Raw genomic sequence first — 72,089 nt, 5'->3', positions numbered from 1 at the left:
TCCTAATTCGAGGGTTGCATACCAGGCACCAAGAGAAATGTACTCCGCTCACTGTTTCCAACATGTTTGATATCCCAATGGAGCTGTCAGCAGCGCATAAGTGAATGTAAGGCCATGATAAGGGTGTTGGGTTGCGACAAGTAGGCACTGCTTACCTCCTGTACCATGCTAGGCAGGTAAAAACCTTCTCTCGCATGTCAAACACGCCCACTCATCCCAGTAGCGAGCACAGAAGTATGTCTGCTTCTTCCCTATCACCTTTCCCATACATTCACTTTGTCACTTTTACCTTCTCTTACTTGCTCTTCTCCTGTCTTTGACTTCTTCTAGGATTAGGAGTAGTAATGGTTACCATCGTCTTACCAGTGTTTACCTACATGGTATACAAACCGTGAGGATGGAAGAAGTCCATGACAAACCACACTGACGAAGAAGTATGCCGCCACACACCCCATTACCCCTGTATCTCTCATTTAGTGCATTCCAGAACTCAAAACACTTGTGACAAATGAACCAATGGTCTGACTATCAACATTAAGTGTTTCATTAATGTGTTTTGAACTGTTGACATCTTAGCCCTACATTCTTCCTGCAGGGAAACACCCCAAACATTTGCCCAGGAGATTGACACGCCCCTGGTCCGGGATTCCCTGCTGCAGCATGTACCTTTGTGATCACTCTCCTGATCCAATGGCTCATCGACACCTCTGAGGCCTGTACAAGGCCACTGAGAAAAATGGACAACTGACAATGTATTGGTCATGCATGACCCATTCCCTTTCCCGATGGGCCATACATGACCAGCAAATTGTCAGTTGTCCATTTTTCTCAGTTTTTCCTAAATATTGCACAATAGTCACCTTCATATCCTGCCCATGCCTGACTTCCTCATCTAGAATAATACAATCACGCATGTCAAATGTGCTCACTCATCTGAGTACTCACCATTTAGCCCTAGTGCAATCCTATGCGGCCACGAATCTTCTCATGCATGTCAAATGGACCTACTCAACCCCAGCGTGATCCTGTAAGGGTAGAATCTTCCCATGCATGTCAAATGCACCTACTCAACCCCAGCGTGATCCTATAAGGGTAGAATCTTCCCATGCAGGTTAAAGGTATCAATTCATCCCAGTAGTAACTACTTACTCCCAGTGGGTCCTCAGTGGGTATAATCTGTGCATGTCAAAGGGACCCAACTCAAGCTAGTAGTCAACACTTGCCCCAGTGTTATTCTAGGTGGGTAGGATCATTCAACAAACCCACTTATGCCCCAGGGCACACTACTGAAGTGCATTCATTTTTATTTCATTCATTTCATTATGTTACGCTTCCCTTTAGGCTTGCATCTTTTATGCTCAGACAAAACATAGATAACAACATTTGATACAATGTCAATATTTTGAAACAATCTGTACAAAACAAAGAGATAGGCTCCATGGCGACCCTATGCTTTTCTTAGCCTCCAGACCTTGCTCAGAAACCTTGCAACACACTTTCATGTATACATGCACTTTTGAATATGTCGAACAATGAACAGATTTTTTATGAGATATTATAAAAGTGTATTTTTTAATGTTGTTTTTAATGCAGAATTTTTTAATAACTGCTTTATTTATTTATTCATTTTGTTGACTCCCGTGTTCTTGGATCGGCTCACTGTGGGGAGAGGGCTTGATTGATTGTCCACCAGTTATATATATATTATAGTGCGGTGTTTCCATTGATCCTCATGTGACACCACTTGTGTTGCTATTTGTACTTAGAAGATGGATTAACATTTCCTTAGCAGTTGGAATCCCAGACTAATTTCAATCAGAGATTAATGTATTTTTCCTCTACTATTTGCATGCACAGGGGAACGATTAGAATAATATGCATTAAGGAGTCTCTCATGTGGATAGGGAGTGACAGCTGTCTTCCTCTATATTTCTTCTTTTGGATTTATGTGGTTATGAGGGTATTTGCTCTTGCTTCCATAAATAGAACTATCGCCTCTTTTCAGGTTCCAAATAATGTTGCTTATATCCACCTGCTGTGAATATCTATCCAAAGAACAGATTTGATTTTTTCCCATGGAAATGATTAGTCTTGATATTTTTCTGCACTGGACCTGCCTATTTCCTCATAGCTGCTTTTGATTACATCATTTTATTCTGCACTATCACAGTGCCCCATCCCTTTCAGTGAATGACTTTGCCCTCTACATCTTCTCTAAAATCTCCAATGCCTGTGCCATTCTATCCATCCTCCGCCCAACTTATTTGGCCCACCTCACCTGCAGATCTGGCTTCTGTTGCCAGGCAGCCAGACCCTGTGTGCTCCTATAGACACCCCTCCTATTCAAACAACCAAAGAACATGCAATAGCAACATGTTCCTATTTCTCTTCCCTCTCTAATGGTAGCTTTCCTGCTTGCTTAAAGTTAGCCAAAGTAATATCTATCCCTAACGCTGCATACCCCCAACTTCCCAGCCAATCATCAGACTTTCTCTCTACTAAATCACTGTTCTAAAATTCCATATGGAGTGCTCTTCAATAGGATCACTAGCACAACTAGTGATCTCTGTAACATTCTCCAATCCGGAGTCATCTGCAATTACTCCACTGAACCCTTACTGATCCATGTCTCTGCACGTTCATTGCATAGCATAGAGCTCAGCTGATCCCAGCAAAGTCCCAGCGAGACTGCACACTCTCGTGGTATTGTGTTAATTTGAATACCAGCATTTCAGTTTGCTTATTTTAAGCCTGTTAACCTTGCTCACTTTAATCTTACCTTCTCTGAGCCCCACCTGCTACAACAGTGGCTACTAACTGCACGCAGTAGTTCCTTTGAACTACAACACCCAGCAGCAACTGGGCTATTAATACACGTCGGTGGTGCTTTAGCGCATGCGTGTTTTACATGCCGGTTAACGGCGGTTTGCGCAAAAGGCACCCCTCTTTTTCTTTCCTGTGGCCTCTACCAGTGGTGCTCTTCTGTATTCTCATCCACCACCCAGAAGGTAATCACTGAGTACGCTTCAACATGCCCACCATATTAAATACCAGATACCAAATACGAAGAGCTGAGATTTATACCAGTACCTCGAGGCTATTATCATTGTGAAAACAACTGTGAACAATGATCCCCCACCTGACTCCATTGCCTTGCTTCCTAACCAAACCAAAGCATTCAATTCGGACACAAACAAAGCGAGAACAAGTGCCAACCATGTCAGTCCCCAAATCAAACATTTGCTCGCCCTGGAGCGCTATCAAATATCACAGCCATGGCTATACTTACTAAGAACAGACTGCATTGGGCAACACAGAGGTTGTGTAGCACTCACGTTTTAAGAATACCTAGATTGACATCCCATAAACACCCCAACTATTGAGGCATTGAGAGCCTGATAGTAAAGTTGAGAATGAACCCCAATTGCTCCTTGACAATTTTTCTCTTCTACAAACCCACACATGATGTACAAAATATGTCATCATGTGAAGAACAACTTCTGGCAGTAGTGAACAGTATCACGAAACCCAAATCTTTTGTCATTGTAGCAGGAGACATATCTGCGGGCAGAAGACCCTATGGATACTCAGGCAGCAACGCTTCTGGCAGCCTTAAAGGCCACGGACTTCACTCAACAGGTCAAGGATCAAACTCACAGGGGAGGTCACACCATAGAACTGGATACTGACACACAACCTGAGTGGTATATCCACCTCCACACAGGTATGCCCCTGGTCAGACCACTCTCTGGTTAATACATCTATAAAACTACCCTTCGCCCCCATTAGATGGGATAACAACCCTAGAACAGAAAGGAAATGCAGGAATCTCAACAATATAACGGCCACCATATTCTCTACACTGTTGCTTGCCAATCTGCAACCAATAGAATAATTTACCAATGTCACAGATTTAGTTCAGCACCTCTCTCTCACTATTGCCTCTACCATTGATGCACTTGCACCTGAGAAAATCCTGAAAATCATAAGTGAGAATATCAAAAACACAGGGTGTAATGATAGCATCATGCAGGCTAGGAAATTGGAAAGAGCCCCATAATGATCAGGGTGATGGCCTGGCCTGAGAGTTTGTGATGGTTTACTCCTTCATTAACATGGTGTGGCCAACAATTATTATAACCTTCTCACAATGTTCCTGTTCCTCTGAAGAAAGTGAGGTCTGAGTTAATTTCTTCCCCAGTAGTGGATGTTATAGAGTTATATTCTGTGGATTGAGCATATGACCTATTTAGGGGGGGGAGTATGTGCATGCCCGCTTTCTTCTTCTGATCCAACATTTGTGGGATTTGTGTTTACCATACTTATGTGGGATCCCCAGTTTGTATCAGCTGAATCCGATCTCACGCCTGACACCATATGTGAGGGGTCAGAAATGCGAGGCGGAGACAGAGGTATAGTTTTAGTTTAGTTTAGTTTGTTTATTTATAAAGAGCGTCCGAACCCTCAGGTAGCTGGGCGCATAATCATGTGCATAGCAGAGTTACATATCGTTACACGAGCATCATAATACAGCAGACAGAGCATACATTAGTCCACACTCCGAATATTTACATACAAGAGTAGAATATACCGAGGAGAGTATGTACAGAGAATATACACAAAAAAAGTTACAGTGGCTAATGTGGACCGGGTTACAGGTTGGTCCTGAATAGGCTGTAGATAGAGTAAACAATACTACAGGTAGAGAACGGCGGCTGGCAGGTTTTGTCGGTGAGAATCTAGATGTTTAGGCTAGTAGCCATGATTTTACCATGGCTCTGAATGGCCAGAATGCGGCTTCCGATCTAATTGTAGTGGGGAGGGTGTTCCAACATTGTGCTGCGAGCACTGGAAAACTGGAGCCTCCTGCTGTTTTTAGGTTACAATTAGGGATCTTTAGTTGGTGCAGGAAAGGTGTTCTGGTGGGTCTAATGGGGCAGTGTCTAGAGAATTTGTCAGAGAGGTAGCGTGGGGCAGTACGTGATAGGCACTTGTGGGTGATGACCAGTGTTCTAAGTTTAATTCTGTCACGGATCGGGAGCCAGTGGACTTCTTTTCTAGCCGTGGATATGTGTGCCTTGCACAGGAGGTTGAGGGCACATCTTAGTGCATTATTTTGCAAGATCTGGAGTCTATTCAAGTTTTTGGTGGTAGTGCCTAAGTAGAGTGTGTTGCAATAGTCTAATTTAGACAATATGAGCGCTCTAGATAGGGTGAGGCAGCTAGAGGTGGAGAGAAAAGGCCTACAGGCATTGATCAATTTGTTGGTGTAAGAGGTAGCTGAGATGGTAGAGTTTATTTGTTTCTTCAGTGATAAGGTAGAGTCGAGGTATACACCTAGTGTTTTAACCTCTTTGGAAACTTTTATGATGTTGCCATCAATGGTAAAGGATTGGTACCTTTGGTCCAGTTTATTGAGGCGAGCCTGGGAGCCTATGATAAGCAATTCTGTCTTATCGTCGTTAAGGCAAAGACTGTGTGTGGCCATCCAGGCTTTGATTTCTAAATAGATATTATTAAGCTTTGCAGCATCTTCATCATAGCTACCAGTGAGCGTGATGAGGACCTGGGTGTCGTCTGCATAATTCGTGTAGCTGACACCCAGATCGTCATGACGGTCAAATAGGAGCTTCGTGAAGATGTTGTAAAGTGTGGGAGAAATGCAAGAGCCTTGCGGCACTCCACATGTGATTGGGATAGGGTCCGCAGCCGCAGTGGGGGCGAAGACTCTAGTCGACCTGTCAGACAGAAATGACTGGATCCACTTAGTGGCATTCTGAGAGAATGCAGCAGCCGAGGAGAGGTGTTGAGTGAGGATCTGGTGGTCAACCAGATCAAAGGCAGCAGAAAGATCCAACAAGAGCAAGATGGCCAGTTTGCCCTTGTCTTTGGCGTCATCCATTTGGATTTTTAGATCCAGGAGGGCAGTTTCAGTCCCGTGCCTTGGTCTGAAGCCAGATTGTCGCAGGCCTAGGAGGTTGTTGTCTTCCAAATGTTGTTGTATTTGGAGATAGGCTACCCTGTCCAAGATCTTGAGAAGAAATGGGACTGTGGTGATGGGCCTGTAATTTGTGGGGATGTTGGGATCTAGATTGGGTTTTTTGAGCAGGGGTAAGACCCACGCTTCTTTAAGGTTGTTGGGGACCACTGAGTTTTTGAAGGAGGAGTTGATCAGAGAGGTGATGAGAGGGGCTAACTCATTAGCACCATCTTTGATGACAGATGCTGGGCAAATGTCACCTTTGCAGTTGGATGGTTTGAGGCTGGCGATTATCTTGATTACTTCCTCTTCTGAGACTGGTGAGAAGTGGAAAGAAGGGCAGCTAGGGGTAATGTGGTTAATTGTGCTGCTGGGGTTCTGCTTGGCGGCAAGGCTAGCTTTTTTTGCTTCTATCTTGGATTGTAGGAGGGTAATTTTGTTAGCGAGGGCGAGCTGGATATTGTTACACCAGGCCTTGTCTTTGATGCAGTCCTCTGTAGGAGGCAATGGTGATTCAAGTTCTCTTAGTATAGAGAAGAGTTCTTTGGTGCCCGATTTGGCATTTTGTATTCTCAGGTTATAGGTCTCTTTCTTAGCATTTAAGATGGCAGATTTGTAGGTGGAGGCAGCTGCGGCAAATTTGTCTTTGGTGGAGAGAGAGAAGGGGCTTTTCTCCAGCTAGTTTCTGCAGTTCTTTTAATATTACGGAGAGCTTTTAATTCTGCTGAGAACCATTTGTTGGAGTGGCAATAGGTTTGGCTTACATGTTGCCATTTTATTAAATAAAAAGGAGTGAGACAAATACTTATCTTTATCTAGCCTAACAAGGATTTCCCTGCCTAACAAACTAAGGCTGATGCAAAGTGACCTAGTGTCCAAATGTAGCTGTTCCTCACATTAAAATGATACAACAAAATTATATGAGGCAATGTATTTACGATTTCATTACCTATGTCATTGGCTGTATGCTGGGTGTCTGTCAGCGCTCTTGTAGGAGGAGCAAGTGGGATTCATATTCGTCGTCCTGTCAATACCTCATGAGGGGTTCAATGGTGGTCAGATCCAGGGTGGTTGCACAATGGGAACAAGGCTAAAGGCAGGCAATGTAGCCATCCCTTTAAAAAAAATCAATTGAGTGGGAAGATCAGGTATTACTGCCACTAATAACAAGACTACCTTCCTCAAATCAGGGACATCAAGCTGGGTTAACAGATGTCCTTTAGTTTGACCATGAACAAAACCTACAGTTCTCTGTCCCACAGTTTTCTAATCTGGAGGAAGAAGATCTGCTTTTATAGCACATCCTCTTCTTCCTGTGTCCAATTGGGCCCAAATTGTCTTTCCCTGTATTATCACTGGGATACGATATTGATTTTTCTCACCTGTACAAAGCACAACATCCGGTTTGTCAAAAGATGTTGCTTTGCTAGAATAGAAAGATTAGTGCTCTTACTATGACACCCGACATTTTTTCGCCTCTCTTTATGGAGTTGTGAACAGGCATTGATAAATAGCATGTCTGAAACTCCCACAAATAAAGCATCCCAGCTCTATGGGAGGACTATTCTTAGAATTCCTCTGATCTCCCTCTTAGAAACATGAGGTTTCAAAGTTTCTATGAGTTGCTGGTAGGAATTCTTGAGATGTATTCTCTAGTGAGTGTGACATATAATTGAATGTATCTTTTTGCTTGGAGAGATGATTATTAGGCACTTGATTGCCTGTCTCTTTACCCTCTATGATGGAAAACCGGTTACCTACAATTTTATCTTTGAAATAATCATCTGTTTTATCTAATTTCCAAAAATATTCTAAGTCATTACACCTTAAATTAACAGTTTCAGTTTGGTAAAAAACTGTCATCTTATTAGTGGATATGCCCTCCTTCTTGCCAGGAAACGTATCATTAGTCTCATCTACCAGACAGGGGGAAAACATTTTTCTGTTGGGTTGTCAGCCATATCATTTCTAGATCTCTAATTGCTCCATTCCTCCCAAGCAACATCATATATCAATCTTTCGACTGTATCACCTCTATGTATTTCACTTGATTTTATGAAGTATTTAGGAAAATATGTTTTAATTCCTTCTCACTAGAAATCAAAGGATATATTTTCAACCCTGTTTCTTGTAAAGGTATAATATAGACAGATAAGTAAAGAGACACTCTATCTCCAATTGTAGAGACATTAATACTTTATCCTTCCCTGGAATCACATGGTTTTGAGGACATAAAAGATGGTAGATATTAAACTCTACAGGTTTTCTGATCAGGGTGATGACCTGGCCTGAGGGTTTGTGAAGGTGTACACCTTCATTAACATTTTGAGGCCAACAAATATTATAACCGTCTCCCAATGTTCCTATTCCCCTGATGCAAATGGGGTCTGAGTTCATATATTCCCCAGAGGTGGATGTTATAGAGTTATGTTCTGTGTATTAGCATTTGACCTATTTAGGGAGAGAATATGTCCATGCCAGTCTTCTTCTGATCTGACATATGTGAGATTTGTGTTAACCATACTTATGTGGGATCCCTAGTTTGTATCAGCTGAATCTGATCCCATGCCTGACACCATACGTGAGGGGTCATAAATGTGAGGCAGAGACACAGGTATAGTTTTCTTAAATGTTGCCATTTTATTAAATAAAAAGGAGTGAGACAAATGCTTATCTTTACCTAGCCTAACAAGGATTTCTGTCCCTAAGAAATAATGCTAAAGAAAAATGACCTAGCGTCCAAAATATATCTGTTCCTTACATTAAAATGATACAAGAAAATTTTATGAAGCAAAGTATTCACGCATTTCATTACCTAGGACATTGGTTGTAGTCTGGGTGTCCGTCAGCGCTCTAGAGAGAGGAGCAAGCGGGAGTCACATGCGTCGTCCTGTCAATACCTCAGGAGGTGCTCAATGGTGGTCCGATCCAGGTTGATTGTACAATGCGAACAAAGCTAAGGGCAGGCAATGTAGCCATCCCTTTTTAAAAACTCAATTGGTGGGAAGATCAGGTAATTCTGCCACTAATAACAAGACTTCCTTCCCCAAATTAGGGTCATCAAGCTGGGTTAACAGATGTCCTTTAGTTTGACCATGAACACAACCTACATTTCTCCCACAGTTTTGTAATCTGGAGGAAGATCTGCTTTCATAGCACATCCTCTACTTCCTGTGTCCAATTGGGCTCAAATTGTCTTGCCCTGTATTATCACTGTTATACAATATTGATTTGTCTCGCCTGTACAAAGCATGACATCCGGTTTGTCAAAAGATGTTGCTTTTCTAGAATAGAAAGATTAGTTCTCTCACTATAAAACCCTCATTTGTTTTTTTTTTCATCTCTCTTTATAGGATTGTGAGAAATGTAACGGTCATTAATAAATAGCATGTCTAAAACCCCCACAAATAAAACATTCCAGCTCTATGGGAGGACTATTCTTAGGATTGTTCTGATTTCCCTCTGAGAAATCTAAATCTTTAAAATATGAGGTTTCAAAGTTTCTATGAGTTTCTGGTAGGAATTCTTGAGGTGTATTCTCAAGTGATATGATATGATATGGCATTTATAACGTGCCTATACACAAGTGTTTCATGGCGCAACGAGGCAAGGGAGGGGGAACTGAGGGCAGACAAAGACAACGATATTACTAGGCCAGGTGAAATTGAGATAGCGCAATTACAGGGGAGGTGGGAGATGGTAAGTGTGAGGGGGAGTGTGAGAGGGCAGTGCAATACATAGGATCAACAGTAAAGAATAAATACAATAAATAAAACAATAGGTAAACGTGTGGCCAATAGTGGCAAATGCAGGGGTAAGTGCAGACATCAGTGTCAAGAGCTGGTGGGGACTGTAGGGATACAGAAACAGCCCCCAAGGGCAGGGGTTGCCCGGGAGGCAGTGCAGGTGTGCAGCTGGCGGGGAGGGGACCTGGGCCCCAGAACAGAGAGTAGCCAGGTGACCAGTGCAGTTTCAGTCAGGAGTTCAGCAGGGGAGATGAGGAGAGAAAGCAGAAGCAAAGAGGAAGGTCTTGATGTGCTTCTGGAACTGGAGATGGTTCTCCTCAAGTTTCAGGGAAGCAGTGAGGCTGTTTCAGGGGGAGGCCACAGCCAAAGAAAGATATCTACCACAAACCTTTTGCTTGGAGAAGCGACTGGCCCTGAGGGAGTTGTAGATGGATTAGCGAAGATCCTGAGAATGAAGATATTTAGGAAGAGAAAGTTGGAGGTAGTGAGGCTCCAGAAGACCTTGTGGACAATGCAGAAGGTTTGAATGTAATCCTCGCAGCTACTGGGAGCCAGTGCAGAGATTTCAGTCCTGGAGAGATATGATCCCTGGGCTTGAGGCCAAAGACAAGTCTCACAGTCCTGTTTGTGATGAGTTACAGAGGCCGGACAGTAGAAGCAGGCAGATTTAGAAAGAGGCTGTTGCAGTAGTCCAGCCTAGAGAGAACCAGAGCTCTGTAGACAGTGAGCTTCTGGGGGAAGGAGAGGAATGGAAGAATACCTCTGAGGAGGTGCAGCTGGTAGTGTGACTTCTTAGAGACGTCAGAGATGTGAGGAGAGAAGGAGAGATTGGAATTGAAGATGACCCCAAGGTTTTAAGCCTCACAGGTGGGAGAAGGAAGAGGGCCCAGAGAGGCCGGCCAGAGAGCAACAGGAAAGGAGGGAGCAGGTGTGCTGATGAGGATAATCTCAGTCTTACTGGCATTAAGGCAGAGATCGTTGGTGGCACACCACTCCAGGATAGCGGACAGACAGTCAGAGATGAGAGAAGGAGAAGAGGTGGTGGAAGGGAGCCTAAAAATGAGCTGAGTGTCATTTGCATAGCACTGAAAGTTGGGGCAGAGAGCGGCAATGCAGTGGGCAAGAAGTGCCAGGTATTGGTTGAACAGCCAGGGAGAGAGGCTAGACCCCTGGGGAACACCATAGGTAGAGATAAAGATAGATATAGAGAAGAGGAAGGACCCAAGTTGGACCTGGGAGGGTCGATCGGAGAGGAAAGAGGTCAGCCAAGCCAGGGCCTGATCGGTGATACCCAGGTTATCACGGAGACGGTTGAGCAAGATGGCATGGTTGACTGTGTCAAAGGCAGAAGAGAGTCCAAGTAAGATGAGGACACAGGGGGTATTGGAGTTGAGGTTGGAGAGCAGGTCTTCAAGAATGTTCAGGAGAGCCATTTCCATGCTTCTGGAAGCTCTGAAGCCGGACTAATGGTCATGGAGACAACCAAACAATTTAGTGTGAAGATTAAGCTGGGAGATGGCCAGCATTTCCAGGAGTTTGCGCATGAAAGGCGTGATGGAGATTGGGTGGTAGTTAGCAGGGCAGGTGGGTTCGGAAGAGGGTTTCATAAGAGGAGGGTGCACAAGGGAGTGCTTCAGTGGTGAAGGAGTGGGTGCAGAAGTCAGCCAAAGCAGGAGCCAGGGTGTCATTGTGTTCCTTGAAGGTTTTAGAGGAACAGGGAGGAACCTGTTTTGATGAGACTTTCATAGATCAGACTTGTCTAGAAACCTCATCTGGGGAGAACAGAGGAAAGGCAGAGAAGGAGACAGGAAAGGTGGCCACAGAAGGGCCAGAGGAAGAGAGGGGAGTAGAGGGAGGAGGAGAGGAAGAGAGAGAGGACAGGATGTCCTGAGTTTTAGAGATGAAATTAGAAGCCAAGGCTGTGCAGAGGACATGGAGGGGACAGGAGAGGTAGAGACTGCAGCAGGATTGGCCAGCTCTTTGGAGATTTTAAAAAGTTCAGCCGAGTTGTTGGATGCCGCAGAGACGCAAGCTTTGTATTTGTATTTGTATTTTATTGGAGTTTATATAGCGCTTTTAGCCAAAGCGCTTTACATAGAACAACAGGTGATACAAACAAAGCAATGTGAATTCTTATCATGAATCGTGTAGCAGAGAACAGTATACAGAAAGATTTACTATGAAACCGACAATTATATAAAATTGAACAGAGTTGGATGGTGAACAATCAGCCCCTGACTGTCAGGTTGGTGACTGGAGTAGTTGAGCTTTTAAAGAAGTGCGTAAGGAGGAGTATGAGGTGATGGAGCGGATAGAGAGAGGGAGAAGGTTTCAGTGAAGTGGGGCAAGAAGGTGGAAAGAACGGAAACGGTATAGTGCACAAGGGGCAGGTGGAATAGTAAGTCGGGAGAGATCAGCGGAGCGGAGAGGACGAGAGCGGGAATAGAAGGAAATGAGGGATGCGAGGTAGGGGGTGCAAGACCATAGAGAGATTTAAAGACAATTCAGAGGACGTTGTATTTGAGTTGAGAGTGAAAGGAGAGCCAACCTAGTGAGGAAAGGGATGAGTAGATAGAGTCATGGTGGGAAAGAAGACAGAGAAAACGAATGGCAGAATGGTAGATGGATTTAAGAGGGGCTAAATGTGAGGAAGGGAGGCCAAAGAGGAGAACAGTGCAATAGAAAAATCGAGAGAAGATTAAGGAAGATATTAGAAGCTTAGTGACGTGGAAAGTAAGGAAGGGACAAATTTTGCGTATCTTGTATAGCTGGAAGCTGCAGGACCGGAAGGTACGAGAGATGTGGTGAGAGAGGGAGAGGTTAGTGTCCAGGTGGAGACCAAGATTGCAGGCAGAGGCGGAGATAGGGAGGTGGGATGGAGGAAAGAGAATGGAAAGAGGAGGGGAAGGAGGAGGGAGTACATTAGCGGGAAATAATAGAACTTCAGTTTTCTAAGTGTTCAGGGTGAGAAAGTGTGTGGACATCCAGGATTTGATAGCAGTGAGGCAGGATGAGAGTTGATGGTGGATGTCAGGAGTGAAAGATGAGAAAGAGATATAGCTGAGTGTCGCCAACATAGAAGTGGTGAGATACACCAAAGGAAGAGATGATGGGGGTAAGTAGGGAGGTGTACAGCGAGAAGAGAAAAGGACTAAAAATGGATCCTTGGGGGACACCAGAGTCGAGAGAGTAAACGGTGTGGCCGCCCCAGGAAACAGAAATGGTGCGATTGGATAGATATAGGAAGTGAACCAGTCACCTTGAAACCGAAGGAGGAGAGGGAGTCAACAAGTACAGAGTGATCGACGGTGTCAAAGGCGGCTGAAAGGTCAAGGAGAATAAAGACAGAGGAGTGTTTGGAGTAGCGGGCTGTAAGGAGGGAGTTAAAGACAGAGAAGGACGGAGGCAAGAGCAGTTTCAGTAGAATGGGGAGGGCAGGACCCTGATTGAATAGGAGGGAGGAGAGAGAGGTTAGAGACGTAAGCTGAGAGTTGTGAGTAGATGAGGCGTTCAAGAAGCTTGGATAGGAAGGGTAAGAGGGAGATAGGGCGGAAGTCAGAAACTAGGAGAGGGTTTGCTGAGGGCTTTTTCAGGATGGGAATGATGATTGCATCCTTGAATGCTGATGGGAAGGTTGAGGTGGCAACACAGATGTCAAAAAAGAAGGTTTTGTAAGGTACTAGGAGCGTGTAGACTTTGGGGGTGAGAGGGGTGGAAAGGGGATCACTGGGGGCTGCAGTTGGGTGGGTTTTGGACAGGAGATGGGAGATTTCCGAGTCAGAGACAGGAGGGAAGTTAGAAATGGTGGTAGAGGTGGATGTGAGAAGTGGAGAGGGGGAGTATATGAGGAGGACTGCAGGATGTCTTGATGCAGGGTGTGTACATTAGAGGAGAAGACGTTAGCGAGATCAGTAGCTGAAAGAGGTGAGGTAGCAGAAGGATCAGGAGCGGGGGGAAGAGGAGGCAGGTTAAGGTTTGAAAGATGCGGCGGGGGTGAGAAGATTGAGTGTGGAGAAGGTCGGAAAAGTAAGTTTGTTTGGCTGATTTGATGCAGTTGTCATAGAGAGTGTCATAGGAGAAATAGTTAGCCTGGTTGGCTGGAGAGCAGTGTTTCTGCCAGCGTCTTTCAAGGTGGTGAAGGAGGCGGCGCAGAGAGGAGAGATGTGGCAAGAGGCACGGTTGGGCGAGTTTGTGAGGACAGAAGGAGGTGAGAGGGTGGAGTAGGTTGAGACTGGTGGAGAGGGCTGTGGAGAGAGTGGCTGTGGCATCATTCGCAGAGAGAGTGGAAAAGTGAGAGAGGGGGAAGGAAGTTGGTGCAGGTATTGTAGAAAAGTGAAGTATTAAAGTTGTGCAGTTCACGTTGGGAGGAGAACGGAGAGACAGAGAGGTGGGTAAGGGAGACAGAGAGTAGAGGTTGGTCAGACAAATAGCAAGGAAGGTCAGAAACAGAGGAGGCCATAAAAGAGGAAACAAAGATTAGGACTACAGTGGAACCAGAAGTGTGAGTGGGTAGAATAGTGAGTCGAGTAGTGAGTGGAAGGGGGAGGTTAGGTGAGATGTGACTGAGGAGATGGTCAATGTCTTCAAGGAAAGAAGTGGGCCAGGTGGACGATAGATAATGAGAAAGGATATGTTGTGTGGTGAGGTGAAGATTTTGTACATGTATTCAAAGGAGGGAAAGTAGGGAAGAGGAACTGGACAGGGGACTGATAGGCATTTTGTGTGATGTAATAGGCCAATGCCGCCGCCACGTCCGGTGGTGCGAGGAACGTGAGAGAAAGAGGAGGAGGAGGAAGTGAGGGATGCAGGGACTGAGGTATTGTGGGGGGATCCAGGTTTCGGTGATGCAGAGGAAGTGAAGGTTGAGACGTAGAAATAGGTCTAGTACAGCTGCGGTCTTGTTGCATAGAGATCTTGTGTTCCATAAGGCAAGGTCGATAATGTTGGAGGTGTCAACAAGTTGGGGATAAATGAGGTTGCAGTGTCGAGTTGGGGTGGAAGGGCAGTGGACCATGTGGGGGTTGAGGGTTGAAGGACTGTGGAGTGTGGAGATGGTCATAATGATTAGACACAGTGCCTTGAGGGAGGGCCAGGCAACAGGACGGGGAATAGTGGCAGAAAGTACAGGGAGCTGGTAGGAGGGATGCTGCATGCTTGAGAGCACCTTAGGTATGGAGTTGCCGTAGATAACTATGTGGGAGTTTGCATCGATAAGCTATGGCTTTGTAAGGGGTTAGGTATGAAAGCAGTGGCAGGTGGGGTGGCAGCGAGGCTGGTGGGCATGGTCACTAACTGTCAGGGTTTGTTTGGGGAGGAGGCGCTGCTCCTGGTGGTGGTGGGTCAAAAGGAGCATAAGGTGGAGTGGGGGCCAGGAATGAGGTGGCTAAGGGCAGTTAGGCAGGAACTGGAAACACAGCTAGTCAGGTAGAGCCGGGGCCAGGGTGGACGGGGCTCAGGGCAGTTGGAAAGGAGCTGGAAGCACACAGGTCAGGTCGGACAGGGGCAAGGAAATTCTCAGGACGGGTAGAGCAGGGGCCTGAGTTAAAGTGGCTCAAGGGCATATATGGAGGAGCAGGGAAAAGTCCTGGTTGAGGGAGGAGTTGGAGACAATCCCTGGTTGTTGGTAGGTTCCTCAATACTTATGAGTCTTAATGGACTTGTAGATACCAGAGTGCCTGGGAGTAGGGAGTGAAGTTGAGTCCTCAAGTCCGGTTGTTTTATGGTATCTGGCTGGAAGAAGGAGCAGGAGGGGGTGTGTGCAGCACGTTTGCTAGAGGCAAGGAGGGGGACGCTGGTGTGCAGCTGGTGCGAGTCCTCTTGACCTGCTTTCTTGATGTATTCAACTGGAGGATGGAGCAGGAGAGTAGGTGTGCTGCACGTTTGCTGGAAGCTGGTGCGGGACGCTGGTGAGCAGGAGTTCCAGGTGCCTGACAGCTCCCTGAAGCGGAAAGGAGGCAGATCCAGAGGGTGGGGACAGTAGAGTGGAGGCTGAACATCACTATCAACGTGATGTGCCTTATGGAGGGAGTGCGAGAGGGTTGGCAGGGGACCAGCCTAGCAGCATGAAAACCAGAAGGATGTCTGAGGGGCTGGAGAAGGGAACACAAATCGGTGCAGTACCAGTAAGTTTGTAGTGTGTGCAGGGAGGTCACAGTGTAAAGATAGTCAGGATCCGGAAAGAGCAAAGAGGGACGTAGAGGTCGGGAAGCAGGGAAAGGGTGGAGCGAGCCACGGCTGTGATGAGGGTTCCTGGTGCCCTGCTCTTCTTACAGGTAGTTGCACATCATAACTGGAGTGCAGGGAATCGTTGTTGGGTAATACGAGGCGTAGCTGTACCCAATGGATCCTTGCAGGTAGGTCGCAGCCCAAACTGAGTCGAGTATGCCAGGGAGGTCGCAGTATAAGGATAGTCAGGCTCCAGAGAGAGCAAATGTTTGGATGAGGGCTCTCTTCTTGGTGCGGACAGAGAGCCAGTATTGCCTGTAGAGCAGGCGATAGGCCAGTTTGTCAGAAGATGTACAGGAAGCACGCCATTTCCTCTCAGCCACCCTGCACTTGCATTTAAGGGTAATGAGGTCTGAGTCGTACCAGGAGTTGCACTTAGCTTTAGGCTTCAAGTGGATCCTCATGACAGGGGCAAGAACATCAAGAGTATCAGATATAGGAGAGTGGAGCACAGAAAGGACTGTGTCAGGGTGTAAGTCAGCCAAAGGGGAAGGGGGTAAGAAAGTGGCGGCGAAAGCCTCAACTGACAGACGCTGCATGGGTCAGATAACCGAGAAGGTAAGTGGCAGTGCTGGAGTTGGCTTGGTCTGGGGGGTGGAGAGAGTGAGCTGGTAGGAAAGGATAAAGTGATCACTCCAGGAGAGAGGAGTTTGTGAGAGGGATAGAAGGGGGAAGGTCTGTAGGGATCAGACCATCCAGAGTGTGCTCTACAGAGTGAGTCGTGCCGGAAGGGAGGATAGAGAGAGAGTTGCAGAGGTCGCGAAAGAGTCCAGAGGAAGGACCTGAAGCATCCAGGTGGATGTTAAAGTCTCCAAGAAGGAGGAGTTGAGTGGTCGAGACCAGGAGGAAAAAGGAGAGGTCCACCCACTCAGAGAGGAAGGAAGGGATCTGGCCGATAGATGGTAGCCACAGTAAGGGAATGGCTAGGAGAGAGAGCCTGCAGACGAGGTATTTGAAAGAGGAGTAGGACTGCGTAGGAATGACAGAGGCAGGAATCCACTCAGGGAAGATCAGGGCTACACCTCCTCCAGAACGATTGGATCTGGGCGCAGAGAGGATCTTGTAGCCTTCAGGGAGGAGAGTGTCAAAGCTTGTGACAGAGCTGGCCATTAACCATGTCTCGGTGAGACCGAGGACATCGAGGTCAAGTTCTTCAAGGAGGCGGCAGATGTCAGAGGAGTGTTTGACAGGTAAGCGAGGGTTGAGATGGCAATATGGAGAAGGTTGCTGTCCTTGAAAGATTCCAGGCAGTGGTAGAAATCAGAGGTACACCCCGCAGAGGTGTAGAAGAAGACTGATGGAGCAGAAGAGGAAGGAGGAGAGGGCAAGGTAGCCAAGGAGGAGACAGCAGGGGGAGGGAAGGAAGTCGTGGAGGGAAGCGAGGGGACAGCAGGAGAAGAAAGGAAATTGATGAGGTGCAGGAAGCATTTATCAAAGAGGAGCAGGGTGGCCTGAGGGCCTTGGACCAAGCTGTTAACGTTCAGGTAAACATTAATGATGACCTTAGAGGAGTGGAAGGAGGCCAGGAAGGACTCCCACTGGGTGCCACCATTAATAGGAGAAGAAAAGAAAGGGGAAAGCAGAGAGACCAGATTAAGGGTCCATAGGTCTGTCGAGGGAACGACATAGAGGATGTCGGTGAGGGTTTGCCTGGAGGAAGTACTGGTATAGGTGTCAGTGATAGGGAGGCCTGAGTTGGAGACCAGGATGTCCTTTTTAAACTTCTTCCAACCAGATTTAGCGAGGAGAGCAGGTTAGTCGATAGAGAAGCAGTTAGAAATAATAGGAGAGACAGAGAACACTATAGATTAGCTAGGGAGGGGAGAAAAGAGGAGGGGAGGAGAGAGGAGGGGGTTGGGGTGGGGGGAACACTAGGCAGGGACACAGAGAGGGGCGCCAGTGGATGAGACGAGGAGAGATGAGACAATAGTGGACAATTGAACAAAACGACAAGAGCTCAGACAAATAATAGAACAGTTTGCTATATGAATGCTTTGCTAAGAAGGCCAATCCAAAGACAGCCCTACTTTCACAATGTAGTTTAACACAAGAGACAACACACCTAGGTCTGAGAGTCCTGTATAGTGGGAAAAAGGCCTAGGTTTCAAAATGCAATTTTTAAATACTTTCACAATGCAATTTAAATACCTGAGAAAAACACACCACGGTCTGAGAGTCCTGTGTAGCGGGAAAAAGGCCTAGGTTTCAATTTTTTTATACTTTCACAATGCAATTTTCAAATATGGCCAATTACCGTAGTGTTATCGCAGCGTGGCACAGGCTAATAATCACAGTATTATTCTAGTGTAGGTAAGGTTGCTATTTGGCAGGGTATTCAGGGTAGAGTGATGGCTCTATTCCTAACCCTAACCTAAGTGAGTGTGGCATATCATCAGATTTATCTTTTTGCTTAGAGAGATGATTATTAGGCGCTTGATAACCTGTCTCTCTACCCTATATGATCGAAAAGTGGTTACCTACAATTTTATCTTTGAAGCAATCATCAGTTTTATCTGATTTCCAAAAAAGATTCTAAGTCATCACACCTTAAATTAAAAGTTGCAGTTTGGTAAAAACGTCTAGGTTCCAACTGTTTCTGTTCAAAACATGTCATCATATTCATGGATTTGCCCTCCTTCTTGCCAGGAAATGTATCATTAGTCTCATCTACCACACAGGGGGAAAACATTTTTATTTTGGGTTGTCAGTCATATCATTTCTAGATCTCTCATTGCTCCATGCCTCCCAAGTAACATCTTATATCAATCTTCCTACATTTCCTCAACCAGGCTCCGATCCTTTTGCAACATTGGCCTCCCTCAGTTAGGTTCACTACAACCTTTTGTTGAAGATATCAGCAACTTGTAACATTCAGGAGTCTCAATGTCTTTTTAAACAAATGTTCAGTGTGGACATCCCTCAGCCAGGTTTACACTTGTCGATACAATGTTTACGGGGTGTTACCTTTTGCTCCCATTCATAGGCATCCCTCAGCCGGGTTCACATTTGCCAGTTTAACACAGTTCATTTTGTTATAAAACCTTGTGGGATTCAATTCCCTTAGCTTTTTCAGCCCCCGCGGTCAGGTGTTCTCTTAAGCCCCAGTCAGGCTTTCTCTTAGCCCCCAGTCAGGCTTCACCTTAGCCCCCAGCCAGGCTTCACCTGAGTCACCAGTCAGGCTTTCTCTTAGCCTCCAGTCAGGCTTCACCTTAGCCCCCAGTCAGGCTTCACACATTCACCGTTCATACAGTGTTTCCCTCAGCCGGGGGAAAATGCCTCTTTCACAATGTCAAAACTTTGGTAATGGGTTAACAGACTTTCGATTGTGCAGGGGATCTTGGCTCGACCCTTGTATGACCACCTTAACTTTCTATGCCGGCCTTTCCTACGGCCTTTTGATTCTATAATGTACACAAGAAAAGGGGACCAGCCAGAGTCTTTTGAATAGATGCCCACGTGATGCCAGAACACTATACAGCTGGTCTTTCCATGGGCTTTAAAAGTTAATTAGCACACAAGTTCTTTGTTCATAAAATGTTGCCGTTTGCAACTTTCGCTCAGCACCATCCGGTTCACTTCGCTCAGACCATTGACATCTGTTACACCACACGTCAGCTGTAGAAATTTCTTTCACAGATGCTTCGCAGGTCTGGGTCCAAAAGAGAAAAGGCACTTTGTGAGATGTATTGACCCACTCCGCTATGCTATGTGGCATCACCCTGCCAGTTATGGTGACAGAAACAGCAAAATTGCCACAAAACCCTTGTGCGTGCCCAAAAGCCCTGAAAAACGCACAAAAAGATGGCTGCCCAATCTGCCACACATGTTGTCAGTGGTGGAACAGAGCTCTCACTATTGAAATGTGTCACTGGGCTCCACAACAAAGTGGAGTACACAAGGAAAAAGCAGTGCTTTGCTAAATAAAACTTAAAATATTGCTTTAAATCACCTTTTCTTTGCTGCTGAAACTTCAGAATGCCGGTACATAACCCCTTCCAAGTATTCAAAATTCTCGCTTGGTGCTACAATTCACTTAGCTTAAGGAATCACTGTGAACTTACAAGGCCCTGAAAGGCTAAGAGCAAAAAGAGATCTCCACAGCAAAAGTGGTCTGCCTGTGGATCTGTCAAAGAACCTCTGTGAAGCAGAGAGCTACCTGTGATGACAGCTGTCAGGGGCCTTCCTGATTAAACTTTAAAATGTTATAACTGAAAGTCAAATGTTTGCAATATAAGAGGCCCGTTACTGATAGTAACACATATTGTAGTTGTTTTTGATCCCATGAGTTTAAAATCTTGAATGAGAATTCTATCTGTTATTTGATGCAACAAGTCTGTTTTGTGCTAAAGTAAATCCAAAAGAATTTAAAAAGTAAATTAAGCCTGGCTGGGGGATGTAATTCTATCCAGGGGGCGGGCATGCCTCTCAGCAGATGCTGGCTGAACTGTGCTAGTTACAGGCTAGGCCAGAATATTGTCTCCAGCCCAGGACTAAACAGTGGACATCCTCCAACCCAGGATATTGAAGGTGTGAAAGGTCGTAAAACTGCTGCAGCCCAGGAAACTCCTGGCTGACAGAAGAACATTCCAGAGGAGTGGGCTACCCCATGCTGCAAGGAGTAACAAATACTGACCATTTGGTGTTAACAGGATATGTAATGGACATTTTTAGAAGGTGTATAACTTATTATCAGAAGGGGTGCAAAATCTGAAATTGGCAGATTTATTAACCTCATTTTTAGCACTACCTTTGAAAACTTAGTACAACCGTGTAGCTTATTCTGAACAGTAATGGCAATAAATGTGGGTTTATGGGGACTGTATTTCAGCTAGAATTGAGAAGCTTTATACACACATTCCCATGGGAAACGTGCATATTTGTGGAAATTTACTGAAATATTGGAACCTGTTCTCATCACAAAATTGACAAAATTCTGCAGAAAGGAGCAGATACTCCATAAAATATGCAATCTGTGTATGTGATTTTTATAGGGGTTGCACATGTGTAAATCTGTATTTTGCCAAAATTAGACTTTGTGTTCCAGTGGCTAGGGGTGGATTCTCAGCATCATAAAATTATACCATAAAGATGACACTCTGTTTCTCTCCTCCCATCAATGCAGAGAGTAGACTCTGACCCAATCACCTTTCACAGGGGCAAGCTTAGCTAAGTTGGCCCAATACTCCCCTTTCGTGATGTCATCTGGCATAATATATAGGGACAGCTGACAACACATAGGAACTTCTACAACTTTTCTATCTCCTGACTGCTGGCGGAGCACTCTGCTGCTGAAATCTACATCTTCCTTGTTCCAGACTCCAGAAACTTGGCAAAGCAAAGGCCTATGCATAGCTGAACCATTCTCAGCTAGGCCTCAAATTCTAGAAAAGAATCCCAAAAGCCTAGTGGAAGCATCATAATACAGCCGGGCTTGCTGTTAATGCTTGCCTGCTGAATTGAAATATCCTAAGAACCAAGAAGGGCAGATCCCGTGCAGTACTGTGCCGTACTGTGACCAGAGAGCCTTGCTGACCCTGTCCAGTCCGATGTGCCCAGCTGTCAATCCCTGATAGATCCGATTCAATGGTCCAGAATCCTGATGGTCCAAAATCTTAAATGCATTTGTTGTGTGAGTATTAACAGGAAGCTAGAAACTGCTGATTACCGTGCATTATCTTGTCCCCTCCTAACCTCTGAACTAGCCTTACTTCCATAATCAGTAACATTGTCTAAATCTGCAGTAAAATCGTATTCTGTCTATCTGTAAAAGCATCCTTTTCCTAAACATTTTGTCAAATTTGATCTATTAATTTCATTCGAGTGACCAGCCTAGCGCTCCAAGGTGGACATCGAGGAACCAGGATTGAGTCGTGAATCACTCCTGACTCTTACGTTGTGCCGTCCTGGTGGCTTAGCTTGGATGCTCTAGTCCATAGTCACAATATTTCTCTAATTTTAAACTGAAACCTCTGTCCAAACTCGTGCCTATATTTTTAAAAAATGCCTCTCACTAAAACCTCTATAACTTTTTACCTTTATAGCCAGAAACGAAATTTCAATTCCTACTTGTACCTAACATCCATAGCTATCCATAGAACCCACATTGCAAAACAGTGTGATTCTCCCATGATTGCGAATATTGCACAAGGAAAAGTTTGCCGCGAATTTGCATTTTTGCCAAAACCTTAAACATGTGAACTCTCTTTCTATAATTTCCCACTTTGTCTTTGGGATCCAAAGTACTTTCTTCTGATTAAACCATTGCTTGTGATTGTTTGCATTTGTTCAAAGAGGCTCCTGTAGAAATTTATAATAATTTAAGCATTTTTCCACACATTTAGAGTTCTTGCTCAGCCACTTTAAAAGTCATTCTGACAGTTGAAAAGCCAACTTCGTTTTTCTCTTTCTGTTTAAGGGGAGAAGGGGGAAGTGAGGCACCGTTTGATCTGTACTATTTCTGAATACCTGCTATCTCCTCACATCTATTTAATTTTGCTTATTGGTGGGTGGAGGTGTGTTGCAGGGGAAATTATTAACCCCACTGCTATCTGTTTCAGACCCATTCAAAGTTTTGTGTTCTCGGCTGCATTCTGCTTGTGTTTATAAATTGATTCCCAGTGCATTAAATATATTATTCTGTGTACTGTCACCCCATAGGTGATTGTTGTAGCTATTAAAATATAGATTGTGATTTTGATCTTAAATAAATAAATAAACAATACATTTTACAAACCAGCCTGATTCCTGGTCCAGCGTGACCCGGGGTATTTTTAAGTAAGGGGTGTGATATGAGTGGTACATCTTTCAAATAATTGAATCTATATATCACATACGTTTTTCCATTGCGCTGTACACTAGGCCGAGAGCAGAGTGTATCGCCTGATTGAAATCCTTAACAACTTTCCTCCTCTCTGCCCTTTCCGGTCTCACTGCCTTTCTTCTCCATTTGAACTGACGTCCTGGAATAGCTGCTTCCTCGTGCGTTTGTCCTTGCTCAAAGTGTGCTCTCGTAGTCCGCCTGTTAAACCTGTGGGGAAGGGAAAGGGCCGTCAGATGTGTAGTTATTGTGAATTGCCTGACTCTGCCTGACACTTGTGTTGGGACCTGTCAGGTAAACGGCTCTGGTGTTAGTCCGTTGTCTTTCACAGTGCAAGAAGGTTTTCGTGTCAGAAAGGGAGGGGTAGAGCTTCCTATGGGGAAAAGGTGTTATAAAGAAGAGGGTACCACCTCTCAACCGTTGGTGTCCGAATTCCGCTCCCCGAAGAACCCCCATCCAGGTGATCCTCCCCCACTGGTCCACCCCCAGGAACTGGATCCAATAGCGACGGCCGTGTCCTGGCCACCTGGATGACACATCTCCGGGGACTAGCGGGTGAGACACCTTCAGGTTTCTCACAGTACTCTATTGTCTGCCCTCTACTCCCCCCAGTAGCCACTGACTGCGTGCTAGGTGTAGACGTGCTGTATATTATGCTGAAGGAAGGTGAGGATGCAATTGGCAACACAAAGAGTGCTAAGGCGGCAGGTCTAGATCTAATACCAACAGATCTATTTAAAGATGAGCTGTCTATTTGGGCCCCTACACTTTGCCGGATATTTAATGCCATACTGGCTGCAGGGGTATTCCTGATGCTTGACGTCTGGTCTGACAGCAATGATGTGATTAGCGTACATCAGGCTGGCTTTCAGAAGGGTCGAGGACAGTGGACCAATGCTTTGTCCTTTACCTCATAGCCTAGAAGTACACGTAAAATGTACCTGTATGTGTTATTTCTGTACCTTTGGACTGCATTTCATTACGTGTCTCAGGTGCAGTTGTGGAGAGTATTGATGAAGCGGAAGATCCCTCAGTACCTTATTACTATATTATCACTTCTCTACTCTGACATGGAAGCTTGTGTCCGATACGGTCTGGGATGTGAACAAAATACCTTCTTTGGAGTAGGCTTGGGTGTCAGGCAGGGATGTGTCCTGGCCCCCCTATTATTTAGCATCTGTATTCAGGAGATTATAGATGTGTTATTAAATGGGTGCCAGGACTGTCTTAGGTTGGCCTCAACCAGGTTCCAGCCATTGTTTTATGTGGATGATGCAGTCCTGATTGTACTATGTCCCAGGGTCTTAAGCATTCCCTATCTGTTTATTTGAAGAAGTGCAAAGGCCTGGCCTTACTGTAAACACATCTAATACCAAGTCAATGGTCTTTGTACAAAATCAAAGGAAGCATATCTCAATAAATCAGACGATAGAGGAAGAGCCAAATGAGCAGTTTAATAGTTTTGTCTAACTTGGATCAAGATTCCAGGCAAGCCGAGGATGGAAGGACCAGACCAGCAGGACGACCCTTACACTGGAAACATTTACCGGCTCCATTTTATCCTTTTTTACTTGTTATGGAAGTGGTGCTTTATCACCAGCAGTGGAACAGTATCAGAAGCAAGCACTGTCAGCAGCAATTTATGGAGCAGAACTAACATAAGGTCACATGACCGGCAAATCTATGATTTATATGCACAAACGTATATTTCAGTCACTACAACAGCATGCCGTTCATTGCCTAACTTTCTCCTTTGTTGTCTACCAAGGTACAAAATTCAATTTCTAATATTTTGCTCTCTTTGTCTCCTCCCCTTTTTTCTCTCATTTTCTCCCCCTTTTTTAAACATTTTTGCAAACGCTTTTTTGTGTGAGAACATTTTAGCTTACTAGTATTTCTAATTGTGGTTTAGAATCCCGTCCTGATGACGACCCTAGTGGGTTGAAACACGTGTTGGCAAACAGATATCATATATTTGTGGGCAAAAAGATATCTTGGATGTGTGGTTAGACCAACCATGTATAATTTGATACCTTTCAACAGGTGTTGTTTGTAAATACATTATGTTTTTTCATGTGTCACACCAGAGCTATTAAATAACAAGTTTGTGAAGACAACAAATATATACCAATAATCTTTGTTCGGTATATCTGTAACAAGTTTATTCCATGAGGCATTTTTCTTTTTTCTTTTGATCACACAGCCTTAATAAATTCAGCCGCATAGGCAAAACCTTATTGACATTCCTTACATCATTTGTATACCTTCAACATTTGTCATTGGGCGCGGGTAGTACAGGACAAATATCTTTGTGGTTCAATAAATAGGTGACCTAGGGAAGTCACCAGATCCTCCACTTCTGCAGCCCTTCCTTTCTCCCACAAGTCTAATCTGTAATTACAAGTGGTTGCGCACCCCCATACTAGGTCCCTCAAACATAGATCTTTTACACGGAGGGCTTTGCTTCTGCAATCTTTGATCCCTGCAACCTTTTGGCTGCTGAGAAATGTGGTTTACAACTGCATCTTTAGGAACGTTGTGTTCACTATGCTTTACTTTTGCTTCTCTTTGGCTTTGGCAATGCAGGTTACAATATTCCCCGATTTGGAATCCCTTAGTAATGGAGTTGCGCCCAGTTAACGCACTAGGTTTTCCTTGTTGTCTCCTTCTGACCCGTCGGTATTGCTTCTTCCTTCTTTGGGACCTCCTCAGTGTTTGACAGCTCCTGTCAGTTTCCTGCTACTTGCGCTGACCGTAGGTCGAGCTTTCACAGCTCCAGGCACTCTCCAGTGAAAGCTTAATACTGGAGCAGTTCACAGGACGCAGAGTGCTTCCCTCTCTCTCGGGATGGCTGACTTCACTATTGCTTCCTGTTGTACGTCCTCTGCATGGACCAGGAGTCCCGAATTCTGCCATGTTTTCTGCACAGCGTTCCACTGTCCGCAGAGTGGCAACTACAGCTTCTGCTGCTCCCTGCGGCTTCCATTTGATCTACACCTGAAAGGCCTTTACTTGTTTGAAGGTCCCACTCAGGTGTGGGTCATTACAACAACTAGACTGTTCACCAAAGTTTAGTAACTCAGGACCCCTCTTCCTTTTCCAAGTACTAAGAGGCCCATAATGTTCTTATTTGTTTTCTCATTATTTAATCCATTCTGTTTGGGTGATTTATAGGACTTATATTCAAGAGAGGATTTTAAAGGAAGTGATGGTTTTCCCTTAGATCTAAGAGTGTAGAATCATAACTAGCGGAAGTAGTAATATTAACTTCCAGGCCCCTTTGTATGCCATTTTCATGCTTATAAAAAAGGTTCCTCATACTTGGCACCTTGGGTAATTCTGGGAGAGGGAATCCTATGGTGACAACATGCCATTAAATACTTAGGCATTAGGGAAATCTCATCCTTGGAAGAAGATGAATACATCATCTCTCCTAACTGAGTCACCACTTTCCCCTGACAGCCTTCTCCTCCCATGTGCTCCTCCTACCTAATATCACCCCCAGGGTTAGCTGACATCCCCTGGCCACATGGGAGGAGACTCTAGGCTGGGATTTCGTGATGACTCTACAGGATTCATCCCAACAGGCTTAGCAAAGTCACATGTGTGCACTCTTTTAGCATGGAGCTCTATGAAGGGGGATTCTGATAGAAGACCTAACTTTCAGAGACAGAGCTACCCAGATTATTTTATTACTAAAAATAAAAAACCTCAGGATAACGCCCTTACAGATGGCATTCTGTCACAGATAACGCACCCGATTCCCTCTGAGGCTGCATGCTAAATGTCAATGAAAAGATGACCAGTGACAATGCTGCTCTGGTACTCCTGGTTTAAGGAGGGGTGCACTCACATGTTAAAATCTACCAAATGCAAAGACATCCGCATTGCACCATATATCGATGTATTACATTTTTTATTTTGGTGGTTCTTAAATTACATTTTGTGAAATGAATATCTGCTAACTGCACCTGTGCCCAACCCCCACCTTGTGATAATCTAATCCGCTGAGAGAATGCCCTATGTTAAAGTGCCCTGGCAGCAATAAATCATAGCAGGCGCCCCTCTATGTGCCACAAGTACCTAAGCAAACGCCCTTATCATGACATTAGTCTATGACAGGGACTGCCCACACATCAACAATAACACGTTGATGCAAACAAAACGCGGAAGAGACTCACTCATTCAATGCATAACAACATATCACAGAAAAAAACACTTCCTTAAATGTAGTCTATTGTATCCGAAATGAAAGAAAGGAGTTGAGACTTTACTCTTTCAGTTTATTTTTGTCATGCCGTTTGCAAGGAGATTCCCTTGGCGTCTAGGAAGCCAATGACAACTCCGCCGCCATTAAATTGTTCCACCTTTTTCTTTCATTTCCTGTTGCTACGCTCTAGTCTTTTTCTGGCCTCTTTCTGGTTTCGCTATTTAACCACACCCCCTTGTTCTGCTCGGCGCGTTGCAACTTTTGCTTTCACGCTCCGTTTCGCTTGTGTGCTCGCTTCCAGCTTGCCTGCTTGCTGCCTTGCCGGTCTCATTCCGGTACTCTTCCCTTTCTGCCTTTTTCTTAGCCGATCTCTTTCTGGTGTCCTTTCCCTCCTTGGTTCTTGGCTGTTCCTTATTTCTCGTCTTCGCGCCTCTTAGCGTTCCGTTACTTTTTCCCTTGCCTTACCAGTTTTTTCTCTGTCCACCCCGTTCCCTCTCTCCTCATCCTGCCCTCTTTTTCCGGCTCTCGCCCCTCCTTCTTCTGTGCTTACCTGTTTCTTTTCCCATCCCTTTCGGGTCCATTTATCCTTCCTCCGTTTTCTCTTCTTACTTCCTGCTTTCCTTTCCCTCCTTCTTTCCTTTCGGTCTACGCTACCATTCTTCCTCTTCCTGGTCTGCCGCCGCTTAACCGGCATTCCATTCTTACCGCTTCCCCCTTGCCCAGCTCAGCATTCACGTGATCCTCAGCGGTCTCTGCGATCCTCTGCAACCCGGAACTTCCTCTCCTTCGGAATCTACCAATTACCTGGAAAAGAACCTTGTCTCGCTATCCTTACACCGCAACAAGATCTAAACACATAAGAGAGGTTTTTTTCAGCATACGCTTTTTTCCTCTCTTACGGCTTCTGCGGGAAGGGAGTCCCTTGTTTCTTCCCTGGTGTTACGAGGGGGAACAGGGTGGCTTCTAACCGCGGACGACCATATCTCTTCTCAAAAAAGAAGTCTACAAGAAAAAAGGGGCAAAGACGCGAGGAGTCCACAGAAGAATCAGGTGAGGAGGAGTGGGTTCTGGATAAAGACAATTCTGGTTCCGACGAATTGAGTGATCAGCCTAGTATTCATGATAATTTTATGTTCAAATTTAAATAGTGAAATACATAAATCACTGAAAAACAGAAAAGTGTACCGCTAGGAAATGACTTGTATATAGAAACACATTCTTAATAAATCATTGGTGTTTGTGGTTGCAAAGTGCTTGATAAATTGTGCTAATTTCTGGCAGTCTAAATCAAAGACAGGAAAGTGGCGACCTTGTAAAATTCAAAAGGGCAACTCATTGTTTTATGCCTTGCATTTTGCAAGTTATTTATTTAACAAAATTGTTCAATTGATTTACTGTATCTTCAGACAAATGGAAAAGCACATATATACTTACAGTATGACCCAATAAATGTGCTAGACAAAAATTAGACATACAGTAAAAAACTATTTGCTTTTTCACAAAAAGGGTATATGACTGTCAGGCAGGCAGCAAAAAGGGGAGGGGGTGGAACAAAGTTTGTCCAAATATTACAGTCTTTAAAATGCCATCCAGTACCTCGCTATCTGACTAAATGTAACTCAACCACTAAAAAGGCCACATCCACCTAATCATGGGCTCATGGGGGTCTACTGATAGCACCGTTCTAATCATGGTGGCTGCGCACCTGTGTCCATAACTGCTTCACAGGGGCTATATGTTTTGGTAGGAAAAGGTAGTAGAGCTCCACCTTCCTCAGGACCAAAAAAAGAACCCCATAGAACCAAAAAATAAAATAGTGTGAGATCACTATACTGAACTTAACTCAATAAAATCACTGCACCGTTTGCTAAATAATAAACCAGAATGGAACACCAAGGCAATGCCCTTGTGACTCCTCTACCAATAAGAGTAAAGGACACCATTACTGAAGTCAAATCTCAAATCTCGTGATTGAATTCTCTATCAAGCAGCTGAGGTGCCTCCCATTGCCAGTGGACTCACCCTTAGTTGTTCAGGGAAGTTCTGCCAGGAGAATCTTTTCAAAAAGGGAACAGAAGGCTCTCTTCTGATATTCACATGTACCTTGCTGGTGGACCAGATGATGAACACATAACTTGGTTCCTACAGAGTGAAATAATTCATTACAGGGATTGAGTCATCAAAGGACTCAGGCAGGTGAGTTAAAACAGACAAACGGTATGGGATGGATTTAAAACGTACCTATTGTGTTGAAGCATCCATGTGGTATTGGGGGACAAATCACCCCATAGTTTTGATGTGTCCTTTATCACTTCAAGTGAAGTTGTGCTTCAAAGTCTGTATCCCAAGGGTTGGCTTTAGAGGGAAAGGGACAGGATGTTGTATTCTTTTATATTCAGTAGCCTGGGAATGGCAGTACACGGCCACTAAATGTCAGAAGACTCACTGATGTATTTCAGGTGCTCTCCTGGGTAGCATGATGGCTCCGCGTGGGTTTCCAATGTTAACCGCTTGCAGTTGCGCTACACGGACTGCTTCCTTTGTGTTCGGAGAATGAAGAGAAAAGAAGAAAAGTGCTGCTATGTTATTTCTATAATCGCAGCAGCCTAAGCTTGGCAATCAGTGGCAGTTAAATGTAGGTTTCACTCACCGTCTACATGCAGTTGTTTTCCTGTGAAGTGGTCCCAGACCCTTCTTTGCTGGTTAGTGGACTTATCCAGCCACTGGTACAAGGGAGGTTTCCTCTGATGCACTCTTCACTTTTACTCGGTCCAAGACACTTCTCTGGTGGTCAGTGGTCTTATCCCCACCACTGGTGGAGGGGGTGCTAAGGCATGTGGGGGAGGGATGTTATACAATGGGTTATACACAAGGTGATCCTCCTTTTCCCCAGAGGGAGTGTCCCTCCCCATGAGGTCCTCCTGCATTCAACCACTCCTAGGGGAACTATTGGGTAGCGGCCGCACCTCCCTAGCCTCATTGGAAAGGGCTCCCCTTTGGGGAGAAGTGATGATACCTAGCGAATCATCACAATATCCTACATTAACCAGTGACCAGGATATACCACTGGACAACAAGGAGCTAGTATATAGCGTTCCGCAAGTTTAACTTCCACATATGATGCAAAGATATCATTTTGCCAATTAATTACAACCCCTTCTGTTTTAAATATCGTATAGATGTGTCCTAATGTTTATTTATAGATTGTCCCAAATGCACAGAGTTAAATCCACACAGAAGTGTTTGTTCTGTATCAGTTGGCCTGGGGAGCCAAAGGTAGCTCCTGGTAGAGGTCCGTGTCAATGTAAATAGGCACTTCTAGGCTACAAGCAGGAGCTTATTAGCTCCCAGCTCCCCACAATTTCGAACCCTGTAGACGTTGTATTGTATTTCTAAATAAACTAATGTTGTATCCATAGGTGATCACAATCTTAAATGTTTTGTTGACGTCACTCAAACCTCACTGCATATAAGGTAATTCCAAGATTGCCATCTTTATATTTCATATCATTCTATTTTGCTTGGTATGTGCTTCACGTGTAGAAATGACATTGTCACTCAACGTGGGTTTTTAAAGACAAAAATTAAACTAGGTGTTATTTAGTATGACTAATAGTGATACCTATGCAAAAGCTTTTGTATGGATGAGTGCAGGTACTCAGTATTATGTTGCTTACATATCTTATACTTGGCTAGGTTTTTCTTAGTTTAATTTTCATCCATAGTGAGTAGCCAAGTATCAGACAGTCAAAATATGAATATACAATCACATAAAAAAGTACCAGTCTTTAAACTTAGGTCAACACAGGGCTGTGATCTTCTGACTTTTATTTGAGACCACCGAATACAATGTAGTATATGCAGCAAAGGTGCACCAGTTGTCCTTTAGTAACCAAAGAAAGGCAACTCATTTCAAAGTCCATTTACAGAATACATCAACCAGGCAAGATGTGAAAAGCTGGTACTGTGAATGCTGTCACCGGGAATAAACGAACGTCACCGTTCCTGCAGTGGGATGTGTGACAAATTGACTTCTACCCTGCAGGAGTACCGTGATGAGTAGAGGCTAAAATGCCCACTCAGCTCTTACACTTCTACAAAACAAGATTCAACACAATTGTTAAGAAGGATTTCTGAACTCTGACCTGGTGGCCAGAGGTCAGAAGGCCAGCTTAGTTTATTGGAACAGGGTAACCATCTGGACAAGCCAGACCAATCAAGGTAGCATTGGTGGCGGTCAAGACTAGGTATCAGGAGGGGTGAGGGTGACTGAAAGACCTCAATGAGCACACAGAGTAAATGACACTACAAATCACTTCCCGACAGGTGTATATATATTAAACATATAAGTACATTTATTCAAGGCCTTTGAACTTCAACACACAGCAATTACCAATAGTAATACATCAAACCAACACAACACTACTATACCACATATATACAATAACAAGTGGCCTAAAGGGATAAAAGCACAGAATGGGTCCACAACATAAAAGGGAAGGAAGCAAGCAGTGCAAATAGTATTTAGGCAGTTCTTCATGAAATAAACCCTAACTCTGGGGCAGTTCAGTCCCTACGAAGACAGGAGCCTAGCGCTCAATGTTCTTTCAAATACTGGTGCATGCGATAATGCAGAGGGGTGTAGAGGAGGCCCCAAATATGGCCCGCACTCCAACCTACCATTTTGAAGTACCAGGAACGTTCACGCCGAAATATGTGATGTATGATGAGCCAATACACCAGCAGAGAGCCGCAGTGGGGCTCTGTCCAGTACCTATCAGACTGGCAGCACCTACTGAAGTACCTACATTTAAGAAACTGTGGACAGTAAGGTACCCATTGAGAAAACAGTATCGAAAAGTAACACAGAATGACGATTGTCAAAACGTAGTGCCTGAAGGAGCCAAGAAAGTCCTAAAAGAAGAAGAAAGGTCACATCACTAGAACTCTGACTGAGTCAAAGATAAAGAAAACGACGACCTGTGAATGACGAAAAGAGACGAAACACCATGGACAAGTGACATCCTGAGTTTGAAGTGAAATGAGTGATGTCAAGTAAAAAGCTTATGCCATAAGAGCAACGAAGATATGCAACCAATTTACACATGTACATATGCTTGGAACAGCAAGAAAGCTGAGAAAATCGTGCGGCTTGCTATGCTTAATAGAAAGATAGGTTGTGGCAAGCGCCACCTATACAGGTCTACCTCAAAAGGAGCACTTTATATAACGTATATGTCCACTTTGCACAAGAGCAGAATCAACCGCAAGTTACTAGAGGCCTCAGGGGAGAAGCCCCTAAAACATGGGAATCGAAAGCCAAGAACAGAAACGAAACTCAGATGCATGAAACAGTGCAAAGAAACCAAGGTGTTCTCAGTTGACACAGGCTAATACAATTTATGACACCAAGAGCAAAGTATCCTGTTCAAAGGAGTCAAAATAAGAAGCATAAGGCATTTGGTGGACAGAAAGCTAAAATCAAATATGCAAATTACATGGAGACGGAGATGATTTCACGGTGCCTGAAATACGTGACATGCCAAGCAAGAAGAGTTGGGCCTTCACACGTAGGCACAGCTTTGAGCCATGCACAGATATCTGAATTCTCCCAAAGAGAGAGGCAGCATCGAGGCCTACAAACACGAAATTAATTGACACATGGCCAGTGGGGCGGTGATGAATGGTGATACTGGTTGGTGGGAGGCTAGGGGAGCTGACGGGCACCCTGCAGTTGGCCGACCATTCTGCATGCTGCTAAGCAAAGTGGAAAAGTACAAGGGGGCTTGGTGCCAACCCAATCACAATGGACCAAGTAATCTAGGATCCTATAGTTTGTAGAACCAATGAGACGTCATACTTTTAGTGATGTCCACAGTAGTCATTCTGAAGGAAGGGCTTAGATGCCCCACCTGACACTAGTTATCCAATCCTTTCTCTCCACTATCCTATACAGATATAGTACCTTCCTATAACCAATAGAATTGCATGCAACATTTTTAGCGTTTCACATCCGCGATGACGAGTTTTGAGTCTAAAGGATGCGATTTCTGTGAAGTTCATCGGAGTTGGGAAGCGAAAAGGAATATCACGCAACCGCGGATATTCATGAAACTCCATGTTTTTGTACTTGTCATTAAACTGACACCCTTTGCCAAACCATTCAGTGGTCATTATTGATTCGATGCTTGAGTATTAATCTGCATTCCATCCATCTCACGGGTTCTGCTATTCCATCTTAAAGTGCTGTTTGCAAAACCCCCATTCCTATGGCCCGGCTGGGGTCCCTCCTGCACACTTGGTAGCAGAGATTGATGGTGATCGATTATTGATTAGATAAGACACCCATTGACCGTCAACATAAAGTAACTCTAGGTCCTCAGCAATATCAGAAGTCCTTTGCCATCTGGCTAAGTAGACCATGAAGATCCCCGTAGATAGTGGTTAGAATAAAGCGCAAAACCTGCAGGTAAAGGTCTGAAGGGACCTGTGTTTTTCCCCACAACCCCTTCCCACTTCTACGAGCAGCTCAGCGTGCGAACGGCAGGAGAGGCGGTGACGAAGGCAGTGATCCCGAGCATCCAGAGGGGAAATATGAGAACGGTAAGTGAAAAAGACTGAATACTTTGGCAAAAGTGCATGCCTTAGAACAAGTAAGGGAAGGTAACGGGGGGAGGCGGGAGAAAACAAAAATATAGTTAGAAGTAGACCAGAATATATATATATATATATATATATATATATATATATATATATATATATATATATATGGGGAAGGAAATAAGGGTTGACCAAGTAGTGGATAAGAATATCGGGGAGGACACCTGAGAGAAGAGGGGGATACCAGGAAGATACCTGAGAAGAGAGAGGATACCGGGGGGACACCCGAGAAGAGAGGATACGCACAAATTCCTACACTTAATATAGCAGCTAGAAGAAGCCTACATCCATAGTCCTGAATAAAACGGTAGTTACTAGGAGGCCACAGCAGTTAAAGACGCTTGTGAAAGGGATGGGCTTACACCACATTTCGGGGTAAAATTTAGGGGCAGAGATCTGTGTAGCCAGCTGGAGCTTGTCTAGTCTGTTAACGTTTGTCTTATGTGCTATGTGTTGTGAGGTCATAGGATGAAATTTTTCCTTCGAGGAACTAACATAAAAATTACACGATTGAGTAACTGAGATATTGTAGAATACAAATTGATATTTGTTGGTTGAAAAAGGAAGTATAATTTTGTGAAGAAAAAACGGTATTGGAGCTTGCGACGATTGGTGCTCGCTCATATTGGTGAAGTTGTTTAAGAAACAGAAGGGCATAACAAGTGTTATATGATGGAAAGGGGAACAGATTTAAGCATGGAAGACATGACTCCATTAGTACACCTGTGCAAACATTTGCCAAAACATGCACCTAAGCTGAAATAGTACAGTGGAGAATGGGTTAAGAAACTGCGAACAAAATGTTTATGCCTTGGGCCCAGGGTGGATCGCTGTCTAAAATGGTTCAACAGCACATGACGACATATTTGCATGCCACATACAAAGGCAAAAAGTTAGACAAACGCCTAGCTAGTTTATAGCTTTGGAAGATGTACCAAGAGGATAAGGAGAAGGAGCCACCGTTAGATTGGATACTTAACATATGTACAGAGGGGGGTGAGATGCCTTCTGTGCCGTCTGCCCCGTCTGAAACGAAAATCAAAGTCAGTAAGGATGAAGGATTATACCCGTTAAGAGAACTTAAAGCAGCCCCTGGGTATAGCAACCCAACATATGAGTCACCTACGCAAAGTAGTGACGAAAGCCCAGACAAAGAAAGAGATAGAGATATCACCTCCAAGGTCCCATGGGACAAGGAGAGACGCGAGAACAAGGGCAAAGACCAGGCACAAGCAACTACATCTCCCGATACAGAAAGAGAAGCCAAAAAATGGAAAGGAAATGAGGACAGAACTGATGAAATAGCATTCACACAGAATGAATGGATGGGAGGTCAGATTTTATTGAAACTCGATGGTAAAAGCATTGATGACGCGAATCCAAAAGAGAAGTTAGACGATGTACAGAGAAAGTTGAAGGAAAAAGGATTTAGAGATGAAAAAATTTGGAAAAAAGGTAGGCAAAGACGAGAAAAGTTATATCGTGAAGAGCAAGAAAGACAACAAGATCATAAACAGAGAACAGCTAATGATCAGGACCGACAGGAACAATGATGAATAGAGGAAGAAGAACAGAAGATATGGGAGAAAAGAATAAAGAGACGAAGGGATGAGGAAATACGAAGGGCAAATGAACTTAGAAATGCAAAGAAAGAGGACGAAGATAGGGTCAGAGAGGAAGCGAGGAGGCGCAGAGAATTCAATGACAACATTGAACGTCAATAAAGACAGAGAGCACATGATCTTGAATATCTGGAAAGAGAGGTTAAAAAACCTGACCCAGTAGTAGAGTGGGAAGACATTGAAGAATTCTTTCCTGAGTACGATTCAGTACCAGGCACGTCTAGGGCAAATATCGAGGATCACTTCGGCACAGAAGCATCGGAGAGACAATCGATAGAATATACAATGGGATGGGGCTAGAGCAAGTACCCCAGGGGGAAGGGGAAGAGCACTCAGCTTTATAATGCTGAAGAAGTCTCCCAAAGTAGTACAATTAGAGAGCTATCCCTAGATAGGTTGGAAATCAGTAAGAACAAGGAGAATGTGAGAAGTTGCACAAGTTGGGCACAGACAATGTCAGACACAGAAAGAGAGGAATATGAGGGAAAGGAAGATGAGAGAAGATGCGAAAAACGCTTCTCAGGTGGTCGGATTCTAGTGTGTCTGCACCGAGGGCATCGGAATCAGTCACACAGTCAGGCCGACGCAAAGAAATATTGTACGGTCAGAGGGGGTTGTCTCGACCACCCTATGCAAGCCGACTGAGGACATTACCAGGTAGGCGGCGATGCGAGAATATCAATCCTGCAATAGACAGAAAAACAATGAGAGAAGAGAGAGAGGGATATGCATCTCAATTTTCGTTGCTCGTGAAAGGAGGAGCGAGACCACAGTATATTCCATGGCCACACATGTATCGGGAAAACATGAAAAATAAGCTTCCAATGCTGACTTCGGGAGCCGGAAAATGGATACATGAGTTAGAAAAAATGACAGGAGGGACCACGTTAGCTATAGGGGATATCAAGGGTATTTTAATCGCCATACTTGGTGATAGAGCTGACGATGTGTGGACGTGCGCAGGTTACCCTGGTGTGACTACAGTTAATACCGCGCAAGATGGAGCACCGTTTAACAATTGCAGAGCCGCAGTATGGAAAGCATTACGATCGCTCTATCCCGATACTTCTGACATGGGAGCTATAATTTAACGTAAAATGAAGGAGTCAGAGGGCCCTTTGCTTTACATTCAGAATTTCCAAGACCCATGGGTACTGGAAACGCGGGAATCTTGGGGGAAATCTATACCCGTGTTTTACCATATATTATGCCAAGGACTGCCAGATCAGGTACAGAAACAGCCCAAGAACTTGGTAGGACTCGAGGTCAAACCATGGTCTGAAATACAATTGACCATAGCTCACTATTGCAGGCTGCTGCAAGAGAATACTCATAAAAAAGAGGCTACACGAAAAGGCAAAATTAGTGCAGAAAAAATTGTCAAAATATGCCATTGAAGGGGCAATGATAACTAGCAGAGATGGACCGAGCATGCAGCTGGTCAATAATCCACAACAAACAAATCAAGGTAATAATGGATTCTACCCCAGAGGGAGAGGATTTAGGGGAAGAGGATGGCAGAGTAATCAGGGAGGTTTCCAAAACATGCAAAATGGAAGTCAAGATATGTCAAATGGGCAAATGATCAGACCACCACCAATATGTTGGGTGTGTGGGATGACTGGGCACCTAGCACGCACATGCAGAAGTCAAGGCATGGTGCAAAACGACCAAGGAACCAGAGCAGGTATGGCGAATCCACCTGTGTTGTTACAACAGGGAGGAAATGGAGTTGCACAGAATCGCACGGTGCAACAGCAAAAGCCAGGAGCACAGCAAAGCTTACAACCTCAGAATTTGATAGGTTTTCCACAGGGACAGCCCCAACAGTCACTGATGCAAATCTCACAGACAACAGGTATAGGTCAGGCTGTGAATGATGAGATAAGAGCTAACACTGGTGATGGGGGAAGACCATTCACGCAAAATGGGACAAAATTGTATATGGACTAGGACAGCTCACTGGGAAACCTGATGTGTTCTATCCTATCAGTGACACCAGACCCTCACCAGGAACCAAGGGTGGATGTCGTTATAGGGGATAAAGAATATTCCTTGTTAGTTGACACGGGTGCGACACGCTTGTGTATACATGAAGGCAAGTTTTCCTTGTCCGGCGATGCTATAAATACTCAGGACTTCACAGGAGCAACAAGTCGTGTTCCTTTGACAGATACACTTCCAGTCTCTATAGAAGAATGTGACATGAATGTGCCACTGTTATATTCAAGGAAAACCCCAGTAAATATATTGGGACGAGACTTAATGACAAAGTTAAACATGACAATCTCGTTCACGGAGAAGGGCATAGTATGTTCAACTCCAGGAATGCACTATTTGAACGTATGCGAGATGATTAGAGCATACACAGGACGCACAACCATGAGAGCTATCCCATTGGAACCAGAGATATTTGCATATGGAGTATGTGTGCTGATGGCATGGCTACCAGGCCTTGGAGACAAAACCATGAGGACCCCAGATGAGTTTCTATTTAGGCCAAGAATACCCATGCACAAAGAAAAGGGACAAGTATTTCCCTTGATGATGCACACAGCCATAATAAGAGGGGAAATGGCTTTGGTCGATGGTTGTCATGATGAAGGCCGGAAAAGGTGCACAGTAATCACCATTGAAGAAGGGTACTGATTGACTGACATCACTGATGACGATCTGTTCGACGAACGAACAGATGCTGAGGAAATAACAATTGAAGTGAATCTCATTTTTTGGGTGAAAATGATCAAAAGAGAAGTGCCCCAGAGAATGATGTTGTCACAGAACCGTCCTGAATATTTTGAGGTCGATATGGCCCAGGTGCCTGGCTCAGTATGGACCATAGGCCCCTATGGCTTATTAAAAGGAGCCGGAGAAGTAAAAATTAAACTGAAGCCAGGAGCTATTTTACCAAAGGCATGACAGTATCCCATGTCTAAGGAGGTAGATGATGGAATTTTCAAGACAAGTTCGGCTATGATGGAACAGGGCATCTTAGTGATGTCAGATTCGCCATGCAATACTGCAGTTTACCCTATCAAGAAATCAAAGGGAGGGTCGTGGAGACTAATTCAAGATTTACGCCCGATAAACGATATTGTAGACGCCACGTTCCCTTTAGGCCCGAACCCGGCCACAATCCCATGTAATATACCTGTTGATGCAAAATACTTCACGGTGATTGACTTGAAAAATGCATTTTTCTCAATCTCATTGCACCGAGACTCACAAGATCTGACGTCATTCACCTTCAGAAAGATGCATCTGAAAAGCATGAGGTTACCCCAGGGGTACTGTGAGTCACCCTCACAAGATCTGACGTCATTCACCTTCAGAAAGATGCATCTGAAAAGCATGAGGTTACCCCAGGGGTACTGTGAGTCACCCTCAATTTTCAGAGTCCTGCAGATGGACTTAAGCAATTTTGCATTAGAGAGTGTTGTCTTGCAATATGTAGATGACATCTTAATTTGCAGCACCACAGAGGAAAAGTGCGATTCTATTCAGCTATTGACTATACTGGCTGAGAAAGGATATAAAGTTGACAAAGAAAAGTTACAGTACTGTCAGCAAGAAGTGTTGTATATAGGCCAGCTGATCTCACACGAGGGGAAAATAGTTACACCGGAAAGGGCTGAAGCCACACTGAACACAGCTAAGCCACAAACGATAAAACAGATGCAGAGCTTTCTAGGTCTTCGCAATTATGGCAGAGCGTGGGTCTTTGACTATAGCTCATATACCAAGCCCTTGTTACAAGCCCTAAAGAAGACACAGGTGACAAAAGAAAAAATGGTGTGGTCCGAGCCCATGGAGGAAGGGTTTACTGAACTCAAAAAAGCCATTTGCACGGCACCAGTTTTAGGGATTCCCAATTATGCAGAGGAATTTTACCTGTTCTCACACACGAATGTCAGCGTCATGACAGCAGTGCTCACACAGAGAACCACATTGGGGTACAAGCCCCTGGAATATTACAGTGGGAATTTGGACCCAGTGATGACAGACCACTTCCTGTGCGAACAAAGTTAAGCTGCCGCAGAGTTCACCATAGAGAAAGCGACAACCATTGTGGTGGGATGCTCAATGACTTTGTATGCCGAGCACGTGCTATTTGCCATTCTAGAGAAACCAAAAGGCACGTTGACATCTCAGAGAGCTTCTGCTTATGAAGTGATCATTTCGAATCCATCGATTAAGATCGCTCGATGCAAGATAGTGAACCCAGCTATGCTCATAGCAGAGCCAGTCACTGATTCCCACAATGAAAGAAAATGCATTGGCAGGAGGAGAAATTGTCTTCGTTGATGGTTCCTCGAGAATCGATCAAAACAATGGGCAAAGATATACAGGCGCTGTTGTGATGAAGCACACGGCAAATGGAGAATTTCAAGTGCTCCTTAGTGCACAATTACATCTAACTATTCATCAGCAGTAGCTGCATAACTATTGGCGTTGATACTCGCGATTGAGAACCACTCAGACCAAGAAGTAACAGTGTACAGTGACTCCGCCTATGTGACATCAACAGTACACGCAGGCTTAGCGCGCTGGAAAAGAAGGGGCTACTACCGAGCGGACGGCATGCCAGTGCAGCACGCAGCCCTATTGGACAGACTCATTAAGGCACTACAGCTCCCAGTGGGCATGGCAGTCATGAAATGCGCGGCCCACATAAAGGGGACAGATTTTATCTCACAAGGAAATCAAGCAGCAGACACAGAGGCCAAGCGTATGGCATCCAAGGGCGAGGCTATAGTGGACGTAGAAACAACTGATGTAAACAAAAAAATTATTGTTGCACGAAGTGAACCTGAGAGCTATAATAACATGGGGCAAACCCAGTTAACGGAACTCCAAGGGGAGGCACCACAGGAAGAGAAGAATCTCTGGAAGCGGCGAGGGTGTTCTTTAAACCCCTCCCAAAGCTTGTGGTGACAAGACAGCACTGGTAAACCAGTAATGCCTATAGCCCTGTTCAAATTAGCACTGGAGCAGTTACACTATCCAGCACACATGACGAAAGAGAATCTCGCTGCAACGCTTGCTGAAGACTGGTTTATACCGAACTTGGCAGAGCATGTTGCATTTTTTATGATGAACTGTATGATCTGCCAGCAGTTCACGGCTGGGCACACACTAAAAGTAATTAGAGGAGTTATCCCAAGGCCCAATGGACCTTTTCAGCACTTGCATGTCGATTACGTCGATATGATTCAAGTATGTAACGGGTACAGGTACCTAATTGTTGTGGTGTGTCCATTCTCTATATGGATAGAAGCAGGTCCATGTACACATCCAGACTCTACCTGTGTGGCCAAATTTCTGGTGACAGAAGTATTTCCCAGGTGGGGAGTATGTGAAGTCATGAGATCAGATAATGGGACTCACTTTGTCAATGATGTTTTTGAACAGATTAGCTTGTTGCTTGGTATAAAGCACAAGTTCTCGTCGGCGTATCACCAGCAAGGTAATGAAGTCTGTGAGAAGCTCAGCGGCTTGTTAAAGGAAAGGATAGCCAAATTGAAGCTTACTATGAAGAAAGGATGGCTACACTGCCTTCCACTGACACTGTACGCACTAAGAAACCAACCTGGTTCTGACCATCACCTTACACCGCACGAAATAGCAACAGGAAGAAGGATGCGCACTCCCCTGACACCCTGAGGCAGAGCTAGGTGTGATGCCCAGTCGACAAGTGAAATCTTAGGGTCTGAAATGCAAAAGTACTTGAATTGCATGACATCTTGTCTTGGCTTGTCTTTACTGTAATGGCAGGTCAGCTGCAGTGACGACGAAAAGGCTGTAGGGCAGCACAGAGCACAGAAGGAAATGCTACTACAGACAGCTCAGAGTCTATGTGTTCCTTCAATCTTCCCTGGAGACACTGTCCTGGTGAGGAATCACACAAGGAAAAAGTGGGACAAGCCAAGGTTCAACGGACGTTTCACAGTTGAAGACGTCACTCCATCTGCAGTCAAGCTACAAGGAAGAAGAGCTTGGATCTTCCTGGGTGACATCAAGCCATACTTCGGAGAAATCCCCCTTGCTGCACCCCAACACGTAGAGACTACAGACAACAGGGAAGAACCACAGCACGTGCAGACGAGATCCATGACGAAGAAGGACGCATGACCAGCAGCAAAGCAAAGACAAGGAATTTCTGTGCAATTTGTGGCTTCATTTTGGACATTCCTCCTAGCAAAAAGGGGATAAGGACATAAAAACGGACACTCTGTGCATCCTAGTTGCAGGGTAAAGAAGAGAAGTGCATGTATAAGCCACAACATAGTCTGTTGACTTTGAACTTTGGACTGATGCACACTGAAGCCTTGATAAGAAAAGAATATGTCAAATCCCAATCACAAACACACAAATTGGAAGAAAATACAGTATCCAGACTCTTTCAAAACAGGAACATTGTTGGACTCACAAATGACGTCCCACAGCCACATCACTAAAGACATTCTGCATTACCTTGACCTAGTCTTGAGGTCATACCCGTCACTAGTGGGAAGGCTCACTAGTATCCCCGAATTTCTGCAAGATCCTGAAAACGAAAAGACAATAAGGAGGCTGCTCACCGTGATCGCTGAGCAGTTCTTCCCGATTCCAGAATACACAGAGGAAAAAACAAATGTCCCAAGCGGAAGAAGAAGCGAATACACTCATCAATGTGATATTTTTTCGTCTAATTGAAGATCACCCAAACTTTGTCGGAAGACACACTGATGTATTAACATTCCTTCGAGATCCAGTAAACACAGAACGGCATAATAATTCAGGTCATTCTCCACACCAACCTAGATCCTAGAAGCCACTCGCAGCAAGTACCGAACTGTTCCAGAATTCAGCAAGGACTAATCGAATGTCCCCGTCACCAGAAGATAGCAGATTGGCGGACAATGTCTTCTTTCGCCTAATTGAGGAATTTCCAGAACTTGTGGGGAGACCTGCCACTGTGGATGTCCTCACTTTCATCAGAGACCCAGCAAAATCTACCCAGCTAAGCATGCTCCTACATGGTATTGTAGTACAAAGTAAACTCTCCAATCTCCATCAGAGTGTCCGCAGGAAACCGTGAAGCTCCCCGCTGAGGGACAGATCAAAAAAGCATTGCCAGAGAGTTCAACAGTAAAAAAAAGAAGATATGTACAATTATCATCTAAGGCCATTAAAATAGTGGCTGGACAGTTCCTAAAGGAATATGCTAAACAGACACAAATGTATTGTAGTTTAGCAGTGTGACAAACAACATTGTAGAATTCTTCAACAAAAAACAAAAAAAAGGAACAATGATTGATTGACGATAGAACAATTTGGATACATTTGACAATTCAAATAAGAGAACAATTGAGACCAATGCTATCTGTATCACAATTTCAAAGCAATTTGTAAAAATGATATACCGTAAAAAGGATACAATGCTCATTGATGGAAACACGAGGGCGAACGGTTCCATGAAGTTCACAAGCACCATCAGCATTCTCAGAACCAAATGTGGAAGGCACGCTGCCCTGAAGTGTCTTTTCTGAGTTATGCATGGTCTTAAAGGATCATCTTCTGATAAGAAGGCCATGCGTGTGGAGTTTTCATGGCAACAGGTATTTTCGATCAAAGGGCAATGATGACAGGTACACCAAGTGGAAACGTCTTCCATTCGACTTGGTTCAGCATCTGGTGAAACTTTGTCACCTCTAGCAGTCATCTAAACCATTTGTTGCTGGCTTTGTCTTGCAAGTGTTACGTCGTTTGTGTATTCCGGTTCATACATGAGCCCCTGAACACTGGCCATGATGGGTAATAAAACCAGAAATAAAGAACAGTAGAAAAAACAAAAAAGGCCAACTATATTTATAATGAAAGTTAATTTAGCAATGTGCTTTAAGAAAAGAAAGAGAAGTGTTTTTTGAAAATGTGATGAAGTACATCATGTATTAAAAGACATACTTAAGTTAAAAACAATGAAAAAGAGACAATGGAGCAAATAAGATATCAATAGAGACATTATTGCATGATACACCATTCCACAAGATATTTTCAGCTTGATTTACAAAGTGGTTTTCAATGGGGGTTTCCTTTTGAAAACTCTTCTGCAAATCAGGCCCATTATATTAATTGGAAACTCATTTAGAATAGCCCAATAGTGGAAATACCTTGTTATGTTGTAGGCGATGATGGAGTTAGTAGCTGTATACAAAACAAAGTATGAATATCGAAGTCCAGAAATAAATTGAGTGAACACCAAGCAAGGAAAATCAATAATATTTTCATGGAGAAAGGCCCTGTTGATATTTATTAAATGCAGAGGCGTCTTGAGCAGTTCCGAGACAGGTGACTGCATTGTGTACACAGGATGTTAATTGGCCAATACAATTGAAGGGCTACAAGTAACAGAAAGTAATGCATACCTCTCGCCTTTTGGGGGTGTCACCTGCCATGCAAGCAGCTTTCTCACTCACCAAGCTCCTTACACAACCATATAAATCAATGGACTTTCACCCGCCAAATACAAAAACTGTTGTTTTCACCCGCCCAGGGGCCACGGAAGATTGAGAGCTAAGGTAATGTGATTTGATGGGCAAGGTCGGCCTGAGGCATGAGCAGTCTGTGCCATCGCCTCGGGTCCCGCACTCTTGGGGACCCTGCAGCCACAGTGAGTACACAAAGTAATACAAATTCATTTTAAAGGGGGCTGAGCTGCTTCCAGGCACAGGGCTCTTTTTGGTGCCTGTCTTAGTGAGGGTGTGCTGTCCGCTCACAACCCACCGTGGCTCTCTTCTAGAGATAAATATCGCCCACCGCCCATCAGTCTCTTTATGGCCTCACATTTATTGTCGATCACGCTCTTTGTTTTAACAGAACGTTTAAAGCACCAGCTCTTTATATGCAATGGTCCATTTAGGAACTATTGTTTTGGACAAGTCAATCAAAAAGGGTCTTTAATTCTGAAAGCACATACAAAAAACGAGTTTGCTGCCCAAATCAGTATTCTTTGAAGACTATTAAAATATGTCAACAAAAAATGTGTAAACTATGTTCCTAGTTTTCATGTGTTTGCTTTTTTTTGTGCCAGTTGTGTTTCTTTTTTTGTATAATGTCACGTTTCGCTTGCATCATGTGAGGCATGCCTTTGCCAAACTATGTAAAATACCCAGGTTACCTTTTCACATCATATTTTGTTATGAGTTTTCAACCCTTGAAAGAAAGCCTACAAGCCATCTTTTCCAACCATTTGCTGAACTGGATTTCTAGTCTTCAAGATGGGGAAAATAACGCAACAATTGTACTCTCTCCGTTTAACATATTTTTATAAGAATTGCTATATTTCTGGAGTACTTTAATGATGATTTGTGTACTTTCAAAGTCCTCCTTATAAAACAGAGTATTATTGAAAGCCAAATGTGGGGGTGAGGTGGGAAAAAGGGTCAGTGGGAAATTTGGTTGTGATGATTTACCAAGTCCATGCTTGTCGGAAGAGAGGTTGCTGGACTGGAGAAGTTGTTCTCTCTATTCCTGTGCTGATTTTTAGGATACATGTGGGTTGACAGCATCTGCCAGGCCCGGCTGAAGAAGTGCAGGCCCATTTCAACATGATGGTTGCCCCCTGCATGCCTCTTTAGAACAGAAAACAGTCTGGGGCACCTGTGGGGAACATACATTATAATGGAGACAAATAAAGCCAGGGGTTTGTAGAGGAGGAGCCAAGTACCCCCCTCTCACCCATACTGCCTATATGTTGTAAGACCGGATGCGAAAACGGTGTGGTACCAGTGATAATAACGATACCTAGGAGAACCCTCTAGGCAAGGTTCCCATTGAGAAAAACGTACTTGCATACAAGAAGATATGATGGCTGTTTGAATGAAATCCCGGAAGAAGCAGAGAAAATGAATGGTCAAGACGAATGGTGACGTCACACAGAGCTGAGCTGACGTGCCTAGAAATGATGCAGAGACTAGAGAATGCAGATATTGTAGAAGGCATCAAGAAAGTATCAAGGATAAGTGACATCTTGGGATCAAGGTGAAGAAGCGTATGCCATAAAATGGATTTAGCTATCAAGTCAGTTTACACGTGTACAGATGTAAAGAAACAAAAGCAGACGAAGTATTCTTGAGGCTAGCTTTATAGTGAATAGATTGAGGCATGCGCCAATATATACATGTATGCATAAAGAGTAAAAGATGGATGTTTCCACTATGTGTCATAGCAGAGTTGGACTAAAAACGAAAGGCCTAATTCTCAGTGTTTCGCAGTAAGAAAAGATATGAATTATAAGTGACTCTCGAAAAAGCGAGGCGGGATGACCCATGAAACCAAGCCAAGAAGCCAGGGTCTTATCAGGCTGAATTCAACTAGCATTGGATACAAATCGTGGGAAAGAACAAAATTCCTGTTCAAAAGACACGAACAAACAAGGAAGACGTCAGATGTCTATTAAAAAATAGTGTTTTAAAGACAGTGAAAGCTTAAAGGCATGGTCTCTAGTAACGTTGAAGGATGAAGTTGGACTACGCATGAGGTCAGAGCGTGCCTTCACTCCCCTGAATTCTCCAGAGCTAAGAACACTTCCAAGGACGAGTTCAAAGTCTTAATTGCCAGCAGACCACTGAGTGATGATGGATTGATATGCTAATTGGTGGGAAGCTCTGTTTAAGACGAGCTCACCAGCACCTGGCGGTCCAATCTGCATGCTGCTAGACGTAGGTGGAAAAGTACTGACGAAGGTTAGAGTGCCATCCAATTGTAAGGGACCGTGTAATTAAGGGTCCTATAGTTTGTGTAGCCAATGGTGTCGTTCATACTGGCCATTTTGAAGGGAGGGCTTAGTTGTCCCACCTGATGTTAAGAAACCTATCACTTTTCCTCACTGTCCCATACTAGTATAGGACATATATTTAGATGTTAATTAAGAGCCTATCACAGTTGCCACTAGGTTTTTGTAGTTTGCTACGTAGGACAACATTGGTAGTGACGTGGGTCGTCAATGATGACAAATTTGGCCATAAAAGTTGTTTTTTGTGAAACTCGTTGAGTAAGAGGATTGAGCGAATTTGCTGATGTTCGTTGTACTCCCTGTTTTATATCATTGACAATAAATCTTTTTTGCCAACTACCTGAGTTGTTTTGATTATTGCTGTTTGGGTAACGTCTGCAACCCCACCTATCTCCAGGGTAATTACTACTCATCTTAAAGGGCTGAGGTTATTCAAGTCAGGTAAATAGCTGCCAATTATCTTGAGACAGCCAACCAGCAGAAAGCTGAAACACTAAATGCCCTCTGATTATCATTTTGTCTTTTAACACTGGTTCCACCAATGTATATCTACTTCCAGATGACCTGAAGGTCTCCAACAAATGAAGCTTGTAACGCGAGCACTGCAAAGCGCTCAGTTAAAGCCCCAGATTTAAAATAATATAGAAAGGAATCCATTGCCGTATATAAGACTGCTGATTGGCAACATAGGATCAGTGGGGGCCCACCTGAGGCTCGAGACGCCTTTCATTTCAAAGTATGGAAAGGTGCCAACCCCATACATGCCAACCCTCCCGATTTAGGAAATAACTTTAGCCCCAATGCATTTCTATGGGGAAATATGCATCTCCCGATTTCCCTGTGGAAATCTCCCTCTCCGGTGCATCTGAATGTTGGCATGTATGCGACCCGTCCCTGGCATGTCTACTTTTTTCAAAGTGCATACATCACACCATTGGGTATTTTTAAGCCTGGCATGCCAAAAAAACAAGTGCCTTAGAATAGGACACCTGGAGAGGTCTTTAATCCCTCTTGTGTTATAACATCACCCACCAGAATCTTATTTACTTTATAGTTCATTTAAATCGCGCTTAATACCATCGAGTGGTTTCTAAGCGCGGGATGGGGATTCGAAGGTGCCGCGTGGTCTTGTTTCCAAGACAAACGCGTTGGCCCCGAGCTGTCCTTCCTCTCCAGATGCTGTAATGTGAATCCAAGTTGCAATATTTTGCGATGTAAACGTCCGCCATCTCATCTCCTGGCCCCTTGTCGGGGGTCATGCCAGCAGATGCCATGAAGTAAGATATAGGAGAAATATCCTTTCCTCAGTAACGTGACAGACTCCCACGACAGCTGCGCCAATTCCTTCCTGGATATTGAAGCCGTGTTGTCATCATCGAAAATCCGCCCCTAACCCCTCGTACGTCCTTCAACAAAGGCGAACTCCGCCCAGTCGGAAGTCACTTACGTTTAGAATACGTAAAAACGTCTTGCGTAAACAGAGGTGATAAAAACTGAGCCTGCGTAAGTTGCCCGTGCCAGTCTCAGCAAGTGTAGTTAGAGCGAACGCTTTTTGAGTCGCCGCCATGTTGACCCGCAGCTGCCTTCTTAACGGACCGAAGAGGAGTGCCGTGCTGCAGCTGAACGTGTGCTGCGCAGGGGGCCGCCTCCCTCTCGGGGAAACCGACAGTGGCTGCAGCGACGGTTACAATTCCGACTCCTCGCCGAGTCCCTGCAGTCCGTCTTTGGAGACCACGCGCTTTGTGACCCCAGAAACCACGCCAATTCCCCAAGGCCCCCTGTACACCCGCACACGGACCCTGATCCGGGACTACTTCAACGAGTACGCAAATGGAACCAGGGCCAAAGCAGCGACCGACCCAGCCCTTAGCACCCTTCGTAGGGTAGGAGGGTCCGTAATGGACAAGCATCAATTGGCTTTCGATGGTGAGAACTGGGGAGATAGCCGAGGACGGGGGAGCATGGCTGAAAAGAAAGGGGCGGGTGGTGCAGAGAAGCCTTGTCAAAAGGGCTAAACACGGCTTCAAAGAGGCCGACGGAGGGTGGTTTTCACGGGTTTAAGACCTGGGCTAATTTACTGTGGCGGTGAACCTAGTTTTTAAGGCCTGGTTTAATGCGGGGGAACTTTACAACGTATTATATATAGGGCATACTGCGCCCTCGCCGCCTAGTCTCTAGGCGGAGACTTTAATTTCCACCGCCTGGCCTCGTCACTGCCCCCTTTTGGGCTCTTTATGTATCGCATTGAGTACCGTGGAAACCTCGGGCACTCGTTTGATTGCCGAGAACAGTTCCGTTTCAACGATGACTGAGCCCACAGAGCCACGCCTGTACCGCTCTTCCTCGGATTCCCGGGGCAACTAAGCAGTGGTATACTTGGGCCACGTACAGGTTGCCTGGCTCTACCCCGTGATCGCTTGTGCTGTGTACCATGTCTCGTCCAGGGCCGTTGCCAATGCCCCCGTGAGATTCACTTAAGTGTTACTGTGCTTCTGAGCGATCTACGATGTGAATCGTATTTTGGTGTATGTGGCTCTATCGTGCAGAAATGGTGAAGGCAAAACTATAGAATGATTGCATTTGTTTAAGATCCGGCTGAGAAGCTCGCTACAAACCTTCAGCTCTGGGGCTGTTTTAGTATATTTTGGAAGTCTTTTGTTGTGCTTCTATGACTTACGTTGAGTTTAATGTTGAGTTCCAGGCTGCCATTTCCTCGCTGACAGCAGATATTTTGATTTTTTGATTTTTTTTTTCCACCAATGCTTTCAGCATTTCGTGTACCCTTGTATTTCTATCTCTAAATTGTCTTCGTTGGTGACAAGACCCCTCATATCGGTGTGTAATGGTGACATGGATGGTTTGACGGGTTCTTTAGTGCATTTAGGCTGGTATTCCGGCAATGCTATAATCTGAGGCCTTCCTCTTCCTAATATGCTTTGCCATTGTCCCTTTGATTGGGTCAAGGGGCGGCTTGTGTTAACGATGTAAAACCGGTGTTACTCCTTTCCATGTAGAGCACCGTTTGTTGTGAGCATATGGGTCTCTAGAGCCACCCACAGTGAATTAATCATAGGTTTGGCGTGCGTCCCCTCAAGTTGTCCTTCTGCTGTTGGTGAAATGTGATCTAGTGATAGGTTCTGTGCCATTGTTTCTTGGTAGTTCCTCATTCACTGTCATTCTGCAGAAACTGGTCTGCTATATTGCTCAGTACCTCCCGAACCCAGGTTGGCAGAGGGCCAGAGTGAGCTGTGGTGTCTGCAAAGCTGTGCACAGTGTATTTATTATATATTGACCTGTGTTGGATGCTGTCAAAAACAACTTTCTGATTCTGTCATTGACTTCCATATTTTGTAAGAGAACTCATCCCACAGTTGAAAGTGTGCACTTCATGCTAACCGTTGGCTAGCGATATTTGACTCTTGGCTAGTATGAAATGGTGTGTTGTGTGCTTATATAATCCATATGTCTAGTGACTTTTATGGCTTTCTAGTACCTTGCAACTTAAATTTTGGATCCATGGAAATAAAGGGGCAAGGGTTGAATAGATTACATTTACCATGCTATGATAGGTTATTTATAACGTGCTTAATAACCAGAGGTTTCTAGGCGCGGACCCAGGGATTGAACCTGTGTTGCTCCATGTTGTCTGTCTTCCAAGGCGGCGAGCACGTTACCTCTGAGCTATTCCCCCCCCCCCCAGACAAATAGTCCAAAAAAGGTGCCATTGGAGTGTCTTTTCATTGTGCCTCGTATCCAAGCAATTATTTTTTCCCCAAAATCGTGAGGGGCATATGAAGGTAAAACAAACTTGTGGTATTTCAGGATTCGAAATTGCTGCCAGTTATTTAGCGCCTGCTTCTAACCTGGCAGAACATGGTGTGCTTGAAACCAACGAGGCTTTCTGGGTCATCTAGTGCTTTGCAAACATGACAATGTTAGTAACAAAGAATTGGGACACAGTTAAACATAGTGGATCATCCGCAATGTCCAAAGTGTAACTGTATTTCATGTTGATGTTAGATTTGTAGTTGGCTGTGTACTCGTTCCTGGATCCCCAGTGTTGGCTCCTGCTTACTGTGATGCTGGTTTTAGCTCCCGTTTATCAAACCTTAATTTTAATATCAGACCGTTTTTTTAGTGCATTAAATGGCTACTGTGAGCAGTAGGTCCTCATTTTGAAAAGCATATGCTTAAATATTTATCCGATCATATGATCAAACTATTTTCTTTTATAGCAGATGGCATTGCAGCCCTGCATCACACCTCCCTGCCCCCCAACTAATCAGTATAGTGCTGGCGTTTTGCTTGGACTGGATACGTTAATCAAAGGTGGCTTAAACAGGTTATCTTAGTGATGTAAAACTGAAATGGAAGATTGGGAAGGTGAATGTCTCACTGCCGTTCTGGCTGCTGGACTACATTATGGAGTGGCATTATCACAATCTGTTCACTGCCCATCTCTCAATGTCTCATGTGATCTCAGTTAATGGAATAGCATAGGCCTGCATTTATATCAGTTTAATGTGGAACAAAAATGTTTCGGGAGTGTTTTAATTTAGATTGTGAAAAAAATTGTCCAGTGCCTTGTTGCTGCCCCGTGTTATTTTAGCTCTTCATCGGGGTATGTCCTACCAAGGTTAGTACGTTTACAAATGGTTGCTTAACCCGAAATTCCTTTATCCAATAACCAATTGTTTAGGTCTTTGGTCACCCCAAAGACCTACTTCAGTGTTGCATCTTTGATAGATGACACCATGTGTGTTCTGGCTTTTGCCGAATGCCACAATGCTCTTGCTTCAATTTTGGAGTGCATTTTATTTGCATGTTTGATCAGTCTTGAACTGCCATTAAGATAATGAATTGGGATAAATATCAATTTCGTCTTAGTTGTGAAAGACTACTAACCTCAACCCTCTGGGTATCCTGTGATATTTGTCTATTTCTCACAATTCTTTTTAATGGATCTTTCTAATCTCAAACTTCTGACTTGGTGTTTATGTAGTTGAATTTCTGTTCCTAAATGTCTTGTGCTTCCCATTGGTAAAAATAGAACTTGTACATTTTATCTGATCATTTTAAGAGGTACCTTAGCAGTGATCCTAAACTTTTAACACGAAGATTGGGAAGGCAAATGGCTCACCCCCAGACGTTACTGCATGATATTATGACGTTTGAGGATTATTTGATGGTAGTGGAGAAAAGCAACAAAAACTTATTACGGTGCCAATTGACATATTTTCATTGGGTACTTCCGTTTTTGCTTTCGTCCCATGTGATTCTTACCCATGGGTCTGCTGCGTTGTTATGCCACATCTTTTTGTTGATAACGGGCTTACATTTCCCCTGCTTAATAGTTACTTATAAACGGAACAAACGTATTCCCATGAGTTAAATCCGACTTGACAGCACTACGCAATAGTTCCAAAAGCTGTAGTTGCATAGGAAGTTTTCAGTGTGTGTACTTGGGCACTTAACTGATATAATAATTGAAACACAAGGATTTTGCCACTTTTAATTTCCCAAGGGACTAAACATATTGTGAGAGGTAACCAGGTCTGTCTGAAATTTATTTGTTTTGATACATTTGAGGGGGTTGTAACACTTTAGTTTAGCCATGTACAGCTTGTGTGCCTTCAGTACAGTTAACCTCCTATTTACATTTTATTTCTCCACAGGTATGCTGCGAAAACTTAACATAACAGGCCCAGCAGACCTAAAACCAGTGATGTCCGTTTCATCTCATGTTTTTGATGATGGAGTAACAAACTGGGGTAGAATTGTCACACTTATTAGCTTCGGTGCATTTGTCTCCAAACACCTCAAAGCCAGACATCTGGAGAGCAGCATTGATACCCTTGCAGAAAGCTTCACCGAATTTCTAATGACTAGCAAACGAGATTGGATAGTTGACCACAATGAATGGGTGAGTTTGTTCACTTCAAAACGGAAGCCTTTGTCCAAGTAACTCCTTTCTAAGATAAATAATTATCACGTCCTTTTCATGTCTGATTCCTCTGACAGTAATTTATGTGGAAACTCCCCAAGCTCCAACCCCCACCCCCCGTTTTACATATTTGACATTGCGGACTCAATAGTTAACCTTACAACTTGGGGGTGGGATCTGTCCTGGCTGTCGCTAGTCACCCAGCCTGGCATGAAACTTTATTGGTTCTTCGTTGCATTAATGTATACTGTTTTTTCTAGGATGGGTTTGTGGAGTTCTTTCATGTCGACGATGTGGAAGGCGGTATCCGAAATGTCCTCATGACGTTAGCAGGTGTTGCTGGCGTGGGCGCAGGCTTGGCTTTCATGATAAGATGAAGCATCTTGACTGAAGACATTTCCCCCCAACTATTTCATAACTTGTTTGGGGGAACCCATTGCTCGAACACTGTGGCGTGAAATCGCCTAAAAAGGGAACCAGCGCTTGTGCACTCTACACAATATTGAGAAAGGTTAGGCCCAGCAAAGGGAGAACATGCCAACCAAGTTCTTCTGTGGCCACAGGAAGGTAGCCAATGGAAAGAAATGTAAGGTGCACGCTTCTATTCCCAGGGACAATGGAGCTATTGTATATTGAGTCATGAAAGTTGGATCGTCTGTTCCCACAAGAACCATTGAGAGACTTTGTACCCTTAACATAAATATATATTTTTTAAAAAAACCTTTGTGTTCCTTGGTATCTGTTTACCTGGGTTGGGGTGAGGGAGGATGCAAGTCCTGCCATTTCATGCAAGCAGAATTGAGTTTGGGCGCAAGTATGTCTTGAACGTTCACTATTTTGGACTGTTTTTTTGTGACAGCAAATGTAATATATATTTTTGTATTAAAAACTTAAACCGCAGACCTTGGAGGCATTTTTTTGCAATGCGTTTGTTATCCAGCTGTCTGCTTATGTTCACATTCGATTCGAGAGCTATTCCCTGTTTTGAGGCTGCATACACATGCTTGAATGGTGTTATATTCAAAGAACATTCCAGTTTCCACTTTTGTCATATAAAAATTGTCAGAAGTTTGACCAGTAAGAATATTTTGAAGAGACAAACCACCTTTGTCAAAGGCTTGCTGTACCTTCTGGGCTGAGATACTACTTGTAAGGGGGTGAGAAGGTTGGCTCATTACTTGACTAGGCGTTGGCATCACATGTTGTAATGGATTGTGGACCTTCATTGGTGCATTTTGCACCCCTGGTCTATACGTGTGTTGCGTTTTTTCTTGTTTGGGGAGTGGGTGCCCAAAGGATGTTGGTAAGGTTTATTTTTCTGTATTGGAACGACGGTTACTCTTCATTGAAAATCTGTTCAATCACTGGGTGTTAGACATGCATCAAGTATAACCACTTGCCTAGTCCTGCCACTCTGGTAGCTGACAGTCACTAACTTTATTGAGACATATATAATTAGCTTATGATCCCAAAGCAAGGGCGGACAGCCACGGTTGGCTGGCTAAATTCAATTGGGCCGTTACCATTAATTCAGATGGGAACAAATCCAAGGATCTTCGTTTCTAGATCAGTTCACTGTCTTGCTCTGTTACTGGCGACAGATTGCTTTTGATCAGTTATCCACCAATATGTAAACTGACTGTTGCCAAACCTGGCTACACTAAACCTTTTTTTTTTTTTTTTAACGAAACCTATTGCTCTGTAAGTTCAACTGAGCTGTGAATAGGCAATACAACATTTTGCCTTGTTCTGTGAAGTTTGTTAATTTACTGACCCTGCCCACCCATCTCCCACCTGTGGACAACTGCATCATGGTAACCATTTCACTCTGGCGGCAACCTGAATCTCCCGTACTTGCAGTTAATATGTTCACTCTGTTATGGATCATTGCCCTGCACCACTTGCAGTTGGATGAAGTCCAAGCATGATGATCATGTTGGAAATCCCTGGTACTCCAGTAGGGATGTGAGCTGGCGCATAAGCGGCCCAAACAGAAGCACACGTACAAAAATAAAATGATTCTCAATGTTCATATAAAAATACAGAACTTAGTAAGCTCAAAATGCAGTTTGGAATGCAGGCTTTAGAACAATGGGACACTGGGTTTGAAGATCAGGGCTGCCAGATAATTTCCTGCAGCCAGATGTTCCAGTCAATGTTATTGGGTAATCAGCAGGGCCTTAAATTGTGCTCTTTTAACTAACTTTGGCGTTGATGAAATTAGCATTCAGGGGGCAGTTGAGGTCCAAGTAAATCCAGTCCCCTTGCAGCAGTTAAGACTATGAAGGTTGTCTAAACCGGTGTTGCAGCAATTTCGGGGATGCAGGGAGAACATGGGTCCTTATTCTTTGGTTGCTGGGAACCTTGTGGGGCCTGGAAGGGGAGGGCACAAGTAGCGTTTTGTCTACTCCAGTGAGCAGGTCCCTGCGTACTAGCGGTCTTGGCTTCAATAGGCCTTGGGAAGGCGTCTTCCTTAGACGTTTTGGTCTCCCTCTTTGGCAGAGGATTTTGGAGCGGACTATACTCCCAACCAGGTAGCAGATTAATCCTCATTCAGTGTCCAAAAATGGGTTAAGTGGCTGGTCTCCACAGCCCTATTATGTATAATAAATGCCTCGGCAGATTGGACAATTCTAAGCCTTCTGTGAAGGGCCAAGCAAGCCATGCTGTAACAAGTGCTGTCTTCAGGATGTTTTGTAAGTCCTCTTCTGGGCTTATCTAGCTCTGCACACTTCTGACTACACTAATGTGCACCTTGGTGGTAGTTGTCAATTGTACTGCCAGGGCTGCCTTTGAAGCATTGGTTCCTGGCCAACACCTGGAGCGACTGGTTTCCTTGTGACATTCCTCATTTGAGGCATCGAAAGGAGTGTTTTCTGGGTTGCCCTACCCTCTAATGCTTGTATGGAGTGATCTGAGCCCAGACAACTGAATGCACCTATGACACTATCGGGAAGGAGCCACTGTCCAAGCAGTGTATAAAATAACACAACTTTTTGCTTTTCTAATTGTATAGGCCCCTAACTCTTAACATGGCATGCTCTTATTTAGTTATTAATCTGCCACCAGGCCCTGGGACCACACAATCCTGTAATGTAAGTTAGCAGTGTTCATGGACCCCTGTCTTTAGTAATTGTTTCCAGCAGATGGTTTACTTTCAGTAGACTGTTAGGCAGATATATTTTGGGCTCCTTCTGTCCAATTTTTGGAGCAGATACTGCCCGGTTTACATTTCGGAGCCCTCTGCCACACCAACGTCCTTTTATCAGCACCATAATATCTCATCAAGTTTAGAATGTTACACAGCAGCTGTAGTACTCGATTTGATGGTCTCGCAGAATTGCTTTCTCAGACGAAGCAGACTTCCTTTATCTGCCAGTTTTCTTTATTTTAATTTGTCTTGGTGCAGACCTCTGTTCCATGAACACTTGATGGTCCTTTTGCAAAATCGCCCAATTTTTCGGGCCCCTTCACTCTTGATTCACCCCCACCACCCCACTTAACCTCATCCCAATTAGAAGTGATTTACTATTCAGGCTTATAGTCCCATTTGGATCTATCCGAAAAGCTAGTTTGAACATTTGCAACGCCGACCTAGTCACATTTTGAAACTAGCTTTTGGGAATCTTCATTTGGCACCCCCAAAGCCCACAATGCTGATCTAGGGGTGTGGGAGACATCCCCGTTCACCTAGTTTTGGCATTTTGGGATTGGTTATTTTGCTGCACTACTGTCTCCTATTTGGTATGGTTGTTGGCAGATATGAGCCTGCAACATTAATTTCCATAAACAAGCACATGCTTTTCTGAGGCTGATTGCATCCATCCTTCTAAAATGAAGGGCTTTGAAGTATCCAATATATTGGGGCATTACTCGTCCCTTCCTTTTTCGGATGGAGTGTTCACTGTGCCCTACTAACAGTAGGTGATCTCCCTTGAGATGCAACAGATCCTTGGAAACAGTAACCAGGAGTTTCTGAAACGAGTATAAATGACAAGTAGCCATTGGAGAATGTTTGATTTGCGATCCACCCTGCCCTTGCAGAAAAGTTACACTTGGTCTATGCGTGTGTTAATCCGGTAAAATGCATGGGGATAAAATGAGGAAAACTTCAGTAAAAGGGTACTTCTAGGTAGTTCAAAGACTTGATAACACACCTGATATATTTGTCCCCTTTTTGTCTTCAGCATTTATTTTAGTTTTGGACAGATCTATTTATACTGTTACATCAGTCCATGTGAAGTTGCAGTGTCAATGTTGGGCTAGAGTATTAACCTGGTGGTTCCTATTTGGTCCATGCTCCCTCTTCTATGACAGTGAAGAAATGAGACCTCCTGCTGTTGGTTACCGTCCTGTCTAGGTTCTTGAGTTGTAGTTTGAAAGGGACACCTTGTGGAATAATAGCATTCTCTTATTCCATGCCTGTAATTCTTTTTTTTAATTTTTTTAAAAAACATTTTTTTGCACTCCCTTCAGTTGGAAAAGTGTTCCCTCAGCGCTTTCTCATTGCCCATGTTGAAATGGTGTCTCAAAAAAATCAGGATCCTCTCACTTATGTTGAGAGCACAAGTGCGGAGGCCTATGAGCCCAGTTCTGAAATTTTGCCTTTGCAAGATTCATGTACGTTGAATATTCTGGCTCCTAGCGGCTCTCCAGACATGCGCCCTTGATCTTTCATGTTTTCTGTTATGGTCTTGGTTAAAGTTCCCCTGAAAGTTGTCAGTTCATCCATCAGAAAGCCTTTCAGGCCATTCTTGAGTTAAATCAGTGAAGCATTCAACGGTCAATGCTGTGTTGATATTTAAGCAATATGCCCCTTCTGGCGCGGGCATTACTAAGGTAATGCCCCAGGGTTCCATAGTTATAGGCCCCAGCATAGTAAGGTCCTTAACGAAGGCCCCCGGCATTACCTGACTCAGCAATGTCCCCGCAGCGAGGGGCATATTGCTATTAGTACCCCAGGCTGCAACATCTGTGACCGGTGCACTAAAAGCATTTTTTTTCTGTCCTGAAACGCTGCAGGGTTTTTAAACAGAAAAAAAACGCCCAAGAAAATGGGCACCAGGAAAGGGAAAACATTAACATTCAGTTTTCACTTTCCATGACGGCCTTCAAGAGCATACACGCTGGGAACATATGTTTTCCTAGTGAGTCTGCTCCCAAAGACGACAGACGAAGGTAAGTGGGGTTAGGGGAGCAGGGTATGGGAAGCAAGACGCACCAGAATCCCTGGCCATGGGCGGATGCAATGGTAGCCTCCAGCTGGAAGCTGCCTGCTGTGGACAAAGGAGGCAGCAGGTAAGTGGGGTAGGGAGGTGGGAGGAAAGGGGAAGAAAGAAAAACCCTTGCCTGAGTCCCCGGCGGTGGGGCTGGAGGCAGCTTCTCAGCCGTGGGGTGGTTCGGAGCGTGGATGGCCCTTCTTCGAACCACATTAGCTGAGGGGCTGCCATGCCCCCCGCTGTGGACAAAGCAGGTGGAATCCCAGCCGAGAATCGAAGGGTTCTGGATTAGGTAATGATCAGAATGCATGTTGCATTCTGCTGGACTCTCGCCGGGTACTAATCTGGGTTAATTTATCCTTGGTTTCCATTGAAGTGTGTGTGCTAACACCCAACCATTTTGTAATGTTCCCGCCATTACCATATTTTGCTTTCGGCATGAAGGGCCCAGGCCCAACTGATGCCTTGAATCCTATCCATGGGTGTTCAGACTAATTCACCTAGGATAGATGATTCATGTGCAGCATGTCCTGTCAGCCCGCTGTCTCCAATGGGTGTCCGAGTGCACGTTCTTGTTTTGAGTTTGGTTAAGGAGCACTTTGAATGGGCATCCCACCGACTCCCAAATTACCCAGGAATTACCACATTCCCTGAAATCTGGTGTTTCGCATATATATGTAGCCTCCCGTCTTCACTGGATGTCTCCTATGGACAACTAATAATGGTGCACAAGACTCAGTCTGTGGCGTGTCCTTGGACGGGGACATCCTAGCCAACCCCCATCAAGGCTTGCATGGACTTCACTCTGCTGGGGTGACGGTAGTGGTGTTGGGGGCTCCAGAACAGTGGTGGTGATCCCAACTGACATGGCAGACGTCAACTGTTTGGTTTCCATATCCCGGGAGCAGTCCCCGATTGTCACGTGCATGAGGGCTTTACTGTGTTGTGGGCGTGCCCCAGTGGGGGCTGTCTGCCTGCTATCTGGACCTCTTGGCCAAAACGATTTGGCAGGCAGCGAGCCTGCAGCTCCACACCCAGTCCTTGCACACCTTTTGAGCTGAGGGTTAAGCCACCATGCACCAGCAGTGTTGTCTGCTGCCCCCACCCCCTCTTCCTTATAGCCTCTCCACTTTCTGAGCTGTCTGTTCTAAGGCATAAGAGCCACAGCCTGGGTGCTGTTTTGCTGTGGGGGGTGGTCTTATTCCAGTTGCCATTGCAGACCCCATTTCACTTGTGCAGCTAGACTCTCCTGCCTATTGCCCTCCTATCTGTAGTGGGAGACTTTCGTGACTGCAAATGGGGGTGGAGCAGCTGCAGGCTGACTGGGGGCGGTGCTAGACATGCTTAAACTTTCTTGTAGATGCTCACGGGCAGTGTTTTGATGTCACGAGAACCTGCCCAAAGCCAAGTGCAACTCCTGGTACGACTCTGACCTAGTCACCCTAAAACGCAAGTGTAGGATGGCTGAGAGGAAATGGCGTGTTTCATGTACATCCTCTGACAAACTGGCCTGCTGCAAAGGCAAAACTGGCTCTGTCCTAACCAAGAAGAGTGCATATCCAAGCCTGCGTCTCTGCGGCATCGAACAACTCAGCTGAACTCTTTAAAATCTGCAAGGAACTGGCCAATCCTGCCAGTCTCTACATCTCCTGTCCCATACCAGGCCTTTTGTACGGCACTGACTTCTCACTTCATCGCAACAACTGGAGACATTCTGTCCCCTCTCCTCCTCCCTCCCCCCACTCCCTGCTCTTCCTCTGGCCTTTCTGCAGCCACCTCTCCTCCCTCCTTCTCTGCCTTCCCCTGTTCTCCGCAGACGAGGCTTCTAGACCAGTCCGATCTATGAAAACTGGTTCACCCCTGTTCCTCAATCCATCGAACAGATCGACTCCCCGGCTCCTACCCTGGCTGATTTCTGCAATCACTCCTTTGCCACTGGAGTCTTCCCATCCCCCCTGAAGCACTCCCTTGAGCACCCCTTCTTAAACCCTCGGCCGAGCCCTTCCTGCCCGGCTAACTATCGCCATCACTCCCTTCCTGGGCAAGCTCCTGGAGAAACTGGCCATCTCCCAGCTTAATCTCCGTTGGTTGTCTTCACGACAATCAGTCTGGCTTCAGAGCTGCCAGCATGGAAACTGCTCTCCTAAACATTCGTGAAGACCTGCTCTCCAACCTTGACTCAACACCCCTTGTGTCCTCATCCTGCTTGATCTCTCTTCTGTCTTCACTGTCAACCATGCCATCCTGCTCAACCGTATCCGTGATAACCTGGGTATCACTGGTCAGGCTCTGGTGTGGCTGACTTCTTTCCACTCCGACCGACCCTCCCAGGTCCAACTTGGGTCTTTCCTCTGCTATCTTTTTCTCTACCTGTGGTATCCCCCAGGGGTCTAACCTCTCTCCCTGGCTCTTCAGCCAATACCTGGCACTCCAGGCCCACCGCATCGCTGCTCTCTGCCCCAACTTCCAGTGCTATGCGGATGACACCCAGCTAATCTTCTTTGCCGCCTCCTCTACTAACCTCATATCTGTCTGTTATCCAGGAGTGGTGTGCTGCCAATGAACTCTGCCTTAATGCCAGTCTGACTGAGATTCTCCTCATTGGCACACCCGCTTCCTCCTTTACTGTAGCTCTTGGCCCTCTTCTGCTCCCATCTGCAAGGCTGAAAACCTCGGGGTAATCTTAGACTCCGCACTCTCTCCTCACTTCCACATCTCTAAGTCACACTACCAGCTGCACCTCCTGAAGAGGTATTCGTCCTTTTCTCTCCTAGTCCCAGAAGCTCACCGTCTTCAGAGCTCTGGTTCTCTCTAGGCTGGACTATTGCAACAGCCTCTTTCTAAATCTGCCTGCTTCTAATCTCCGCCCTCTGCAACTTATCCAGAACAGGACTGCGAGATTAGTCCTTGGCCTCAAACCAAGGGATCGTATCTCTCAGGACTGAAATTGCTGCACTGGCTCCCAGTGGCCGCGAGTATTAAGTTCTAAACCCTCTGCATTGTCCACAAGGCCTTCTGGGGCAATGCCTTCAACTTTCTCTTCTAAATACCTTCCTTCCCGAGCTCTTCGCTAATCTTCCTCAAACTCCCTCAGGGCCAGTCGCTTCTCCAAGCAATGAGTTGGCGGTAGAGCTTTTTTTTTCGGCTGGGGCCTCCTCCTGGAACAACCTCCCTGCCCCCTGAAACTTGGAGAATCATCTTCGGTTCCGGAAGCACCTCAAACTTTCTCTTTGCTTCTGCTTTTTCTTCTCTACCTTGTTGACTTTCTTACTGAAACTGCACTGGTTACCAGGCCACCCTCTGATCGTGGGCCCACGTCCCCTCCCCTGCCAGTCGCACCCCTGCACTGCCTTCCTGGCAACCCCCGCACTTGGACTGTTTTCTGTGTCCCTACAGTCCCACTACAGGCACTTGACACCTGATGTCTGCACTTACCCATGCACTTGCCACCTGCTGGCTGTACTTTGACTTTTTTTTTTCTCTTATCCCATATACTGCACTGTTCTCTCCCTTCCCCCCGCACTCTACTCCTCTCCCTGTCCCATGCACTTGCGCGATCTGAATGACACCTGGCCTAGTAGGATTGTTGTCGGTCTTCCCTCTGTTCCCCCTCCCTTGCCTCGTCGCGCCTTGTCTGATTATGTGCGACTATGCCTTAAGGTGCCTGTTGGTATTCTTGGCACTGCGTTCAGATCTATCTGAAGGGGTTCTGTCCTGCAGGTGCAGATGGAACTTTCCCATAGTCCAACCTTGAAAGCATGGTCTCTCTACACTGTAGCCTGGCAGGGTCTGGGGAAAAAAGGAACAGTAAGCACTAGTCACCAAATTTAAGGGCTAGATTTTGAACACAACATACTGGAGAGGGTTCGCTCAATGGCTGGTTCATTGCCTCATCAGGGCCAGCTCTGAATAGTGCCAATCATCTGAGTTGATCTTAAACTATTAGTTGGCTATCCCACTCCAGCCCATGGACCATCTGAGTTTAGCCAAGCTTGTTGAGTAAGTGAGTTGGGAGGAGCACTGCAGTCATGTGATGGGCACAATATGATTTAGCTACCTTCTTGACTTTTTAGTGCACCGAAAAGTACTAAAGACCCAGTTCAAAGTCAGATCCTGTAATGCTTAGTGCAAGCATGTAACTCGGCCACTGACCCCGCTCAGTAGCTGCCTTGTAGTTAAGCAGCATGGCAGTATAACGCAAGGTGTATTCCCAATAGACGGATGGGGCCCAAGTTCTAGCAGCCAGTACCCGCCTTTAACCTTGGGCAGACCTCATCCTAAATTATATAATTGTGCTCCCAGAACCTGGTATTTATTACATTTGTCTAGTTATGACATAGTGGTCGTAGGTAATCTGAAATCCTACTGGCCAAAACAACTGGCGACCATTTTGCCAGCTTGGTTTCCAGTGACCTTCCTGTCATGGTTGCCTGTGCGTTCATTGTCTGGGATTTTCACCCCAAAAAAAGCCTATTTGTGGTCTGTACCAGCAAGTGTTACCTGGGAAAGGTTCTCATTGTGTAGAATGACAGGAACAGCCCCGGGGGGCAGAGGAACATCCAATGCTTCAGTGGACAGGCTCTGCCATGCCAAAGGAAATCACACATGGGTGGTATTTAACATACTTTGAAGAGGTTTCGGAATGTTGACACGAAGGCTCGTAATCCAAGACTATGCTTCAGAGCCTAATTATGAAATTATGAGAATGCCTGGACGACGCATAACCAAGATAGGCAGGTCCACTTGGAAGCAATAATGGCAAAAGATCTAGGAGCAGTAAGGAGGGAGCGAGTGGGAAGGCTCTAATGAAGTTAATACTAGGGATTGGATTTGGCTGCCCCACCCTTTACCAATGCCCCAGAAGGGCAGGAAAGCGGTTTTACCATTTAGCCTTTGTTCTTTAAACACAAGAGGGTTTTATCACTTGGTTGGACAGGGGGGTTCTTGTGGGGAACTTTATAAATATGACTTTGTAATTTTATAAGACACCTTCCTGTCGCAAAAAGTGATGGCTATACAATCTGCCAACAAAGGGCAGTTTGTCAGTCTGCAGGGCGTCCGTAAGGAGGGCTTTTGATTGGATTAAGAGCAAATATATTTAATATCTAGCTATTGTCGGTGATTTGCGGCAAGGGGTATTGTCTGTATAACTATGAGGTAGGAGCGTTTTCACTGCCTTCCTATAGATGTATAATCTAACTATGGATAACATAACCAAATGGTATTGCTTAACCACATAGATGACACTGATGTGGTGGTAAGGTTCGGCCTGACAGCCTTTGCATAATAGCAGGAGATTTTAATGCAAATTGCCTCAACCCATTGAAATACAAGGAATTCATGTTCTCCAGCATTGGATCTTTCATGGATTCACATGCTTAGAATATTCCCGGTCGTCAGGCTGGGAATCCCCGGTACATTATATAGACCCTTTCCCGTAGGAAAACTTTTTCGACGCTTATGCGTCCTATCCACCTTGTTTTGTATCATGCGTGCCCGCAACGTCAGGACGTCATGATATAAATACAGGACCCGCCCCCGCGCTCCCTCAGATTTCAACCGTCTTTCAAAGTAGTGGGATCCTCGTGTTTACTACTAGTGAAAACTAGGTTGTTTTTTTTTTTTTTCTGTTTCGCTTCGGCGAAGTTCAAATTCTGGAGAATTATGTCTGGAAAAGCGTTATTTCGCCCATGTGCAACATGTGGCCTCAAAAAAGTTTATGAAGGAGACGGCCACATGGACTGTATCTACTGTCTCCACACGGCGGATACATGTGAGATATGCCAGGGTTTCTCCCAAAAAACCCTTAAGGACCGTAAAAGAAGGCTGGTCGACTGGCTTAATGACGGAGCGGGTGCCTACCCGGCTTCGGAAGTTGGCTCCACGGCCTCCAGGAGCAAGTCGGAGCCTCCATCAAAAAAGGTGCGGCCAGCGGAAATTCGCACTGAGGACAAGCATAAGGGGAAACATGCTGGATCTTCCTCGTCACATAAAAAGCCCTCCTCCTCATCATCTAAGACGGAGAGGCTAGCGCTGTCAAAATCCTCCTCAGGGGACCGTCCCAGGTCTTCCATGAGTTGAGATGCTTCAGCCGGGAAGTCGGCATCGAAATCGACGACGAAGTCTAAGGGCTCGACGATGACGACGTGCTTGTCGACCTCGGTGTCATTGACGATGCCCATTACCGTTCAGGCAGCAGCGGTTGGGATTCCTTCGTCGACGGAGACTCAGTCTATGGCTTGGCTGCCAGAGGTCTATGACCCGATCCCCCCGGAGGTCTTACTGCAGCCAGACACGGCCTGCTCGGCGGAAGGAGAAGGTTACACGGTTCTGCAGCCATTGGATTTAGGCTTACGGCCTTCCACGTCGACGACGATGAGTGCGAGCGGGGGTATGGTACCTATATCATCCACGTTACTGACCCCACAGACGGTTTTGTCTCTGGATGTGCTTAATACTCTTCAGAAGCTCCTGCAACGGCTGGATACGCAGTTCCCTCAACCTGGGACGTCATCGTCACTTTTTTCGGTACCTTCCGTCGACGAGCAAACATGTACGGCTCGCTCGACGACTAAACACCCATCGGCTCCCCAGGTGGTTAGAGATCGTCCTCGAGCTCAGGAGGAGGGTGAGTTGTCGGAGTCCGACTCTATACTGGGTGACTCTGGTTCAGACATCTCCCTGTCACCGTCGAGGGACCCAACATGGAATTCGGATGTAGAGTTAGTCTACGAGGAGCCAGACACAGCCATCTCCCCCGGATGATGTGGGAGCCTTCCATGCAATGATGGGAAAAGCTTGTTCCGAATTCGGCTTGATTCCTGAGGAGCAGAAGAAAGACTGTTTCCTTTTTGACCACATGGGTCAAAGGAGAAAATCGGTATTTGCCATCCCAATCCTGGACCACGTGTGGCAAGAAGGTCTCAAGACGATGCGCCATCCGTTCTCGGAGCCAGCCATAAAAGGACGGATCGAGAAAAAGTTTAAAGCTCCGGAGTCCACTCCAAAATGTCTAACATAGCCTCTGTCTGACTCGGTGGTGTCAGCGGCAGCGGCTAGGAAGGCCAGGGTACAGCAAAAATGTTCAACGCCACCGGAAAGCGAGGCTAGGAGGCAGGACGCCTTTGGAAAAAAGGTGCTCTCGGTCGGAGCGACGACAGTAAGAGCAGCCAATTCCTTAGCGATCGTGTCACTATATGATAGAGAAATGTGGCACAAACTAGCCCCTATCCTAGAACACCTGCCAGACGAACACCGGAAAGCAGCTATGTTACTGGTGCGGGATGGTGAAGAGGCCTCCAACCACGCTATTAATATTGCAGTTGACCTAGCAGAGTCTGGCTTCAAACAAATCAACCACAGAGTAGTGCTTCGACAAGCGTGGCTCAAATGTACTACTTTCCGTCCTGAAGTCCAGTACAAAGTCCTTGACATGCCATGCGAAGGGGAACACCTGTTTGGCGAAAAGGTTGATGAAGCGCTGAAAGGGATGAAAGAAGACACAGATACTGCTAGGTCCCTCGGCGCCCTTCAAACGGGTAGAAACTTTCGCTCTTTTCGCCCCTTCAGGGGTGCTTCTGGAAACTCCCGCTTTGGAGCCTCGAGGGACCGTGGATTTAACAGACCCTCGTACTCTTCACAAGGGTTCAGACGAGCATCCCAGTCGGCACGTAGAAGCAGGGACTATCAAGCCTCCAGGCGGCGAGGCTCGGGTCCGTCGTCAACGAAGAACAAGCAAACCAGCAACCAATGACGGCCTTCGGAACGTCCTGGGGGGTCGAGTCTCTCATCACTTCGACCGATGGAAATGCATCACCACAGATCGATGGGTTCTAGACACGATTCGCATGGGTCATGCGCTACAATTCAAAGACAAGCCTCCGCGTCTTCCTCCTTTATTCTCGACACAGCCCCACCTCCGAATCCTACGACAAGAGGCGGCGCTTATGTTGCGAAAAGGGGCGGTAGAGAGAGTTCCTGTGGCACAGGAAGGACAAGGAGTTTATTCCAGCTTCTTCGTAGTCAAGAAGCCAAACGGCAAATGGAGGCCCATTCTCGACCTGAGGGTACTCAACAAGTGGCTAAAGAGCCTAAAATTCAAAATGCTAAAGCTCCAAGAGGTTATCAGGTCGTTGCAACCCATGGATTATCTATCATCACTAGACCTTCAAGATGCTTATTTTCACATCCCAATACGCCCACGACACAGGAGATATTTAAGGTTCGTCGTCGGGAGAAAGCATTTTCAGTTCAAGGTCCTCCCATTCGGGCTCAAGTCCTCCCCCAGGACGTTCACCAAGTGCTTGGCCCCTATAGCGGCCCATTTAAGAAAGGATGGTCACCATGTCTATCCATATCTAGACGACTGGCTGGTCAGAGGTTCGTCCAAGGAACAAACACGAGACAGTCTAAGGGCCACAATGTCCCTCTTACAGGAACTGGGCTTCACAATAAACTTCAACAAGTCCTCCGTAGAGCCTTCGAGGACCTTGGTCTTTCTAGGAGCGGAGTTTCATACACACACAAGCCTGGTGAGACCATCCAGCGAAAGAATTCAGAAACTTCAAAGCAAGGCGTCGGAATGGAGAGGCGGTACCAAGGTTTCAGTGCGCAAGTACATGTCCCTGCTAGGGACCATGTCGTCCTGCATTCCGTTGATAAGCAACTGCCGTCTGTTTATGAGACCTTGCCAGGAATTTCTAGCGGACCGTTGGGCGCAGAGCCGAGGTCGCTGGTCCGACAGACTGGTCGTCGACGAACAACTAGTTCAAGCACTCTGCTGGTGGAGAGTGTCTACTCATCTAACAAAAGGAATGCCTCTACTGGAACCAGAGTTCCAAAAGACGGTGGTGACGGATGCATCGCTAAGCGGATGGGGAGCTCATCTGGATACGTTACAGGCACAAGGCCAGTGGTCGTTGCAGGAGTCCTCCCTGCATATCAACCTGCTAGAACTGAGAGCAGTGCGATGGGCTCTGAAATCTTTTCTTCCTCAACTGAGGGACTCGGTGGTGCGTGTCATGACGGACAACACCACTACGATGTTCTACTTGAGGAAACAAGGAGGGACACGTTCCAGGTCCCTATCGGCGGAGGCGCAGAAAATCTGGCATTGGGCCCTACAACACAACATGCAAATCTTAGCGTTCCACCTACCAGGCGTGAGAAACGTGGAAGGCGATGCCCTCAGCAGAGAAATGAACGAAGTTCACGAATGGGTGCTGAACGACCAACAACTACAACAAGTATTCAAGAAATGGGGACACCCTTCCATAAACTTGTTTGCGACGAAGAACAACAGGAAATGCCATCAGTACGCAAGCAGATGGCCTCAGCAGGGCTCACTGGGGGATGCGTTCTCCTTCCCATGGACTAACAAATTCCTGTACGCATTCCCTCCATTTCCCCTTGTACGGAGGACGTTGCAATGGATCCTCAGGTACCCATGTCGGGTAATTCTAGTGGCCCCGTACTGGGTCAGACAGGTGTGGTTTTCAGGCCTGCTACACTTAGCGGTGGCGGAACCGATGAGATTTCAGAAGACCCCCGACCTTCTGTCTCGACAGGAGGGTGTCATCTGGCATCACGACCCGGACAGCCTCAAGTTGACGGCCTGGCTCCTGACTTCGCCGAATTTGGTCGGCTAATGATTCCGGAGGACTGTCGGCGTATCCTGCAAGCGGCAAGAGCACCTTCCACAAACGCCTCATACACGTACAAATGGAGAAGTTTCTGTCAATGGTGTGAGGATCAACCAGGTTTGGCCCCGCAATCGATTAAGCCGGAACAGCTCCTTCCATACTTGCTGTTCTTAGCTCAAAAGGGCCTGTCGGTATCGTCAATAAAAGTACACCTAGCAGCCATTTCCAGGTTTACTCGTCAACGGCATTCGGCACCATTGTTCAGCGACCGCCTGATTAAGCACTTCCTTAAAGGCCTCTTTCGGAGTTTCCCTCCAGAGAAGAAATTTCCGCCAGAGTGGAGCCTCAATCTGGTCTTAACGTCTCTTATGAAGCCTCCTTTTGAGCCAATGTCATCATCGTCTCTAAAGTTTTTGTCGTGGAAATTGGCCTTCCTGGTGGCCATCACTTCAGCCCGACGTATTTCAGAAATTCAGGCTCTAATGGTAGACCCACCATACTTACGATTTTTCAAGAACAAGGTAGTCCTAGCCACTAACCCGCAGTTCATACCAAAAGCTCCTTCGGTGTTCCATAAACACTCCTCTATTGTGTTGCCTACGTTTTTTCCGGAGCCATGCTCGGGAGCGGAGCGCATGCTACACACATTGGATGTAAAAAGGGCTCTCAAGTTCTATCTTCATCGTACGCAACCGTTCAGAGAAACGAGACAGCTGTTCGTGGCCTATGGTTTGGGGGCTAAAGGAAAAGCCATTTCGAAGCAAGGACTGTCAAGATGGGTGTCATCTACCATTTCGTACTGCCATTCCAGGGCAGGGAAGCCTCTTCGACGACGGCCAAGAGCTCATTCAACTAGAGCAGCGGCATCGTCGACGGCACTGTGGGCCGGAGTCCCTCTGGGGGACATCTGCATGGCGGCTACCTGGGCGGCTACACACACCTTTACCCGCCATTACTGCCTGTCGCAGCAACATGCCGAAGATACCCGGATGGGACAGGCGGTGCTTCGACACCTATTCCAATAAGGTAAGCCCCGGCTGAGGGGTTGCATCCTGTGGAATTTATGACTGTATGTGGTTTGTTTTTCCTATGTTAACGATTACTGATGTATACATGATCATAGGGAACGACCTTGGCGAAGAAAATATATGGGTTTGCATGCACGCCTCCTCTTTGGGGGTGGTACTGCTATGTAATCTATTCTAAGCATGTGAATCCATGAAAGATCCAATGCTGGAGAAGGGAATAGTTTCTTACCTGTAACTCCATTTCTCCAGCATTGGTATCTTTCATGGATTCGCATGCGCCCACCTGCCTCCCCTGAATATGCAAACCGGTTTCCCCACTACTTTGGGGGCCGAAATCTGAGGGAGCGCGGGGGCGGGTCCTGTATTTATATCATGACGTCCTGACGTTGCGGGCACGCATGATACAAAACGAGGTGGATAGGACGCATAAGCATCGAAAAAGTTTTCCTACGGGAAAGGGTCTATATACCAGCCTGACGACAGGGAATATTCTAAGCATGTGAATCCATGAAAGATACCAATGCTGGAGAAATGGAGTTACAGGTAAGAAACTATTCCCATCTGTAGTAGAGAGGACCCTGAAAGACGGTAAAGATCTGAGATGGAGTGATTTCCTTGAGGGTTGGAGTTTGAGCAGTTTGAATGGAAAGAATGACGGGGGTGGGGGGGGCTTTCTAAACACATGGAGTAGTGGGTTTAAAATCATCTCAGGTTTTGTCTGAGGAACTGCACAAGTGTGAACATAGCACAAGGTTGGATACATGTTTTCCTGAGTGATCATGCAGTTTTCTCTTTGCCAATGTTGGCAGGTCCTAGGAAAAATGTGGGTAAGGTTACAGTTGCAGGTGGGGAAAAATCTGGGCCCAGAGGGACATGAATTTAACGATGAAGGATCCTTGGGATGGACATGGAGAAATTGATGTATATTCAGTGTACCAACTTCCTGTCTATTCAAAATGCACGAAGTCCAAGGAAATCTAGGATGCCTAATAAAAGACTAAATTATAATCCGATTATCCAACAAATTTAAAGGTATTATAAGAGGCCGGAATGATCATTTGGGTAGCAGGATGTCCCTCACAATTTAAAGGCAGGCTGAGGAAACTCATGCAGAGTTACAAGCATAGCATGAAGGGTATTAAAGCCAAGGCTCATCAAAGAGCGAAAAAAATTCTTGCTTGCCTTATAACGAAAAGAGATGGTAACTGCTGGAAACTAATAAAACAAATTTCAAATTGAGGCCCAATCTAGCCCTATCCCCAAGCAAACTTGGATCGCATATTTCTGTTATATAATAAACCAGTCGACACTTCAATAAATTGGGAGAAACTGAAGTCTGAAAAGTGGGCATTGGTGACGTCCGAAGATTTTTTTTTACTTATAATATGCAATAGAAGTAATTCTAGAGCACCGGGGCCGAATGGCCTACGTAATGAAGTCATGAAGGTGAATTCAGAGCCGTGGTCAATTATTTTGGATAACCATTTTAGCTCAATTATCCTAGCTAGGTGCACTGCAGAATCCTTGAAGGTGGCAAATATAGTTCCTATCTTTAAAAGGAGGCACCTAGATGCGGACACCCAAATATTTGGGCCAATATACTTTCTGCTTTAGAAGAGTGGGCCAAAATAAATGACATTCAAACCCAACCAATTGGGATTTCGATCTGAGGTGGGCACCCGTATAGCAGGCTCAATGTTGAATTATGCTCAGTGCTTGGCCTGGGAGGGTGTGCATAAGGAGATCTATGTGCATTGGTTTATTTGTCCTTTGAGTTTGATCGTGTGGATAGGAACAAGTTGTGGAAGAACCTTGCAGCTTGGGGCCTTCCAAATGGCCTTCTGCCACCACTTATCCATCTACATGATCAATCATCGGGACCCGCCTGGACCAGGAGGGCTTGCTGTCTAGTAAGATACCAATAATGGCTTATGCCAAGGCTGTATTTTGGCGTCGTTTCTTTTTATTGCTTACATGGCAGATAAAGGAAACCATTTGGAACAGGCTTCTTTCATTCCGCCAAAAGTCTTATGCAGATGATATCCTGCTAAATTGCACTAAAGTGGGTATACAAGGACTTTTAAATAGCCCAGCTAAATACTGTGAAGACAATTATTATCATGAATGCTCACAAAACTCCTTTGATCACCCTGACAGCAGGAAAATGGGTGAAGAAAAATTCGGTTTAGTTAGGAGTACAGGTCACTGAAGTGGACAGAATGAAATATCTGGGCTTTGATATTCTTAATACCCTGAATAAAAAGGAATTAATAGAAGGATTCTTTATAAACGCAAAAAAGGCGGTAGCACAGATAAGAATTTTTGATTATAAGTTTGGTAAATTCTCAATAATCCTTGTTTTTAAATTTGTGTCATAGAGGTGTGGTTATCCTTAATTTTATGTTCTTTCATATTCGTACTCCAACCAAACATTACTCCCCCCTTAGTCACCTGTTAATTCACCAGCTTATCTTTCCCAAGGCTTTGTTTGAGCCTTCCTTAGAATGCACACAGGGCCTCATTACAACCTTGTTGGTAGGGCCACCAGGATACCGGCAAATTACCATTTCCGGCCCCCTGTCTGGCGCATTGCCATCGGATTACGGGTGCCGACGCAGCAGATTTAATCCTCATTCATGGACTCCATGAGGGGATTTGCTGTAGTTACAGCCACCGTAAATGCCGGTGGAGGTAACGAGAGCCTGGCTTACCGCCAGCATTTTGCTCCTCCCGTAGTTGGGTGGTCTGGTAAAGTGTCCTTCCGGCACTTTTTTACCAGACCGCCTGACTCAGAATGAGCCCCACAATTTGTCCAAGAGTTTTTACGTCATTCTCACTCCAGAGTTGAACTCTTGGTTGCTCATTATTAATGAGGTCCAACGATTAAAAAAAGTTGACATTTATTTTTAGCCTGTCTGGTTCTAAACTCTTGAATGTGAGAGATGTTTCCATGGCACTTAATCGAGGTGGGGCCCAGTTAATGTTGAGGACATGCACATGTCATTCACATGTCATTGACTCTAAAGCTTTTAAGGCCCTATGCACACAATTCCATTTAACATCCTACCTCAAGAGGGACTATCGGGCCTTCGAGGTGGTGGCAAACCATTCAACATGTCCAAGGATTGCCTTCCTCCAAGTACTTGGAACAGGAGATCAAACCATTTAATTAGTTGGATAACTTTCCATGCAGGAGTGATACTTTGAGGAGCAGACCAGGTAGGTGTAAGGGCAGCGGCAGCCCATTTGTGTCACCTAGGCACCACCTTAACCAAGAAAGTAGCGAGTAATGATTTTTGGTGGCTTGCTATACATTGAGCGCTTTGTTTGCCTTTGCCCGGTCTGTATGGCCAACAGTTTTAATCTTGAAACAGGCACCCTTAAATCCTAATAGCATCCCAGATGGGGCATGGGACAAGATGGCAATTGACTTGGTGGGTCCATATCACAGACTGCCCCGCACAAACACTTCACCGCAGTGCTCATAGATCGTGTGCCTTAGTGGCCGAGAATTAAGTTTGTAAGTTCAGTTAACATGCATTCTGTGACTAAATTCCTAAAGGACCTTTTCAGGAAAGAGGGTTGCCCAGAAACCCTGATCTCCGATAACTGAGTGCAGTCTGCTTGAGAGGAAACGACTGCCTTTGTGATAGAAAGCGGTGTGCAGCATTGCACTACATTGTTGTACCATCTCCAAGGAAATGGAATAGTGGAGTGCTTCAAAAACGTCCCTGGGGATATGGCACAGGCAGCTTTTCTTAATGCTGAGGATGTTCTAGACACCGTTGGACACATGCTTATTATGTACAGACCACCACCCCTCCTCTACAAAAACCTCCCCTTTTGAAGTTATGCGAGGGAATCACACTACCTCTACTTTAAATGCTGGTGGTTGGCAATTTACTGGAAATGGTTTCTCCCTTAGATATGGAGGAAGAATGATGTGAGGATACTAGGGTTTCCATGGAAGTGGACAAGTGAAGGTCAGGGTGCCAGGGAAGGTGCAGAATGGTGCTTCTAGGTAAAGAGGCCATACACTGTAATTCATGTCTACAAAATGTGCTCTAAACAAAGGATGGGTGTAAGTGGAACGTTGGAAGAGTTTCTGATAATATCTTCTACATAACCACATGATCAAACCTGGCCAACTAATCTGCTGTCACGTTGGAGCATGTGAATGTGGACAGGGAAACCCTGGAGTTGATTATTTCTCTAAAGTG

General features: G+C 45.3%; 1 protein-coding gene across 1 annotated transcript; it reads left to right on the top strand.

The window, feature by feature from the left end:
* Positions 1-47,530: 47,530 nt before the first annotated feature.
* On the top strand, positions 47,531-52,881 carry MCL1 (MCL1 apoptosis regulator, BCL2 family member). Its single transcript, XM_069649733.1, has 3 exons — positions 47,531-47,963; positions 51,713-51,960; positions 52,242-52,881. The coding sequence occupies exons 1-3, from the start codon at positions 47,603-47,605 to the stop codon at positions 52,356-52,358; spliced, it is 726 nt and encodes a 241-aa protein (XP_069505834.1). The 5' UTR covers positions 47,531-47,602; the 3' UTR covers positions 52,359-52,881.
* The last annotated feature ends 19,208 nt before the right edge of the window (positions 52,882-72,089 follow it).

The sequence above is a fragment of the Ambystoma mexicanum genome, chromosome 1p, assembly GCF_040938575.1.
Source record: "Ambystoma mexicanum isolate Mex_15411 chromosome 1p, UKY_AmexF1_1, whole genome shotgun sequence".
NCBI lineage: Eukaryota > Metazoa > Chordata > Amphibia > Caudata > Ambystomatidae > Ambystoma > Ambystoma mexicanum.
The sequence above is the reverse complement of the archived record's forward strand: the minus strand, read 5'-3'. Positions and strand labels throughout refer to the sequence as shown.

What these genes read in the sequence shown, in the direction of transcription:
- MCL1 (XM_069649733.1), top strand. Translation starts at nt 47,603, where the DNA reads ATGTTGACCCGCAGCTGCCTTCTTAACGGACCGAAGAGGAGTGCCGTG. An exon ending in GCATCAATTGGCTTTCGATG is followed by an intron (nt 47,964 to 51,712) that starts GTGAGAACTGGG and finishes ATTTCTCCACAG; the next exon opens with GTATGCTGCGAAAACTTAAC. An exon ending in TAGTTGACCACAATGAATGG is followed by an intron (nt 51,961 to 52,241) that starts GTGAGTTTGTTC and finishes TGTTTTTTCTAG; the next exon opens with GATGGGTTTGTGGAGTTCTT.